The following is a 70,667-nucleotide window of genomic DNA, read 5'->3' as shown; positions in this document are numbered from 1 at the left end:
TGTGACATATCATGAATAAGCCATATCGCAGGGGAACGCCTGGGCTCGCAGGCTGTGCACTAAAATATGATTGCGCCCATCTCCAAGGATCGCGTGCAATACATAACGACCTCAAACATGAAAACAAACCGCCCAATATACTGTAAATATATTGTAAATTCAAATTCATGAAATGCAAGCAGTATTGAACAAAAATATGTCAACTGCTTATCACAAAACATTTTAATTTTTGCTTAGCCATATATATATAAAAAATTCAATCACGGACATGTCCATTGCATTTCGGACTAAACATCGAATAATCAAGGTTTATTCTTTTTGGTTGAAAATGTATTTTGCTTGCAAAACCTGTTGTCGGTGCCCAAGTTAATTACCGGTCTTTATTCGTAGATGTTCTCGTGATTCAGTATGATATATGTCTTCAACCATCCCCACAGGTGATGTAATAGAATGGGCATCACTGCTGGCTGCAAAACACGAATATTCTATCACCTCCCTGACCTAAAGGCACCACTTCACAAAAAGGCTCATTCTAAATGATATAGCCCTTCGAAAAAAAGGTCTCTTCTGGCCAGGAAGGAGCATAATTGCCTTGTCTTCCAATGCACACCAGGCACATACATTGCTACCCTGGCTCTCAAAATTTGTTAAACTGTCGCTGGAATGCATTTTAGTATTCCTGGCCAGGAAATAAGAAGACGTATCCAAACAAATGTAAAATTACTACTCCTGCATAGGTTTTTGTACGGTTATGCTGTATATCTCTGTCATGTGTTTTCAGGTTTTACCACGTGTTGTTCGGTACGATTTCTAACACACGGAGTGCAAAGTCGGACATTACAAACCCAAATAACACGCAGTCAAACACATCGGATAATTACTTATTGCAATTTCAGTTACTTCCATGAGTAGTTTGTACAACATGAGACAGATAAATGTGTAGTGGGTGATATAGATTAATTGTTACGTAAAATCTACATTTCAAAATGTGAAAAAAGTACCGTACTATAATGCATGTGTGGCTTTTGTTAGAGAAGATACCGAAAGGATAAATTTAATCACGCGTAGATTTCACACTTGAAAGATACATTTTGTCTGAATTGGTTCTCACTTGGTTATAAAAGTCATCCGTGTATTCTTCCAAACTACAGGGTTGACATCTGTGGGGTTGGTATAGTAAAATTAGGCACGCAATTCATCATCTTCAACATGACTCGACGAAGTGTCACCTCCGATGAGCGCGGTTGGCTACGTATGGGGCGTAAGAAGTTCAACGTGCATGCATACACAATTCGGGGGTCACAATTTCAGTAACGGATTAATTCTTTTTTGCGCATGACCTGCGTGCAGAATCGAGTGGCTGCAACGTTCCAATAATTTTGCAATAAATCCAGGAATCAAACGCATACAACTTATATGCACTGAAAATGAACTGTTCAACATGCAGGAATATATTAATGTTTCATGAATGTAAGAATGACATTTGATAAAGGTGTAGCCTTGAAAACACTTGCTCTTGCCACTGTTGATGGCCAGGCCTCGACGAGAAAGATGGAATTTTTAAGAATTCCGCACCTCCAGTTAGTATGGGTGGCTACATACGGTGCGAAATAAGTTCGACATACATACAGAGGATATTTTCGCCTACTCTTCTAAGCTATCCAGACGCTTTGGAAAAGGTATGAGTACCTACACCTTACCCCACTAAGTAATCTGCCGATCGACTGTGGTGTACCAATTATACTGCTTTTTTTAGTTATCATATATTACCTGGATAATCCATTAAGATAGAATGTAAGGCTGTTTGGGGTGGAGAGAGTTTAAAAAAACATTAAAAAATGTTCAACTGCCAGATCTAACCAGCAAACGTTATTAAAATTGCACCAACCACCCTTCATAAGTATATATGTATAACTTAATTTGCACCGTACGTAGGCCAACTGTGCTAATCGTAATAAAGTAAAAATGAAGTCATTCAAAACCAATCAATTTATAGTATGGGAAAAATCATTCTGGACAACAATTTTGGCTACCTATAAATATCCCTCAAATATTTGCAGATTATATAAAGGAAAATGATAACGTACCAGTTGTTTTCGTGCGAATGTGACCTACAGAACATTCCTCACACGTTGACCATGGCGATACGAATCAAATGTTTTCCACCCAGCTAGCCTCGAAGTTTGACGCCAACTGCTTTTTTGCACAATCATTCAGGGTCAGAACTCGAAATCAAAATCCTCATCGTGACCGAATTATAAAACAAAATTCTGGGTTATTATTTTTCAATTAATTGGCAATGTTCTGAAACATGTACGATTATTGCAAGTGTCTTTATTTTAACGATGAAGCTTACACATATACCAATTTACGATCCGAATATAATTAATGTTAACATTATGTAATTGTGCAATAATTAGAATGAAAGTCTCCTCGCAAAATATTCCAGTGTATGATTTTCAAAGTACTGGTATTTCATTAGTTTCTGAAAGCACAATTATAATCAACATTTCTAAATATTCTAAGTGCCATTTATATACAACTTGCCAGCCGTACAAAACGCAGTGTTTATCTAATTGAATGCGGAGGTGTGTGGCACATTAGGAATGGACCACTCTTTACATTTTTTGCTCGTGCAGTAATGGAGTAAAGTATGGTTTTGTGACGGTCCTTATGTGCTGTGCAGTACATCAATGCACGTGTGTACACCAGCATGCGATACTGAGTCGGGCCTGTAGGTGGCTGGTAGGGTAAAGGACCCAAATTCTATTTTTGATAGTTATAGAAATGTTCTAGTCTTTAAGTAGGTCTCGGCAAGGTAAGGTAAAACAACGAGCCTACCTTTATCCTACCTTTTACCTTACCACAATACAATCTTTCTACTCTTACCTTTTACCCTTTAGCAAGGTAAGGTAAAAGGTCAAAAGCAACGAGCCTACCTTTACCCTATCGTTTATGCTTACCCCATACAAATTACCCGATTACAGGGTAATTACTGGGGTACTACACATGAAATAGGTATATAATAGGTAAATGCTAGGTAGAGCGCTTTATTCATATAGAATACACTCGATGATTCCAATTTAAAATGGAGGCCATGGACTGCGCCACGGAGCTTTTAGCGAGCGGCAAACAAGGTATTTACCGGGTAATATACTTCGCGCTACCTTTAGCCTACCGGGTAATTCTTCTGTGCTACCGTTACCATACCCTTTACCTTACCCCTTGGCATGGTCGACACCTTTACCCTTTTACCTGATAAAAAGGGTAAATTACTTTACCTTGCCAGGGCCTATCTTTAAACTTGGCTTTGAATTTGAGTTTGTGATATATTCAATAAGAGGGGGGTTGGCACTGTACACTGTAAAGGATGACGTACTGTAGTTAATACTGTTAATTCTCTAACCCTAATACTGTTTATTCTATAACCATGCCCATGCACCCAGAGTATGACTACTTGCAATGCTATTGAGAATAGAACACCTGTACATTAGTAAGTTGTTCAATGGTGACAAGTACAGTAGAATACAGTACACATACAGTACAGACAATGGGTGTAAGATAAGATCGATATAAGTGGATGGCATAGATAGAGATACAGCTTAGGATTAAAGTAATATTCGAATAGTAAAGTGTAAAGGTTATGATTAAAGACAAAGATGGTTTATCAATAGTGGAATTGGGTTTAGGGGAAACTGTTATTGAGTAACCTGACCTGTACACCAGTCACGTGGTTAATGGTGACTCGGTTGAGAATTTCTCTGTGATACACGTGCTGTTACATTTTACAGATTATCACAATAAATGTGTTTGCCCTCGATTTGGAGCACCTGCCCACGTCCTTCATTTCGAGTGTTCAACAAGTGTCACTGCGAGTTTGCCAGCATGACCCTTGTTATGAAAGGTTTTGCGTAAGGCATTGCTGAAAGGTCCATGCATGAATCATGTTTCATAGTCAGTTCCTGTGCCACAGATGTGCACTGCCTTGTAATGAAGGCCAGTTGCATCCTGATCCACAATCATTTTTACACATTTTCAACATGATTATATGTGGGCGATGGATACTTTACACTTGAAAACAAGATCCTCCAGAATAAACTAGACGGCATATATTAAGAACTAAGCTGAGATGGCCAATCTGCGAGATAGGTCAGTTTTTCAAGGAAACGACTGCCTAGGTTTTCAGTGGTTTCACTGAATACCCCGGGTTGTACTGCACATTGTTTGGTACGATGTCCGATGAAGCGAAACGTTAGACGTTATGGCAAATAACATGCGGAGAAATGTGAGAACGCATTGGAGAGCTAAGAGTTTAAATGAGAGGATACCAAGGTGTAAGGGGTTGATTTTGTAGCATCGAACTTGATTGTTCAGTTGCCAGTGTGAAGGGTGTAGGCGCTGTCACAGGCAGGGTTCGCGAGCATTTGATATCCAGGCACAGGGGAAATCAGAATGCTCTTTACGTATTGCACGGCGATTTCACCACCATTGATTTGCCTGTGCAAGTCCTGAGAACGTAAAAAAAGGCCCCCAATGTACAAGTCTCGCATAAAATGTGCCAGGGCGCGAAAGCTCTGTATTTCTCTTCAGAAGTCTGCCTTCAAATAAACTGTACAAATCAGGTCTCATTTAGTTCAGTTGAACATGTTTCTCATTGACAGAATTCATGTTATCTCGATATATATGTAGTGAATTAACGCGTGCCAAGAGGGAAATTGGAAACACGTGTGGGTTATGGACAGTGGGGTCGCATCAGGGCAAACAGGTGTTGCTGGGAGGATAACGGTCGGAGAGAGACGGCTCGTTAGGTGGTTATGGGATGCAGAGCAGTGATTGGCCGGTTGTTGTTGTCAGGGGCAAAGTGGCACCAGCAAGTCTGGGGATGGGAGCAGGTGGCGGCGGGGGCCGCGGGCGCGGGACGTCGGTGGGGACGCCGGTTAATTAATTGGTAATTAATGAGGACGGGGATATATACGGGAGCGTGAGAGAGGGACGGGGAGTTGTTGCTGGGAGCTGGACGGAGACAGTCGGGGAGAAGAAGATATGAGAGATATAATAGGGTAGCAGTGGAGCAGGAGAAGATATGAGAGATGGGATAGGCTAGCAGTGGAACAGGAACAGAGAAGATACGAAAGAGGGAGAGAGACAGTCGGAGTGAGACGGAGAAGCCGCGAGAGACAGTCGGAGTGAGACGGAGAAGCCGAGAGAGAGCGACAGTCGGAGTGAGACGGAGAAGCCGAGAGAGAGCGACAGTCGCAGGTGCCTGCTGACGTCACGCCCCCCCCCCCTAACCCTCTGCGTAGGCCGGCTGGGGGGGAAGTAGGTTAAAAACGTTTAATTTGCCATGTGGCTAGCTCCCATACTGTACTTAATGTAAAACGTATAAAAATAGACTTTTGTATGGGGGGGGGAATGACCATGAAGTGTATGGCGTCAACCCGCATATAGGACTGGCGAGAATCAATATCTGGTGAGCGTTTGTGGTATCGATTAAACGGGAATAGGCAGATTCGAAAAAAATCTACAAACTTCGATTCCTTTGCGCAATTTAAGAATCGAATCTTTGCGCGCGAGCGTAAGTTTTTTTTTCCAACGCGCGTTGGATTTTATTTTAATTCACGAGGTAATGATCAAAGTTTTCTTTTCATTTGTATAAGTTATGTTTTTAAGTTTTGAGAAGTTTTTATATGTATTTTCCCCACCGGGCAACGCTGGGTACTTCCCGCTAGTATATTGTACAAACGTCATCAGCCATGACAGATAAAACTGTTGAAGGCATTCCCCTAAACCGTCGCCATCCCAGTCCTGCAATGAGTCGATCTAGCGAGCGCAGCACACTAGATGATTGTCTTCTTGTTTCCACCTTTGGTTAACACTTCATAATTAGTCTCAACTGCTGGTCATCATCCCTTCCAGTGATGTATCCTGACCAAGCCCACATACCTTAATTAAATACAAGTGGGTTTGGTGTCTTAACTTGCACGTGGCTAATCTGTTGAAGCAGTTGATAAACACGGATTCAAAACGTCTTGTAGTCACATTTGCAAGTTCCTTTTCACGATTTAGTTGAGCTGTCAAAAATGACTCCAACTTGCTCTCGTTTGCTTTTTTATTCCATCGTGATCCCAGTCTGCCTAAATATCTGCCCAAGGTATAAATATGCTGTTATCCAGTTGTCGCTGCAAAATATATGCATCAATTGTGTAGCAAACATGTTGCACAGTCTTTACATGCATAGTAAGTTGAAACAGAGGAATATTCACTTAGGCGATTCTAAGGCTAACAATCCAAAATGTTAAGCCTTTCCTTTCCCGAGTGAACACTACAGTACAGTATTCAGTTTGAATTTTCAACCCAACTTTGTATTACTAGAACGCCTAAAACTACAACTGAATTCATGACTGTACCCTTGTGTATATGTAGGCAAGTCCATGTCTGTAGTTCAGTACAAATTATTCCTGATACAAGGTTAGATTATTTGACAATTTTATTAATTTCCACATGTTAAACAGAAAAAAAGTATCCATTCCCAATCAAAACAATTACCAGTTCAATGTATCGTCACTGATTTTGCACAAATACCGAGGATAAATACTCAAAGTTGTGGTTTAATTATAAAATATTACCACGAATATTTTAATTACAAAACCAGGGTGCAATCAGCAATTGGCATAGCAAAACCAATCTCCATTTTTCACTTAACTGCAATAAATCCTTAATGGCGTAACTCACCAACATATCTTTGGGAATTTCACAGCGAATTTCCCCTCCCCATACTGCATTGTCCCCTACACATTTTCCACTGCAACACATCGAGCTGAGCAAACACGGGGCCATTATGGCATGGGTTGTTTTCCACTGGCTATTTGCCTTGCCCATCCAGAACCAAACCGTAATACACTGGCCTCGCAAAAACATACCAATCTGGCTTTAGGCCAAGCAGAGCCAGGGCTAATAATTCGTTGTGTATGGCTTCAGCTGCACGACTTGGGTTCTGCAGTGAAAAAACCTGCCAATTTCTGAGCTGCAGCAGGCTGGGTTGGCAAGGCCCCAGTGGGAAATATGAGATCACACATAACATACTTACTCAGCAATTGCCTGATTTCAGGAAAAAAAAGTCAAAGAAATGCCAGGGATGTTGAACCAGTACACTTTACAATTATCTCATCAGCTAGATTCAGATAACATTGTTTGCAATAAACATCTTCAGCTGAAAACCACAATGGTAGGACAACCTGAGAATACTGCATGAATTGTGAGAATGGTATTAATGACATTAACAAGGCAATTAAACAACTATTGTATTTGGGAATGTGTGCACTGAAATACATTTTCTGCATTGAGGTCCAATATAGCATTAAACAGAGCTCATAAGCCATGCAGGTTTTTACTTGGACTGTTTGGACGGACGACCACCATGCATAAAAACAAGTCGTCATCGGCGGTTGTGTAGCTGTGCTATGCGATGGTCAATAGATGGCAGTTCAGTAAAATCTTTTCTACTGAATTGCTATGCTTCCACATCAGAGCTCTTCCTTCAACCTGCACTGACCAGTGTGGTGAAATAATATCACATATCCTCCCTCTCCCCCACGACCTGCAAGGTGTGGGGAGGCCCTCATCGAGCAGTGGCTTGAGAAAAGGGCTGTGGCAGTATTATTAAACAGTGCTGCACAAGCATGTTAACAAGCCCAACACCATAACTGAGAAATGGTATATTAACTGATATACCATTGTAAGAAAAACATCTATATCTGTTATAAAATAGCATATGTGGAACATTACATTAAATGTGCCTTGATATCCAATTGTGTGCAAATACAACAAATGTGTACCTAAATACAACTAAATATTGGATGGCAGCACTGCTGAAGAAACGAACATCCCCATTTCAACGACAGTAGCAATTGCAAAGATTTCTGCTCTAATTCTCTATATAAATGTAAACATAACAGGTCTGTAATATTCAGATCAAGAATAACATGTTTCTAGATTTGAAGCTTTCGTGACTGCAAGGAATCATATTCTTAGGTTTTTTCGGTAAAGTCACGTAGGTAAAACATCAAAATTAATGAAAATAAAATAAAATAAAAACAAAAATCACGACGTTTCGGAGGCAACACAAGTCTCTGTCATCAGGTGGGACCGTCACAGCCGAATTAGCTGCATCAAGTGAGGCAATGATTCAAGAAGTAATCCCTTATAAGCAAGTTGAAGGGGGGAGGAGAGGGGGGGAGCTCATCAGAATGTGGTAGCCAATGAATGGAACGCATCGGGAGGGAGGGGGGCGGGGCTCAAAGACAGCACGGAGCGCTAAGCACAACGCATCGGGAGGGGGAGGGAGCGGGGCCAAAACAATGGGCGACGGCTTGGACGCGGCTGCCGCTGCACACGCCAACACAATGGACAGAGAGGGGGGAGGGGAGGTCTGATACACATGATAGACAAAAGAACGAAAATGCCCATGTTTATACCAATGCTGGCTGAACAATGAAGAGAGCACTGCCTTGGATATTCTGTTTGAGAGGAGGCCTGAAGGATCCTTGGGACATTCTGTCTACAGGAAAGCCACCCACACAGATTCCTACTTGAAACCGGATTCCCACCACCACCCATCTCAAAAGAATTCTCTCATCAAAACGCTATACCACAGAGCCCATGGCATTTCTGACAAACACCACCTGACCGGTGAATTAAGACATGTACATCGGGCCCTCAGGATGAACGGATACTCTGACCGTACTATCCGCCAAGCTGTCTCTCCCACCACACAGAAACAGCCACTTGAAACTCCGACCAAAACCATCACGTTACCATACATAGCAGGCGTGACCAAAAAGATCTCCAAAATTCTAAACAAACATAAGATCCAAGTCCGATTCATTGCTACAACTCGGTGGGCTCTCATGAAATTGTCTTTTCCGAGACCAAGATACTCTGCAAACCTCCCGGCTACCATCAAAGGTTTGTACACGAAGCCATATAAATATACAAACACAGACATAATTTCAACCGTGATGATGGGTACAAACTTAGTAATCATTGGAAAGATGTTATCAACCACGCAAAAAAGACTTAATTACACTTTTTTGGACCATCTTATCTGACAGGCACTATTTTACTTTACCGAGTGTTAACATCCCCAGTTATTTTTTGGCAGTGCTCTCTTCATTGTTCAGCCAGCATTGGTATAAACATGGGCATTTTCGTTCTTTTGTCTATCATGTGTATCAGACCTCCCCTCCCCCCTCTCTGTCCATTGTGTTGGCGTGTGCAGCGGCAGCCGCGTCCAAGCCGTCGTCCATTGTTTTGGCCCCGCTCCCCCCCCCCTCCCGATGCGTTGTGCTTAGCGCTCCGTGCTGTCTTTGAGCCCCGCCCCCCTCCCTCCCGATGCGTTCCATTCATTGGCTACCACATTCTGATGAGCTCCCCCCCCCCTCTCCTCCCCCCTTCAACTTGCTTATAAGGGATTACTTCTTGAATCATTGCCTCACTTGATGCAGCTAATTCGGCTGTGACGGTCCCACCTGATGACGGAGACTTGTGTTGCCTCCGAAACGTCGTGATTTTTGTTTTTATTTTATTTTCATTAATTTTGATGTTTTACCTACGTGACTTTACCGAAAAAACCTAAGAATAAAATAACATGTTTAATGGATGGGAACATAAAAATTAAAAGTGTAAATGAAATGGTAAGTTGTTCAGCGACTTAAACAGTGCAACGTGAAGTCCAAACACAAAGCATTAACAATAACAATTAACTACATTATTACCTTAAGAGATTTCCAGATATAAACATCGAAGTGAAATGGTGACTTGAATCAAGGTGTTAAACATATTGTTCATTAATGACAGAAATGTAACAAAAAATAATTTTTATATATTTTAACCACAGGCCTTCCTTGATGAGCTGATATTTAACAAAAACAATATTCAAATATTTCCAAGTGGAATTTTTTAGAAAATGTTAAGTATAGTATTTTAAGACAGTCTTTGGTTCAGACATTTTCAAGGTAAAGACAATTTTTCACACTCAAATTTGAAAAGATAAAAAAAACAAGTTCCTTCACTCTCCAAAATTGCTAAACTTTTGAGACATTATTTTGCAAAATAAAGGTTAATGTGTAATTTTTAATTAGTCCCTGTCATAATTATCAATGTTTTTATTCCTGGTAATTATCTCCCTTTGTATCCCAGTTGTATCCAGTGTGTGATGAGACACCAAGCAGTCACACCAGCCAGCAGTGTGCCAAGTATGTTCCAATTGGAAGGGGTCACACAAAGGGCTGGCAGCTCCACGATAGCGGGGTGATGAGATCAAAAAAGGTTTCCTAATGGAGTAAAAAATTTAAACATACAGAAATCAATACACAAACATAAGTGGAAACTTTTAAGCCTAAGTATTTATCTTATAAAATAAGTAATGGATCCTAAGCCACGTTATGGAATCCATTCCTTTTCGCATGGTGGATACTTTAAAAACTATGCGCATGGCTTTTTGTGGCTGCCCATTGTTAAGGTCATATTGCATATGTTTTAGCGGTTGTGCTGTGCAACTAACTCGCCGATGCTTTTTTGGGCTGTACCAATGTATTTGCCATGATGGCTGACATTTTGTTCCACGCGATGAAAGTTTCTTCGGGAACTGAACAGAGCAGCTCTCGTTCTCCCTCGGATTATCTAGCACTTGACAGCTGGAACCGAAAACACCAACAGCAGCAAGCAACACTACATAATTGAGGGAGAAAGTGAGCTGCTCAATTCAGTTCGTGTAGAAGCTCCCAGCACAAGGAGCAAAACGTAGGGCATCATGCAGAACGTGAAGTACAACCCGAACACAGAGAGATGTTTAGAAACGCAACACATTTGTCAATAACACTGCCATAAAAGGTCAGTAAATGTATGAATATGCCATTTATATTAGGGTAGTGGTTATTGATCAATATTTAGGCTATTTGTGCACCAATGCCTACACAGTATCGGCAAATAATGTGATACATTTGAACGTGTTTAGAAGTGAATGCAGTCCATACAAAATAACACGTGTCATGGTTGGTGAGGTAAGTCTTACCTCTTTAGCTGGGCAGTGTTGTTGGGCATACCACTCAAGTGAATAGAGGCACACCATGATGCCCTGCCCGATGAAGAGGAAGGTCCACATCACCACGTTCCAAATTGGGCTTTTTCTTTTATCGTGCACCACGAAATTAAACAACACTGCCAGAGACAAATGCAGGGCATAGAAAAATTACGAACAATAATTTCACTGCTTCACATCAGTGCATAATATTCGGCTTTAAAACGCAAGATTATGTCAATTGCATTCTACAGAATGAAATGAGTACAATACTACACTATCAAATATTAGCACTAATTTTACACATTTGTGTCAATATGCACATTTGTTTGACTCAACACATCACAGCATACATATTCAAAAGGTTTTGCTTAGAAATATATCAAAGCAATTTTTTTAATAACTAACATGTATGCAGGTATTAATTTACATCTCCATTTTCTGCAGGCTGGATAAATATTCTGGGACTCACACTGGCCTTAGAATATGTCTGCAGATTCAGATTAAATGTGCAGAGAGCAGCTACTAAAGATCCAATACTGTACATTTCCAGAAAAAATACATTAAATATTGGATGGCTAACTTGATGCAACCCACTAAGTACATCTTCTTGAAAATGTCACACCAGATAAAGCGAAAGACGAAAGGTGGTAACTTTCGGCCCTCATATAGTGAGGGAAAAAATTATTTTATCCCCTGCTGATTTTGTACGTTTGCCCACTGACAAAGAAATGATCAGTCTATAAATTTAATGGTAGGTTTATTTGAACAGTGAGAGACAGAATAACAACAAAATCCAGAAAAACGCATGTCAAAAATGTTATAAATTGATTTGCATTTTAATGAGGGAAATAAGTATTTGACTCCTCTGCAAAACATGACTTAGTACTTGGTGGCAAAACCCTTGTTGGCAATCACAGAGGTCAGACGTTTCTTGTAGTTGGCCACGAGGTTTGCACACATCTCAGGAGGGATTTTGTCCCACTCCTCTTTGCAGATCTTCTCCAAGTCATTAAGGTTTCGAGGCTGACGTTTGGCAACTCGAACCTTCAGCTCCCTCCACAGATTTTCTATGGGATTAAGGTCTGGAGACTGGCGAGGCCACTCCAGGACCTTAATGTGCTTCTTCTTGAGCCACTCCTTTGTTGCCTTGGCCGTGTGTTTTGGGTCATTGTCATGCTGGAATACCCATCCACAACCCATTTTCAATGCCCTGGCTGAGGGAAGGAGGTTCTCACCCAAGATTTGACGGTACATGGCCCCGTCCATCGTCCCTTTGATGCGGTGAAGTTGTCCTGTTCCCTTAGCAGAAAAAACACCCCCAAAGCATAATGTTTCCACCTCCATGTTTGATGGTGGGGATGGTGTTCTTGGGGTCATCGGCAGCATTCCTCCTCCTCCAAACACGGCGAATTGAGTTGATGCCAAAGAGCTCCATTTTGGTCTCATCTGACCACACCACTTTCACCCAGTTGTCCTCTGAATCATTCAGATGTTCATTGGCAAACTTCAAACGGCATGTATATGTGCTTCCTTGAACAGGGGGACCTTGCGGGTGCTGCAGGATTTCAGTCCTTCACGGCGTAGTGTGTTACCAACTGTTTTCTTGGTGACTATGGTCCCCGCTGCCTTGAGATCATTGACAAGATCCTCACGTGGAGTTCAGGGCTGATTCCTCACCGTTCTCATGATCATTGCAACTCCACGAGGTGAGATCTTGCATGGAGCCCCAGGCCGAGGGAGATTGACAGTTCTTTTGTCTTAATTTTAGAACTTTCGTGACTGCAGGAATTATTATTTGTTTCTTTCGGTTAAGTCACGTCTAAAGATAAAATAATAAATTAAATAATAGAATACGACGTTTCGATTGCAACACAAGCAATCATCATCAGGTATAATGAAATAGCGACATAAAATCCAGAAAAACGCATGTCATTTCGATATTTTACTAGGTTACTAGGTTATTTAATTTTAGTGTGTCCTCCTGATTTTCAGGCTTGCTTGCCGTGCCATCGCATTCGCAGCACCACGTCTGTTGACCACTCATTGATATGCTAATTTTTTCTCTAACCCTCCTCCCACTCTCTGCCTCCGCCCCCCCCCTCTGTCTATTTAAGGCCACCACACAGAGACGATCACCCCTCTCTGTTACCTGTGTTGCTCTCGCTATTTATCTTGGTGATATCTGTCTGCTAATATGTCTGTCTATAGTTTTCTGGTTAGATTTTATGTCGCTATTTCATTATACCTGATGATGATTGCTTGTGTTGCAATCGAAACGTCGTATTCTATTATTTAATTTATTATTTTATCTTTAGACGTGACTTAACCGAAAGAAACAAATAATAGTTCTTTTGTGTTTCTCCATTTGCGAATAATCGCACCAACTGTTGTCACCTTATCGCCAAGCTGCTTGGCGATGGTCTTGTAGCACATTCCAGCCTTGTGTAGGTCTACAATCTTGTCCCTGACATCCTTGGAGAGCTCTTTGGTCTTGGCCATGGTGGAGAGTTTGGAATCTGATTGATTGATTGCTTCTGTGAACAGGTGTCTTTTATACAGGTGTAATAAACGACTGGACCACGATGTCTGGCTCAGTGTCCTTTATTCGGTTCGTGCTGTACACCCACACGGCTGTCTTTACTCTGTAGCTTCTCCACGGTGCTGACTCCAATGTCGGCCCGATCCACAACAGCAGCCCCGCTGCTGTTTCTCTCACACAGCCCCCCTTGGCTGTACTCGCTGCAACTCCTCTCTCTCCACAGCTCTGACAGCTTCGTGCTGTCTCCCCCTCTCTCCGCAGCTCCTCCTGGCAGCCACACCGCTGCCTCTAACACGCAGCCCTTCTGGCTGTCTCCTCTGCAGCTGCACACCACTCCGCAGCTTCCTCTTGTCTTCGGGGTTGGCTCCCGATAGCCGTCGGTGCCCCCCCCTCTTCTCACCCGCCCGCGTGGCCTCACTCTTTTCCGCTCACACCCCGACTCTTCCCCTTCCGGTTTACCCGCTTAAGGACCCGAACCTTCCACCCACGTCACATGACTCCACCCCCCGTGACGTCACATCCGGAAGGTCGCTTACGCCCGCATTACACCACCCTCCCCCGTAGAAAAATCCCAGCCGACCTCGGCTGACCAATAGCAAATCGTAATGCGGCGAACCGAGCTTCCCCCCCTAAAGGACACTAAGCATACAATGTAACAGCAAGAACAACAACAACAACGCAATTAACATCAACGAACGTACAAAAAGCATGCAATAAATACAACTGTAAGAAAAAAAATAACAAGACAGCAACAATCAACGAAACGTAAGCGATTTGGAACGTGTGCGGGTCGCCGGCCCGTCCCGGACGGTCGGCGGCCCACTCGCAGAACGGGAACGCGATGAAAGTCGAGGAATGACAGGGGGTAATCCCCCTGTCGCAGCTGGAAGTCCACCGACGTCCCGTGTCCCTAAAGAGTTAGTCTTGGGCTTGTCCTGTGACCGTGCCCGCAGCTGGGTCGGAAGGGCTGCAGGGCTCGAAGGTCCCGCAGACCTGGCAGGCGTCCTCCGAGCAGGGCCCCTCGTCCCCCGCAATGTCACGGCCGGCCTGTCTGGAACAGGTACGACAGGCGCTCTAGCAAGATCAATGGACGCAGGCAGGGGAGAGTCAGCAGCAACAGACCCCGGCAAGGCAACATTGGGGGATGACGCATCATGTAAGGGAGCAACATATGGTTTCAAGCGCGACGTATGCACAACCCAGCGACGAGACCCAATCTGGACGCGTGCTGACTGTGGGTTGGGAACCGCAATGAGGCGTACGGGACCATGCCAGGGTTTGTGCAATTTCGGCGAGGTCCCCGGACGTACCTGTGGACAATGAAGCCAGGCTAGGTCCCCAACCTTCCAAGGGCACTCCCCCTCAGACCGTCGCGCATATCGCTCGTTCCGGGCCTGGGCTTTGGCCGTAGCCACGCGGGCATTCTCCCGCGCCTCCGTGACTCGGCGAACCGTGTCCTGAATGTATTCAGGAAGTGGTTTACGAGGTCCCTTCACCCCAGTTCCCAATTGCACATCCACCGGCGGCACGTTTTCCCGACCATACATAAGGTAAAACGGCGAATATCCTGTAGCCGCATGAGGCGTCATCCTGTACGCCGAAAGCACCCCGGGGATGTGCAGATCCCAATCTGATTGTTGTTCACTCACGGTATGGCAAAGCATGGCAGACAATGTCCTGTTCAGCCGTTCAACCATACCATCCGTCTGCGGATGGTATGGGGATGTCCGTACTTTCTTAGTCCCAAGGCCCGCGCACACTTCCGCCAATAATTTAGAAGAGAAATTCCTGCCCTGGTCCGTGAGGAGTCTCTCAGGCGCCCCCTTATCCATAATATACCCAAACAAAAAGGCGTCGGTAATGGCCGCGGCCGACTGATCGGGCAACGGCCAGGCCATCGGCCAACGGGAGAGGTACTCAACCCCTACCAGCAAATATTTATTACCCCTCGCCGATGGTGGAAAAGGTCCCAATATGTCCAGTGCCACCAATTCATTGACTCGAGACACCTGAATCGACTGGAGAGGCGGCACGTAAGGATGTTTCGGCGGCTTACGTCGTGCACACGCAGGGCACGCGCGCACGTGCCCTACGACATCTGTCGCCATGCCGTAAATAATGACGTTGCAACGTCAACAAGGTCTTCTGCACCCCTAAATGTAAGAGAGTGTCACAATGGAGGGTTCTAATCAACTCGAATCGCAAGGACGTTGGTACCACCAGGCGCCAACGTTCCTGGAACCCCTCCCGCCACATAAGCAGACCATCTCGGAGAGCGGTTTGCGGCCCCATAGCCGTATTCGGACTCCCATTGTCCCTAGCAGACCGCTTCCGCAAGGACACCAATGACTCATCCATCATCTGTTCCCGGATCCAGACAGACCGCGGCAGATTCAAAACCCCGTCAGCCGGTCCCGGTTCCATCGGAGTGTCCGACTTCTCGACGGCCAACGTAAGCGGCTGAGGGGGGTTTGGAATCGGCGAACACCTATGCGTCCCCGACTCACATTTACAAGGGGCGCGCCGCGGTAATCTGGAAAGTGCGTCAGCGTTCGCATGGCGCACTCCCTTCCGATGTTGAATTTGGAAGGAAAATTCCTGTAGCGTGTCCAACCAACGTGCCAACTGTCCGGATGGCTGGTCAATTTTAAGGGCATATTGCAAGGCCGCATGATCCGTACGCACAATAAAAGAACGACCGTAGAGGTATGGTCGAAATTGCCGTAGGAAAAAAACAACCGCCAATAGTTCTCTGCGAGTGACACAGTAGCGGGTTTCCGCAGGAGACAAGACTCGGCTACCATACGCCACGACACGCTCTACACCCCCTTTAGACTGTGATAACACCGCCCCAATACCTGTGTCACTCGCGTCCGTATCAAGAATGAATGGGTGATCGAAATCGGGATAATCCAATGTTGGGGCCGTGGCCAATAGATCACGCAGACTCCGAAAGGCCGCCTCCTCCGGCTGTCCCCAAACAAACTTCCGTCCTTTACCCGTAAGGAGATGCAAGGGCCTCGCAATCGTCGCAAAACCCGGCACAAATCTTCGGTAATACGAGGCAAATCCCAAAAACCGCCGAACATCCCCCACGGTGGCCGGAGTCGGCCAATCCCGGACGCACGCCGTCTTTTCCGGATCCGTGGACACTCCCTCGGCACTCACAATGTGCCCCAAATAGCGGACGGACCGTTGCAGTAGGTGACATTTCTTTGGTTTAAATTTCAATTTGGCAGAACGCATCCTCGTGAACACTGTCTCCAGCCGCGTCAAATGTTCATCAAATGTGCGGCTGAAGACAATAATATCGTCCAAATATATAAGACACGTCTCCCACTGCAACCCCGTCAAAACGAGCTCCATCAATCTTTGAAATGTAGCAGGAGCCGCATTCAATCCCATCGGGAGACAGTTGAATTGAAATAACCCCTGCGGCGTACGGAATGCGGTTTTCTCCCGTGAGGACTCGTCAAGGGGAAGCTGCCAAAATCCCGAAGAGAGGTCCAGTGTGGAAAAGAACTTAGCCCCCGACAATGCGTCGAGGGAGTCATCCATACGCGGCAGGGGGTACGCATCTGCCACCGATATCTTATTCAATTTGCGGAAATCAACACAAAATCGCAATTTGCCATCCTTCTTCTTAACCAAGACGACTGGAGCGCCCCATGGGCTGTTAGATGGCGATATAATGTCCGCAGCCAACATGTCTTCCACTGCCCCCCGTACGTGTTCTCGCTCCGCAGGACTCATCCGATGCGAATTTAATCGAATAGGGGCAGCATCGCCCGTCTCAATGTGATGGTAAAGCAACGAAGTGCGGCCCAAATCCAAATCATCGGAGCTGAACACATCGGAATATGTCAACAACAATTTACGCAGCGCACCACGTTGCTCCATGGACAGGGAAGAATTTCCGTCACGTAAATGAGCAACCCAACGATCATCCGAACTCCTTGGCTCGGAAACCCCAGCAACAACTCCCCGGCTATGTGGACAATCATGGGTCGCAAACGCCGTAGTGGCATGTGCCACAACCGTACCGGCCGGGACACGGACGTTTTCTCCCCCCGCATTAAGCACCTGTAAAAACGGTAATTGATCCGGCCGGACGATGGTCTGTGCCCCCACTAACGCCAACCCGGTTGTTATCGTGGCGGACGGTGACAACAAGACCCCTACTGCTCCTAGCCGATCAGGCAGGGGCTTCCGATACCGCAAGGGTATAAGCATCTGTGTACCAGGTGGGATGTCCACAGATGCGACGGACAGCGCCTGCACTTGTACGGCCGAAGCAGGTCGCCCCCAGGGCGACGGCAGAAACGAGATTTGACGGCCCCCCGGCAGTTCAATACAATTCTCATTGATTTTGATCAAAATGGGCATCTTAGCCAAAAAATCGGTGCCTAACAAACAAGGAACCGCCAAAGATCTCGATATCAACACAACACCCGAGGCCGACACATCCCCAATAGATATCTTAGCATCCACCTGACCCACGATACCCATGCTACCCCCGTTCGCAGCGACGCACGACCCATAAACCGGACGCACAGCCCCCGGCGGGATGCCCAACAGATGGAAAATGACATCCAAAATAATAGTCGCAGACGCGCCGGAGTCGACCAAAATGCGTACGTCCACCCCTTGTATAGACCCCGGTACAGTGGACGAGCCCGTAGCGGCCGCGACGACTCTCCGTGCCAACTTGCGCCACTGCGTGACCGAGCGACAAGGCCCCGTCGAAGGGCATGCTTTAACCACAACGTTAGGATGGCGCAACGACGGTGATGGGTGAGGTGTAAAGCCTTGCCGAGTGTCTGGTGCGTGCCGACATGCCTGTTTCGGAGGATCTTTAGCCGACTTGACCGGTGCCGAGGCCTCCTGCTGCGGCGGAGCCGGGAAGCGGGCCCAGCAGTCTCTGGCGTAGTGGCCCCTACGCCCGCAGCGGAAACATTCGGCCTCGTTGCGCCGAAGCGCAGGCCTCGCCTCCTGACGGCCCCGTTCTGGTAGCGCCGCGCGCGGTCTCAGCCCGCCGCGTCCCGTCCATGGAGCGGAGGCGGCCGTCAGTTGTTGAGGGCCCCGGTCATCCGGAACATAGACAGCCTGTGCAGGGTTCCACCCCAGCGCATCCCCTTCTTTGACGGGCCCCCCCGTCCACGCCGTCACTTGTTTCCAGCGACGGAGGTTGAATTGCGCATCGAGACACTTAGCAGCCGTCCGGGAAGTTAGCTTCTCATGCCCACACACAGGCATGGGGATCCCTAGATCCCGAGACAGCTCCAACATTTTCCCTAATATGAGAGGCTCGAGCAGGTCCTGTGGCGTCTCAGGATAAGCTGCCATGGCCAGCTCCAGCACCGCACCCCTGAACGCCACGGGCGACTCCTCTGGTGCTCGTTGTCGTTGAGCGAATCGCCGATGCGCATCATCTGGTGGCTCATAAGCATCGGCCATTTCTTGAAAAACACCACATAAAGTTGCCTTCTTATCGGTCGTTATGGAACGGAAGAATCGGACAGATTCGTCGTCCAGGAGAGTCGGCAACACCTCCAAAGCCTCCGCATCGGTCCATCTTGCTGTGCGTACCGCCGCCAAGAAGCGGCAGGCGAACGCGCTCCAGTCCCCACCGACGGAAAATTCTTTAACCGTTGTAAGGTGGCGACTCCGACTCCTCTTCCCGCCGTCTTCCAATGGTGGTGGCTGTGATGGCAAATTCAAAATGGCGTCGGCCCGCGGCGTGGCCAAGATGGCGGTTTGGCGCCACGGAGCGCGCAAAATGGCGGCCTCTTGCCGCGTGGGCAATGGCGGCGGCAGGACAGGCAACGTGGCGGCCCGCGGAGCACCAATTGCATCATCCATCGTCCCTGGCGCGACGAGATGGCATAGATGCGCCAGGACGTCCTTAAGTGCCTCCAGTTGTACCGCCATCGCTTGCCATCGTTGATCCGCGTCTGATGATGTCGACGGACCCGCCACCGCGCCAACATCCTCCACTCCCGTTCCCGTGGTCGCCTCAGCCGGGCTCTCCTCCACCACCCCAACAGGATCCGTGGTTGGAGGGAGTTCGTCGTCGTCGGACGAAGAAGCCGATGCAGGCGCCGGATTAACTTTCTTCCTCACTTGTTTCGACATGCCGTTGCACTTCCGACACCAGTGTAATAAACGACTGGACCACGATGTCTGGCTCAGTGTCCTTTATTCGGTTCGTGCTGTACACCCACACGGCTGTCTTTACTCTGTAGCTTCTCCACGGTGCTGACTCCAATGTCGGCCCGATCCACAACAGAAGCCCCGCTGCTGTTTCTCTCACACAGCCCCCCTTGGCTGTACTCGCTGCAACTCCTCTCTCTCCACAGCTCTGACAGCTTCGTGCTGTCTCCCCCTCTCTCCGCAGCTCCTCCTGGCAGCCACACCGCTGCCTCTAACACGCAGCCCTTCTGGCTGTCTCCTCTGCAGCTGCACACCACTCCACAGCTTCCTCTTGTCTTCGGGGTTGGCTCCCGATAGCCGTCGGTGCCCCCCCCTCTTCTCACCCGCCCGCGTGGCCTCACTCTTTTCCGCTCACACCCCGACTCTTCCCCTTCCGGTTTACCCGCTTAAGGACCCGAACCTTCCACCCACGTCACATGACTCCACCCCCCGTGACGTCACATCCGGAAGGTCGCTTACGCCCGCATTACAGGTAACAAGCTGAGATTAGGAGCACTCCCTTTAGGAGTGTGCTCCTAATCTCAGCCTGTTATCTGTATAAAAGACACCTGGGAGCCAGAAATCTTTCTGATTGAGAGGGGGTCAAATACTTATTTCCCTCATTAAAATGGAAATCAATTTATAACATTTTTGACATGCGTTTTTCTGGATTTTGTTGTTGTTATTCTGTCTCTCACTGTTCAAATAAACCTACCATTAAAATTATAGACTGATAATTTCTTTGTCAGTGGGCAAACGTACAAAATTAGCAGGGGATCAAATACTTTTTTCCCTCACTGTACGTGCCCTTTCATATTACACTCAGTCTAACCTATTTGCCAAATTACCCCTCCCTGTGGAAACTGGCTCCTGGGCAGAGAATACTTACAGCGGCTTCCACAGTGGGAAAGCCATGTACCTAGAGCTGTCTGTCGTGATTCTCCGCACCATGCATTGACAGTGTTGCTATTCTTAGCCATCCCCTGCCCCTTGCTCTGAAATTTACCCCAACCCCTCTCTGCATTCCCCTACCATTGCATACTCTGCCACTTTTAACATGTCTGCCTACCATGAATCCTGTCCCAACAGCATGGAAGGCCCAATTGCACATTACTTTAAAATGTAATTTACCAAGAGCAATAATATTTTCATATTTGCACCAAACGGTAAGCTGTGATGTAATACAATACATGTTAAATGTGTTAAAATTGTAAAACTAAATAGTATGTTGAGCCGTATTAAAATACACGATGCCTTTGAAGTCGCTCACCCACCTATGAAGTCAGCCTAGGTTCATTGCAAATAATTTTCGTTGGGCTCAATGCCTTTGAAGTATAAATAGCCAAGTCATATTTTTGTACATTGAATTTAACGTGCTTCAGCAAGTAAACGGTTTAATAGAATTGATCATAAGTAGGGTTAATTAAATAATTACATACTTTTCCTTCATGGCTATTTTGATGGCATTTTTTACATACAACGGTTGCATACCAAATAGAAATAACATTCAGGCATGGTCTAAAAGAAAACACTCAAAAGCTCAGTTTAAGGCTTGTCTAGCTATACGACTATACCGTTAGCATTAACTTCTAATTTATAAAATGCCATGTTACCAAAGTATGCAGGTGGCCTTATGGTAATCCTTGTCATATCATCTTACTTATAAACTTAATTGTTTGTGTCTTTGTCCGTCCGTCTGTCTGTGTACATGAAATTGCGAAGGATTTGGCTCGCAAACCGTGGGGTTCATGTTTAAAAAACAGTAGCCAGGTACCACGCCGTTATCCCCGTGGTGAGCCAGCACTATTCCGTTTTGCCTGGAGGTTGCCCCTAGCAACGCACACGCGTCATCGGTGGAGGGGATTTCTCATTCGCGGTCAAAATGCAAAAAAAATACACACAACGCTGAGGAAAATTCATCAAAGTGTCATGTCCTCTTCTCCCCCTCCCCACCCCAATGTGTGCACTTACTACTATAGGGTCGGTAGATACTAATATTATAGTGCTTAGATACTGTTATTGTAGCGCAGGAGGGGGGATGGTGGGGGGGCGGGTGTAGCGGCCCAGCCCCCAGCCTGCCAAGGTGCCACCTCGGCCGGCTGGGCAATATAGGTGAGGCTGGGGGCTCTGCACGGGATGAGGCCTCACCACGGCACTGTCAGGTTAGTATTTTGTGCTATAGAGTCGATATATACTGCTATAGTCAGCATGTACTGCTGTAGTGATAACAGGTACCACCACAGTCAGTATGTACTGCTGTAATCATAGCAGGTACTACCAGTCGGTAATGCACTGCTATAGTGATAGTAGGTAACACCACAGTCGGTATGTCACTGTAGTGATAGTAGATACTGCTATCGAGTTGGTAGAGACAGTATATACCACTACGGTCAGCAAATACTGCTAGTCAGTAGATACTACTATACAGGCAGTAGATACAACTACGGTCAGTAGCTACTGCATTCTGGTCAGTAGATACTGCTATAGAGTTAGTAGTTACTATTATAGTCACTGGATACTACTATAGAGTGAGCAGATACTTCTATAGAGTTAGTAGTTACTACTACCAAGTCGGTAGATACTAATGTAGGGCCAGTAGATACTACTACGGTCAGTAGTTACTACTACAGTCAGTAAATACTACTATACAGTCAGTAGCTACTACTGGCCCAGTAGATACTACTGTACAGTCAGTAAATACAACCACATAGCTAATACTACTTACTCTGTTGTATGTAGGGTGTGTACGTATATATACCTCCGCTGAGGTTAAAATATTTTTTAAGGGGGGGGGTCGACAATTTTCGGAAACCTTTAATATCAACTATTTACCTCCCACTTTCTATAACTGTTTGGACTTCTGCAAGACTCTTATAATTTTGTTTGTGGAGAAATGGACAAACGGTCCACCGGGCTTTCACAAAAGCTTAGTATCTGTGTATGTATATGTAAGGTTTTTAAGAGAAGTTTTAAAATATATTTTTCGCCTGGGCAACACCGGGTACTTCCCGCTAGTACTATATTATAAAAATCTGAATAGCTAGCGCATTGGCAGGGAAAAGTGACACTCATTATTTTGTCACCCACATCTAGCAGCGCTGTGTTCGTACATGCTTACGTCATATGCCTCCCCCCACCCACCCTCCACCCTGGCCATGGATCCCACGCAAATGCATGGGCAGTGCTATCATATACTATATTATAAACAAGTTTTTCTGGATGGTTACGCGCTGCCCAGCACGTGTTCTCAGTGGTTGGTAGCCATGCACCGCCCAGCGTGCAGAGGGGAGGAGCCGTGCAGGTTGCCAGCACGCGGGTGGGTGAGGGAAGCATGGCTGGGTGGGGGGTGCACGCACGTGAGAAGGAGTTCAGAAGGAGGGGGGTGCGACTTGGGGGATATGCGGGTTGGTGGGGGGGTCCTGTGGGTTGTGCCACAAGAAAGGGGCACCCAGGGATGGAGAGGTGGGAATGTTGTGGTGGTTCAATGATGGGTACTTTCACTGTCATATAAACACGTTTTGCTGGCTTAGTGAAGGGAGGGATGGATGGCTGCTCACACCCAAAGGACGTCAGGGTTGCCTGTTTATAAAAAAAGCAATCACAATGAGATTTGTTTTACATTACATATAAAAGGCTTTATCATTCTGCTTCACCCAGGGCTTAATTGGTACAATAAAATCATCAAGACATATCAAAGACTTTGAACCCCTAGCCTTAACTCTATTTTGCATTTGGACGTGAGTGATATGCTGTGTACAACGGTTTACCTAAAATGGCAGGTGGAGCAGTGGCACAGTGGTTTGTGCACTATGAAGAGGGAGGTGCGCGTTTAATACCCAGCCATGGCTAACATCAGTGGCGAGTGATATTAGAACCGGTCCTGGGATGCTGCCTTCACGAACCAGCACTGATCAATATGAAGTATGGTCAAACAAGACCCATATTTTCCAACTTTTATGGTGAAATGTTTAATTTACAAAGGTGAAGTACAACTTTGATATTTCAACTGCGTGACCAAACTTTGTTTTAAACTACATCATTTGATCCTTGTCAAAATACACATTCGGCATGTTTATTTTTTTTACTTGAAGATATGAACACATGTTTAATTTCATACAAATCAAAGTTCCCTAAAATCAATGTGGCTGTTTGCTCAGGCCCTGTCCTACAATGAGCTGCTGTGTATCTGTAAATAAAGCTAAAATAGTACTGCCTTTTAACACTGTAATGCACTTCGTGTTAAATAGGTTGGACACCTATTATAAGTACGTTTGCTTTCAAAATGGTCTACGTGAATACACATTTAACATGCCCCTGTCATCGCTATCAATGTTATTAACCAGTATCCATATACACATGGTATGTTTGTCACAACATTTGAGTTAAAATTAGAACACGAAAAGTGACTATAAAAAAACAAAAACATGTCCTTTGCATGTGTGCAATGTAAGGCCATTGCCCAAAAACATGCTGTTACATATTTATTTTCCTTTTAAGGCAGTTCCATTGACAAATGTGAGGTGTTTTGTTAACTGTGCTCGTGCACCACTGCCAACGCAGTATCACAAAACACTTTCTACTTTTGTATTCGTCATTTCCATATACAAATAAATATAAACGTTAATACTCCTGGTATAGCTACACTAGCTGGAAGTACCCGGCGTTGCCTGGGCGAAAAAGACACACACACATCGACTTACAAAGATCCTCCGTATAGCCTTAACAGAATGTTGGGGCAAGTGCTGTTAGCGAGCACCTATGAAGGCTGGAACGGTACATGAGGGGGTGGGTGGCCAACATCACGCCCAGCCACCTTTGTCTCCCCAGTGGCAATGTTTACACACCACACCAGGTACTCATTTGAGGCTGAGTCGACCTAGGGGAGGCCCAGGACCGGTTCAGATAATCGTCACTGGTGTTGACCATGAGCGGGAATCGAACTCGGGTCGTCGGGTTCGAAGACACACAATCGACCCACACACACATACATGGACTTACACACACATCGACTTACACACGCACACACATAGCACCTGACACACACACTTACACACAGAAACAGTGACTGTCACACACACACTGACTCACAAACACAACGCACACACATATATGGACTCACACACACACATCGACGTACACACGCACACTATTACGTTTACATTTACTAAGTTTTTAAATAATAGTTGTCTATCTACGTGACTTTAGCGAAATAAGCAAGGGAGAGGGGAAATATACGCGTATATAATAAGGAAGTAATTAATGGCGACGACGAGTGTGTTCCGGCATTTAGTGCAAACATTTCCCACGAGCAAAAGAAGCAAATAAATGAAAGTCAACGAATAATAAAACAGGTTCCTTCGGAGTGGGCAGGTAGGAACTTGGTTGGCCAGCGCATTCGTGCACGACAGACAAATAATCCCTGGTAGGCAGTGGAAGCTGTTGTTCCTACCTGTATAAGTGTAGTGTATCGTGTCGTGTATAGTGTAGTGTGTAGGTTAAACGTTGAGTTTTACAAGGGCACCACGGGGTGACCAGCCCCACCCTCCTCTCCCCACCCAGCCCCACCCTCCCCTCTCCACCCAGCCCCACCTCTCCCACCCCCAACTGAATCACCTTAAGGCTGGGAATGTTGAGAGAAACACGAGGCAAAAAGATCCGCTTTTTTCTTTTCAAGGCTTCCATTTTATGAATGGAGCCACCCTCCCCCAGTTTAATTTTGTGAATTATACATCGCCCATCTCCTCATTGTCCCGAGTCACAGCGGTGCCCCTCCCCCCACCACTAACCCCCCCCTCTACCAACCTCAACCCACCGCTCCCATTGGTCGGCGCCCCCGAGCCAATGGGAGGGCTCTGGTGGGGCGGGGCCATGTACGACAGACAGACAAATAATCCCTGGTGGGCAGTGTGGAACTGTTCCTACCTGTATCACCCGATCATACCTGTAACTATGAGCAGATCCGCACCAATCAAGCGTAATTGACATAACCCCCGTACTGAGGGGGCAAGTGTAAATATGTGAGAATGAAGACATAATAGCTATCAGTATATTTTTGTTTTGTCCCTGTGCAGTAAGTGATATGACGTGGCTGCTTATGCCTCCAAGTACAGAAAAAGGCTATTATTCCCCTCAAACTTGTTTTTGTGAGCAGGACAGTGATATTTAGAAATGTACCTATTTTAAAAGAGAAAACGTGTGCATAAGTGTCATTCCCTCACATAAAGACATGGTCGCTAAAGCAAAGTTTGTGGGGAATAATGGCCATTTGTATATAACAATTTTCAAGTAGCACTTAGTACTCAGGGAGAAAAATCGTGTTACTTAGGGTAACTATCATCAAACATTGGTTAATCCCTGTCATTAAACAGGAATAGTAATGAGTAAACAGTCATGGTAATAAATGTTTGAAGAGAGCTGTAAATGTATGTGTTACCTTGCAGTGTCCACACGAATGAGAATTGCCCACCGTCCCACCCACCGAACGTGTGTGACTTGGTAGGGACGAGCATGCGCAGATGCGTGCTTTGGCGCACGCTTCGGAGGCGCGACATAATAAATGAATAACCAAAAACAGCACTAAAAATACTTTAAAGGTGACAGACGCGAAATCGGAATAGCGCTGGCTCACCACGGGGCTTATGGTGTGCTATCTGGGTACTTTTTTAAAACGTAAACCCCACCGTTTGCGAGCCAAATCCCTCGCAAATGTCGGCCACAGACAGACAGACACAAAAAATGTCTTTTATACGAAAGAAATACAGAACCACAACTTTGTGTAGTTAATATTACACTTAACGACCTTTATTCATTTAATAATCTTACAGAAACGGTGAAAATGGTGCCCTAGTTTTTTGTAACATCAACTGTTATGCTGGGATTAAGGGAGTAGGAAAGGTGGAAGCCATAGTTAATGCAATTTATCAGATTGTGACGGACATGTCACAGGTATAGCTCGACTCATTGCAATGATCTTGGGCTGTGACGCCAAAATATCAAAAGCACGTCTATATGACGTTGATATTTTTTTTTAAGCTACACTGTTTAAAAAAAAAATTACTCCCAGGTATGGTTTACATTGCCATAAATTCATGGAATCAAATACAGTAATATGAATATGCAGTAAACAATTAAAACGATTTAATCTTTCTTTGTATGCCTGATTCTCCAAAGCCCAGACCATCCTCATGCAATAATTCTGTGCTTGTAATAGGGGCCTTCCACTTTCAAGCACTGTAATCCCTCGTGTCAAATTAATCCCAATATATTCATCACTTAATCTTTTCAATTCTTCTAAATGGTTTGTCCCAAAATAGCAATACCAAGGCCAGTGACCAGCTGTCAGGGTAAGCCATCTATGATATGCAAAGACCCAGAAAATAACCGAATGACATCCCCTTTTAACATGAGAAGAATAGCATGCCCATCTATAACCCTCTAAAACACTCAAGTTACGATCACTGAATTTCTGATTTCTGTGGTTTAAAAGCTTAATGTGATTCCATTAAAGACTACGAAGTGAACAACATCAAACATAGACTTGATTACCTTACTGAAAAAAATAGTTGAGACGAAACGTACAAAACATGGGGTAGTCAACTAACGAATCTACACATCGTTAAATCAAGTGTCTATTTTTGGATCGCTTTGAGTGAGAATGGACACAAGGTACGTACATGTTACGGTGCTATTTACGCTACAGATGCCCGCATGTATCAACACACTGTAGCATCATAACTAGTCTCATGAGGGAAGCACAGTCACCTGCGCCTAAGCACTCCAGGGAAAATCTGTAGTAGCCACACAATAACCCGCTCTCTTCTAATTAACTTGACACTTGCCACCCAATTATTTCTAAAGCTGAAAATTTCCCTTCAGGCCATGATACTCTGCATACAGTACAATTGTAATGTATCTCTATTTTAAGTGCAATTCAAGTGTAAATGACAATTATGTCAATCTGTTTGCCTGCACTCTTTAAGATGAAAGCTGATGAGACCAATTGTTTGAACAGTAAATCCACGAATCACAACACAAAATACAATGTGGGCAACAACTTTCAGTGGATTACAAGAATACACCAATCAGAGGATATTGTTTGAATACAAGAAAACATTCCCGTGACAAATTTCAACAATGGGTAATTATTACACGTTTTCATTATGTGAGCTTACAATATAAATCATTGCGGTTGAGGTGTGGCAAGTGAAAAAAAGCAATATGGGTGAGGGTTCTTGCAGAAGAAGCCAAAAACAATGCCAGGAAACGCAAGCATATAGCTTGCTTTGTCTACCAAGAAATGGTAGGAGACGCTGGCCAAATTGAAACTATAAGACCATTACACTGGCTCTTGATAGAACTGATTTAATGATAGAAGCATCATTTAACTAGTCTCAAAAAGAAGCATTCATTTTCTTAGAATATTCAACAGTATTAATAATATACGAATGATTATACAACGTGCATATTTACGCTCACATTAGGCATGCACGCTTACACCCAGGTGTACAGTATTACGTCGTATGCGCTGGTACAAAGCACGACATAATTTTTTCTCCCCAAAAAACTATAAATCTGGGCATTTATATTAGTAGGCAATATGTCAAGTTTCATAACAATTAGTTTTAGTTTTTCAGTTATCATGAAAACAACACGTGAAGCGTATTGAGGCAGGTGGACAATACGGGGGCTGATCGTCTCTCAAGCCGTAGAAATAAAATGAGCCTATTGGTTCCCTTAAAGAAACCTACGACCAAGGAATACGACCAAGGAAAGCAACTAAACCGCGCCATCGGCCCTCGTCAATTTTACGGACACGCTGGTGATGTACTTTGATGCATGCACAAATGAAATGAGCAGAAAAAACTTACTGCCAAATCCAAAGAAGAGTACGAACATGACGGGGTAAAAGAAGCCGAGGCAGACCGTGAGCACGTACTCGTGGACAACGGCCGAGAGCGAAAACACTGAAAACATGGCCGCCGCCTTAAATCGCCCGCTGAAAGCCTGCAATACACACAGATATCGGTAACAGCCACAGCTAAAAAAATGTATTGCAATTGCATTGCTCTTTATTTCAAACGAATGCTATATTTTTTTCAATACCACATTGAAATGTAATACTGAGTGTAAAATATAGAGGGGGAATTACTAGTTATTGAATACATTTTTTTGGCTCACCCAGCGGAAATCCCGGTAGGTATAATAATACAGCCAGTCATGAACCACCACATTCCACGTGCGGTAATAGTTGGCGAATGAAGTGGAATTCCACCAGTCCTGCAGCAGAACATGTTTTCACAACCCATGGTTAATGAACTGTATTTTTCCCCCCAAAGTTAGCCCCTGCAATTCCACAATGAAAGTATTAGCTTTGTGTCGAGACTGGTGCAGTAATTGTTACCAACCTAGCCATCCTCGTTTGTCACATTTATGTTTAGTAACATAATAATAGGAGTCCTGAACTTCTGCGAGAAGATATTTCACATCAATTGTACTTCATGCATGTACGCAACAATGAGTAGGGTAAATAATTCCCACATGCATCTTTCCCAGTCTGAGGAGCAAAAATTTGATTGAAGTGACAACAAATTTTGCTTTAAAGCTTTCGCGACTGCAGGGATTCATATTATTGGTTCTTTCGGTAAACTCATGTAGAAGGGAAATAATAAAACAATTAAATTCTCACGACGTTTCGATTGCAACACAAGCAATCATCATCAGGTGTGAAAACCACAGCAAGAAAAGTTTACACTTTTTATATTTCCTGCTAGTTTAGTGTGTAAAATTGTATTGCTGTGGTTTTCACACCTCATGATTGCTTGTGCTGCAATCGAAACGTCGTGAGAAGTTTGTCTTATTTTTATTATTCTATTATTTCCCTTCTACATGAGTTTACCGAAAGAACCAATAATATGAGGTGACAACAGTTTATAAAGTTCTGATATAATTTCGCTTTTTAAATCACTGAAATGGATAAGCCACTCTGGGAAAATGTTTTCACAAATTGTGGCTATTCAATAATTTAATGGCTCTTGCTGAAGTGCCTTGATAGCACTATGCCTCACTAAACTAGCAGGAATTATAAAACGTGTAAATGAAGCATTAGAATAAAAGAACAGAAAAGCAATGACATAGATGAGTATTTTATTGTATCCCTGACCTGATAAAACATACGGTCCGCAAACCGTAGCATCTCCGCAAAGGCATTGAGCCAGCAGTGCAGGAAGGCAAAGAAGGCTAAAAGCAAAATAAGAACACCTGAAAAAAATAGACAGTTGCATTACAAATCACAATATTACAGCCATTTACCATAAATTTCCAAATATATTTTTTCGTTACAAAATTTGAGTAAGGAAATCTTATGACCAGACTAATCACTCGGGGTGGAATGATTTACCGCCTCCCTCCGATCCCCACTGGCCACTCAAATGAAAAAAAAGCGTACATTCTCACATGCGCGATTTTATGCGTGTATCGTGGTCCTAAGAATTGTTATTACTCCATGCATTGCTCTGGCACTACTAAATCACCAATACCGTGTCATCCACTCAATAGGCAGTTTGTTCTGCATCCACAGCAACTGAACTCACCAGGCAAGGTGCAGTTAAACATGTTCAACACCAGCACCCGTATGCTCAAAGGCTCCTTGCCAAAGTTTCTGAACAGTGGAATGCACAGTCTTACAAAGACGTAGTAAGCGTAGAACAGGCATCCGAGCACCTGTGGACATATACAACGTGAAACTGAGACAACACTTACATTTCAAATGCACTTTTCATGTCATGCAGTGTAAATGCGTGTTATGTAAACGCAGCACACTTGGGTTAGGATTTTTACGAGTTAAAATGTAATACCTGTGCAAAGTTCATGGCTACAAATTTCCACCTTATTGTCGGGGTCCTGAAAAGCATAAAAGTGAACAATGGACATTAGCAACTGTAAAAATAATATACACATTACTATCAAACCTGAAGTGAACTCCTGTTCCTCAAGGTAAAGAGAGAAAAGATACTGAACCGGAGCAAAACAATGTAAAAATCTTGCAAAATGAGTACTCTCTTGATTTGAAGCTTTCGTGACTGCAGGAATCCATACTCTTTGGTTCTTTCGGTCAAGTTACGTAGGTAGAAAAAATAATAGATCATGACGTTTCGATTTCCACACAAGCAATCGTCCTCAGGTGGGATAGAGAAACAGGCTGCTGACACAAGTCCTTAGAAATAGAGCCGAGAGGGGGGGAGGGGGGTTGCCGCATCGGGCAAGAGGGTGGGGGCTAGAGATTGTGCCTAAGCGAGTGGGACATCTGAAGATGGGAACCGAGATTGGGGGGGGGAAATGGGGGGGGTGGTTGATGTGGAGAGCTGCGAGAGCTGAGGAGGTGGCTATTGTATTGTGAGAGATTAGCATGTCAATGTAAACGAACCAACGCAACGGTGGCTGTGCTAGTGAGACATCCAGCTCCTTAGAAAAAAAACGACACCACATCGAGGGAAGGAGAGACACACACCGAGAGGCACACCCACGCACAGAGAGAGAGACACACACAAAGGTACACACCCAGAGAAAGAGACACACAAAAAGACACCCACACACAAAGAGATACACACAAAGTGACACACAGAGACACACATACACACAAGAGAGAGAGACATATAGGGAGACAAACACAGAGAGACACACAAACCGAGAGACACAACAATAACAACCGCCATTTGCCACTAAGTAGCGGTGACGTCACCACGACGCTTGTGCAAGGCCATGTGCACCTTGAGGCCACGTGAAGTGTCGAAGGCCCACTGGCAGGTCACGGGGCAGACCCAGGTGCCACAGGTCGACTGACTGAGATGACCGAGATGACTGGCTGATGCACCACCTGTGCCCCCTACTGTGCCAACTTGCCGTGCTTTAGCCACCCGGCGCTCCGCTCGTTGTGAGCGTCGCTCCTCCGCCCTCCGTTGTTGTTGGAGGGCGACTGCCTCCAACTGCCCAGTAGCGTCCTTCACGAGCCTCCTCCACCGAGGCCGATCATCGGCAAGTCCACTCAGCTCCACGTCCTCCTGTACCACATCACTCCATCTCTTCTCTAGCCCGTGCCGCGCCCGTTTAGCCCCCTCTATCCGGCCGAACAAAAGCTGTTTAGGCATGCGGTGGCTGGGCGTTTGGGATACATGACCAAGCCAATGCAGCCTTGCCCGCTGGAGGAACTCACCGACGGATTTTGCCAAGATCTGTCAAGGATTTGTGAGCTCTTCACACAATCCAGCCTGGTTAAACCCAGGATGGATCGTAGGCAGGCCAGCCTAAATGTTTCTAACCGGCGAAGATGCTCCATTAGGGGGGTCCACGTTTCGCAACCGTAGAGAAGGGAGGGAATGACCATGGCCGACAAGACCTGAAGCTTTGTGCGGAGCGACAGACCAGGTAGCTTCCACACAGCATTACGTAACTGATGAAAAGAAATTGCCGCTCGACTGAATCGGATTGAGACCTCTGCTGTTAAACCGGAGCCGGTCATGAGCAAACTGCCCAGGTATGGGAAACTCTCCACTTCCTCCAAAACTGCCCCATCACCGATTGGGAGTTGTGGGGGTGGAGTATCCGATGGTACAAAATACCCAGGCAGGTGCTTAGTTTTGGTAGGGCTGATGGTAAGGCCCCACCTCTTAGTGACACGCCCCAGTTTCTGTAGCAGCGTCTCCAACTCCTCCTCTAAATGATTTGGCAATTGCTGCTCATCGGCATACATAACGTGGTTGACCAATAGGGAGCCATCCCTTGACCGCACCCGGGCATCGATCAGCCTCCCATTAAATCTGTACCAAATGGAAATTCCCCCGGTACAGCTATTGAAGGCTTCACGAACCACGTGGTCAAAATAGATGTTAAATAATGTGGGAGCCAGAGGACATCCCTGTCACACCTTAAGGTGTACAGAGAATGGCTCTGACTCCCGGCCACGTAGTTTTACCCGAGCCCGCTCACCATCATGAAGGTCCTTAATGATCGTGAGCAGAGGGTCAGGGACTCCGAAAGTATGACGGACAACCCAGAGCCCAGGCCTACTGATGGTATGATAGGCCTTGACCGGGTCAATAAAGCAGAGATGTAGGTCTTGTTGGAATTCCCTATACCTCTGCTGTAGCAGACAGACAGAAAATATGGCATCTGTGTAGGACCGCCCTTTCCTGAAACCGCATTGAGGCTCCGCAAGCCTCTCCTCAGTGTGCCTAGCAAGGTGATGTTGAATAATCCCTGCCAAGACCTTTCCCGGCACACTGAGGAGTGAGATGCCCCTGTAGTTATTACAGTCTGTGCGGTCACCCCTCCTTAAAGAGGGGGACCATCAGGGCATCCTTCTAGTCCTGCGGAACCCGTCCAGTGGTCCAGACTGTTGTTATGATGTCATGTAGGGCAGTCTGTGCACAAACGCCACCCTCCCTCAGCATTTCACTTGGGAGATCATCTCTGCCCGGTGCCTTTCCTGGTCTCAGACTCTGGATCGCCTTAAGTACTTCCTCAACAGATGGCACCTCAGCCAGCCACTCACAGGGGGTGACTTCTTCCAATATTTTATATGAGGCACCGCAGCCTCAGCAGGGTTATCCCCACTTTGTGCCACGATGTTTTCCTGGCTGAGGGATTTCCCCTCCCCCAGGACCTCACAGAAATGCTCAGCAAATCTGCAAACCTGTTCCTGGGGGTTGGAGATTGGATCACCGTTTTTCCCCTAATGATGGTAATAGGTGTGGCGCTGCTCGTTACTTTTTTGATGGAGTTAAATAGGGATTTGTGATCGCGGGCCACTGAGGCAGACTCCATCTCCTCAGCAACCCGCGACCACCACCCATCCTTGCAGTGCCTCACAGCTCTCCGAACCTCCGAGCGAAGGCTGCTGTAAGCCTCCTCATTCTCTGACGTGGGATGCTGTAGACGATTAGAGTGGGCCTGTCGCTTTTTCTCAACCATCCTGAACACCTCCTCAGCCAGGGTCTCTGGGGAGGTCTGGACCGCGTATCCAAAGCAGCCATTGCAGCTGCATGAGGCACTGTCCTAAAGTTCGCCCATTTACCCTCGACATCAGGAGGAGTGGGGGACGATGCCAACCCCAGCCTCATGCGTTGATGAATTCTCGCTTGCAACTTTCATCAACTGAGACCAGGCCACCTTTGGTTGGAAGGGGGTCCTGGGTGTACACCCACTACCGGAGTGGAAGAATGGCAGGTGCAATTTACAGATGACTAGTCGATGGTCAGAGGGCAGATCAGCTCCACGGTAGGTCCTGGTGTCAAAGACATGGGCTCGCATCCGCTGGTCTGTCACTATGTAGTCCAGAAGATGTTCTTGCTTGGACCCGGCAAGCATCCATGATGTTGTGTGGATGCGCCGATGCCGGAACAGCGTGTTGGTAATTATAAGCCCATGGGCTGCACAAAAATCTAGCAGCTTCCTACCGTTGTTATCGAGCTGATCTGGCCCATGCCTTCCAATCACTCCAGACCAGGTGCCACCGTCATGACCAACTCGGGCATTGAAGTCACCCAACAAGATGACTCTATCCCAAGGGGCCACTTTAGCCAGCACCTGTGACAGGAGGTCATAGAAGGCATCTGACTTATCGGCCTTGCCTGCATCCCTCCACGGATGTTCGTCTTCGGTGGGGGCATAAGTAACCACGACCACTACTCCTCGCCTCCGGTTGATGGGAAGGCGAGCCCAAAGTAGCCTGGGGCTTACAGCTTCCCACACCTCACCGCCACGCTCCCACGCCCTCTTCATTTTTTTGTTCAGAAGAGCCACACCCTGTTTGGCAGTCTCCTACCCCGAGTAGAGGACTGTCCACCCCTCATGGTGGCAGGAGCCAGAGCCGGTCCACCGGATCTCCTGAATGCCAGAGATCCAGGCGGTACCGGTCCAGCTCCCGACAGAGAAGTGGCAGCCTCTGCTCCGCAGTGAGCGTTCGAACATTCCACGTGGCCATCCGTAGTGGCTTTTTGTTGTTTTTGGAGGAGCCCCGAGGGTAAAGATTCAATCTCCTGGCTCCGCCAGATGGGGTTTGGCCAGGAGACGTCATAGACGCCTGTCCCTCCGGGGGCCTCCGGCACAAGCTTATTAGTTAGATATTTCAGTCGTGGTCTAGTGGTAATTTATTGAAGGTGGAGGGGTTACCAGCCCCTCGCACCCGTCCAGAGCCCCTATTTAGCCACTGTGGTGGTCACAGACGCCATGAGGGGAGAGGGCCAATTGGAATTGGCTCTCCCCCCCACAGCACTGTCCACGACAGCGTTTCCCGTCCAGTGAACTGGAGCACGTATGCAAAGCCCTCAGGATGAATGGATATTCGGACTGCACAATCTGCAAAGCTGTATCCCCAACCATGGGTAGAGAACCATCTGAGGACCCAATCAAAACCATCACCTTGCCATACATAGCAGTGGTTACCAAAAAGATTTCCAAAATCTTGAACAAACACAAGATTCAGGTTCGATTCAACACAGTACACAACATCTGTTACCTAATCCCATCTGTGAAAGATGTAATTCCTGACATGCAATACCCTGGTGTAAATAAACTAAGTTGTGTCTGCGGTAGCAGTTACATTGGGGAAACGAAACGACATGTCTCGGACCGTGTTCGCGAACACAAGGCAGATTTGAAACACGGCAGAACCGATACCTCTGCCGTAGCTGATAACTGCTTGAACGCTGCGGGCTCACACGATATTGTTTTTTTCTGAGACCAAGGTACTCTGCAAACCTTCGGGCTACCATCAAAGATGTGTTCATGAAGCCATCCAGATATATAAACACAGACATAACTTTAACCGGGAAGATGAGTACAAATTGAGCAATCATTGTGTAATAAGAGCCATGTAGGGCTCACGTGGGGATTGGTTTGCCGGTCCCGCTTTGTAGCCAATAAGGGGTGAGCCAGGGAGCATGGCCTCGGCGTGATCACGGTATGTTAGCAGGGGTGATTGGCCTGGCCGATCGGGGCCTCAGCTAATGGGAGGCCGGATCAGAGGCGTGGTCCCGGGAATGACGGGGAACTATCTGGAACGGTAAACGCTGACTACGGAGGATTGGCTTAGGGGTACCACGTGACCCAGGGATTAAGAGGAGGAGAGACAGAGGAGTCGGGGGCAGACCTGGGAACGAAAAGAGCAGGAGTCACGCGCGTACGGGGCTCCGGGTGCCACGTGCGCGGTGGGGACTTAGCTGGGTGTCTGCCCGCTTTCCGTTGTCTGTCAGCAACGAGGAGTGTATGAGTGTAACTGTGGAAGTTGGAAAATAAAAGGACTGATTCCGGAAGCCGTCTCGAGAAGGTTTATTACATTGGTGTCAGAAGCTCTTCTGCGACCGTTTGGACGATCGTCAAGATGTCCAAGCACCCGAGCCTCCATCGGAGGAAGAGGCCGAGACGGACGAAGATGATCTGTTGGGGGCTACAGCTCCTCTGCCGCCTGCTGCTACTGCTCTCCTCGACGCCTCTCAGCGTCGACTGGGAGAAGATACGACCACCTCAGGGACGAAGGACGGATGGCGGCTGATGGCGGAGCAGATCGAGTCGTTACGCGCCATTCTGCTGAGTCTGGTGACCGCGGTGGCGTCCTCACCAGCCGTGGGTCGCCAGATAGCGGAGCAGCTTGACGCCGCGGATAGAGGTCCTACACACGAATCGGCGTCCGCCATTGCTCCTACCACGCGGGAAGAGGCCGACGTTTTGGGCGGGGCGGCTGCACCGGAGCCGTTGGGGGCCATTTTGGGCGCGCCTGCCGCCACGCGGCCGCCCGACGCCATTTTGCCTGCGACGGGTGGAGCGTGGGATCCGAAGTCGGAGACGCCCGCGGCGCACGCCTGCCACCGCGGACATCGCCTTCCACAGATTAAAGAATTTGTCGCCGGGGGCGATTGGAGTGCTTTTACGTGGCGCTTCGAGTCGGCCTTTCGATCCGTGCATTGGACGGAGGCGGAGGCGCTGGGAGCGCTACCTACACTGCTTGATGATGTTTCTCTGGGGGTCTTCCGCTCCATACCTGCGTCCAAGAAGAAGACGCTGCGAGATGCGTTCGCAGAGATGGCGGAATTTTACGACCCGCCGACGTCAGCCACGAGAAAATTTATGTCGCGTTGCCGAGGATCGGAGGAGTCGCCTTTGGCTTATCGGGGGGCGTTGATGGCGCTGGCCATGGCTGCTTATACCGACGCGACGGCCGATCATTTGGATCCTCTCATCCTTTCCCGTATGCTGGAGCTGTCTCAGGAGCTCAACATTTCGCTACCGGGATGCGGCCACGAACCGCTTGCATCGCGATGGGTGGCGCGCTGCCTGGACGCTAAGTTCAACATCAAGCGCTGGGACCAGATGGCGGAGTGGACGCGGAAACCCGAAATCGACGGGCCGCCCTTGGGGTGGTCTCCACGACGGGTTGTTCACTGCTCCGACGACTCCGGCGACGACGACGTGCTGGCTGCTGCTGTTCCGCACGGGATTCCGGGACGGCGGCTGCGCGACCAGCGTGGTGACTACGCAGGCCGTCCACGTGCGGGGGTCGGGTCATCCGACCGCCGGCCGACGACGGCCACGTGTTTCAAGTGCGGCCGACGAGGACATTTCGCCCGCGACTGCCGCTGCCGACCTCTGCTTTCGCCTCTTCCGCCGAGGGGACCTCCATCTCCTCCACCTGGCGCGGAGCTGCAACAACCTCGGGCGAGTTGGCACAAATCGGACACCCGGCAGGTCGTGTCACATCATTCATCCACTCGCACTCATTCTTACACGCCTAATGATAATTTTCCTTCTTCTGCATCATTTCCACGCTCTGCTACACCGTGGAAGAAATTGGCTCGTAGGGTTGTGGCTGCGGCGTCGGGCTCATCGACGGTACGGGGAACCATCGAGGGCGTCGACGTCCGTATTTTGGTGGACACTGGCGCATCTGCCACCATCATTTCGGATGTTATCTTTCATCTGTTGTCCATTCCCACGTCGCAGATACGCCGGGTTAATGATGCGTGTGTAGCCGCAAATGGGGGTAGCATGGGTATCTGTGGTCAGGTCGATGTGAGTATCGCTATCGGGAATATTACCGCTGCAGGACCCGTGTTGATCTCTCGCTCGCTAGCTGTCCCATGCTTGCTTGGTACTGATTTCTTGCGCCGGATGCCGCTGAAAATACGGGTCGACCAGGATTGTTTGGAAATGCCAGGGGGTCGTAGGATGTCGTTCCTGCCTTCCCTGCTGGCCAGTGCGCCTCCAGGTAACGCAGTTACTGCCGTGGTCGCTGCTACGGTGGAGGTCCCGTCGGGCGCGCAAATGCTCAATCCGCTGCGTTACCGAAAACCCCTTCAAGTTAAAAGGGGTGCGAGGGGCGTGCTATTATCCCCGTCAAATTCGGTAGCTAAGTCTTTTTCCTTGGCGGCGGCACAAACGATCGTGCGACCAGGTCAGGCACCTTTCATACAGGTGTTGAATGGGGGACCTGACCGCGTTGTTGTTCCGGAGGGATCGGTGTTGGCTCACGCCACTACCGATTTCGCCTCTTTTGACGAAAAGCCGCGCGCCCGGATGGCCACTGGTGGGCCTCCACGCGATCGTTCGCAGGAACGCTGGATCGCAGATTTGTGCGGGGAAAATTCTTCCTTGTCAAACGAGCAAAGAAATGCTCTGCATTCATTATTGCTGCGGTACGCTGATGTTTTCAGCAAAAATGACTTGGACCTCGGCCGCACGTCACTTTTGTCGCACCATATTGACATCGGTGCGACACCTCCCATCTGTATGCACCCACATCGCATGAGCCCAGCGGAAAGAGAACAGGTGCGGGGCGCAGTAGACGATTTGCTGGCGGCGGATATTATTTCGCCGTCCAACAGCCCTTGGGGCGTGCCCGTCATTCTGGTTAAGAAAAAAGATGGTGGGACAAGATTTTGCGTTGATTTCCGCCGGTTAAACAAAATTTCGGTGGCGGACGCGTACCCTTTACCAAGGATGGATGACTCATTGGATGCTTTATCGGGTGCTAAATTCTTTTCCACCCTCGATCTGTCCTCGGGCTTTTGGCAGCTTCCCCTCGATGACGAGTCAAAAGCCAAGACGGCATTCCGCACGCCGCAAGGTCTTTTTGAATTTAATCGGTTGCCTATGGGCTTGAATGCGGCTCCGGCGACATTTCAGCGGCTCATGGAATTGGTGTTGGCTGGATTACAGTGGGAAACGTGCCTCATATATTTGGACGATATCATCGTTTTCAGCCGCACGTTCGAGGAACACCTCCTACGCCTAGAGACGGTTTTCCAAAGAATGCGGGCGGCTGACCTGAAGTTTAAACCTAGAAAATGTCACCTTTTGCAACACTCCGTCCGTTACTTGGGTCATATCGTCAGTTCGGATGGCGTGTCTGAAAACCAAATGTGTTCGAGAGTGGCCCACACCCACTTCCGTGGGTGATGTTCGGCGGTTTATTGGATTCGCTTCCTATTATCGCCGCTTCGTTAAGAACTTTGCGACATTGGCGAAACCATTACATGTCCTAACGGGCAAAAATCAAAGGTTTAAATGGGGACCAGAGGAAGAAAGTTATTTTCGATCGCTTCGGGATCACCTCGCCACGGCGCCTACGCTCGATTACCCGGATTTTTCACAGCCGTTCATCCTTGACACGGATGCTAGTGATATCGGCATCGGGGCCGTTTTGTCGCAACGTAAGGATGGGGTTGAGCGAGTGGTGGCGTACGGCAGCAGGGTTCTGTCCCCTGCGTAAAACGCAATATTGCGTGACGAGGCGGGAACTTTTGGCGATAGTGCATTTTGTTCGACTGTACCGGCCATACCTGTATGGAAGGAAATTCCTCGTTCGCACTGATCATGCGGCTTTGCAATACTCCTTGAAGTTGGACCAACCGTCAGGCGAATTGGCTCGGTGGTTGGAATCGTTACAGGAATTTTCCTTCCATATTACATATCGTAAGGGGGCCCGTCACGCGAACGCTGACGCACTCTCAAGGCTGCCACCCGTTCCTCCGTGCACTTGCCTGACGGGCACGCACCGCTGCGCGGCGCCGCTCACCTCGCCCTGCCCAGTTATGGGGGCGATAGCAAACGAGGACGACCATAAGGTGTCGGTGGACACCGATGATACCCTACGGCTGCCGCACTCGGTCTGGTTACGCGAGCAGGAGGCTGATACCTCACTGGCTCCGCTGCGGAAATTGATAGGGAAACAAAAAGCTCAATTGGCGGGATGGAAGTGGCGGATGTTCCGAGGCAAGTCGGGACTATTAATGTGCACCGACGGGTTGCCTGACCGACCACGGTTGGTCGTGCCTACTTCCCTTTGCTACGACCTGCTTCGCGCTCTGCACGCTGATAAGTTGATGCACCTCGGCGTGCAGAAGACTTTGGCCGCGATGCAAAAAGATTTTTTCTGGCCTGGCATGACGGCTGACGTCAATGACTTTGTCCGCTCATGCCACGATTGTGCGAAGAGGAAACCGCCTCGGAACCAGTATGTACCGCCGTTACGTTCCATTGAGGTGTCCCGCATCAACGAATTAGTTGCTCTGGACATTCTGGGCCCGTTCCCCCCGTCGGCTAGGGGCAATAAATACCTTCTGGTCGGGGTGGAATATTTTTCTCGATGGCCGATGGCCTGGCCTCTGCCCGACCAGACGGCTGCGTCCATCACCGACACTTTCTTGAACGGGTATGTCATGGATAAGGGGGCACCTGAGAGGCTGCTCACAGATCAAGGGCGGAACTTCTCCAAATTGCTCAAGGTTTGCGAAGCGCTGGGCACAAAGAAGATCCGCACTTCCCCATACCATCCGCAAATGGATGGTATGGTTGAACGATTCAACCGTACCCTCTCGGCTATGCTTTGTCACACGGTGAGTGAAAAGCAAACCGATTGGGACTTGCACATACCGGGCGTCTTAGCGGCATACCGCATGGTTCCACACACGTCCACGGGATACTCGCCATTTTTTTTTATGTATGGCCGTGAGAACGTCCCACCCATTGATGTGCAACTGGGTACGCCGAGCAAACAACCGTCCCGCTCCTTGCCTGATCACGTGCGGGACTCGCTTGAACGAGTTACGGAGGCGCGAGAGGCTGCGAGGTGTGCGACGGCCCGTGCGCAGGCAAGGAACGAACGGTATGCGCGTCGATCGCGTACTCACATGCCCTGGTCAGTGGGAGACCTGGCATGGCTCCACTGCCCGCAGGTGCCGGTGGGCACATCCCCTAAACTGCACAGGCCGTGGCGGGGGCCCGTGACGCTGGTGGACATTCAAAATTCACAGAGTGTCCGCGTCCAGTACGGGAAACGTCGGTGGTACGTTCATTCGTCGCGACTTAAACCCTATGTTAGTACGCGTGTCGATCCTTCATCCCCACTAGCTGACCTGCCGGGATCTGCTGTGCCGATTACGCCGAATGCCACGCCCGTTGACCCCAAGGGGGACTGTGTTGTGCCTCCTACAGATGAACAGGTTCTGAGGGCTGAGGAAGCCCCCGCTGCCCCCCCTCCAACGGGGCCTGCCCTGGACATGACCGAGAACCAACAACCTTCTTCTTCAAGCCTACCACCTCCTGTCGATCTGGCGGCAAAGCGACCATGCGCTGGAAGCGGAGAGGGTCCCGCGTCGCGTACGCGATCGAAATCTCTCCCGTTTCGTTAGCGTTTGATTGTCTAGCTGTCCCTTCCCTGTCGTTACCGCGCTGCAGGGGCGCCCTAATGTATGTCGGGTTTTTCATGGGTGACTCTGTTTTTAAGTGTTGTTCGGCGCGGGGACGCCGTTTCACCCTTTATTGTTAAATGCACCTTGGTGCCCTAATAATATGTTTTCCCAGCCGAGACGGCTGATTTTTTCACCGGGGGGAGGGTGATGTAATAAGAGCCATGTAGGGCTCACGTGGGGATTGGCTTGCCGGTCCCACTTTGTAGCCAATAAGGGGGTGAGCCAGGGAGCATGGCCTCGGCGTGATCACGGCATATTAGCAGGAGTGATTGGCCTGGCCGATCGGGGCCTCAGCTAATGGGAGGCCGGATCAGAGGCGTGGTCCCGGGATTGACGGGGAACCATCTGGAACGGTAAACGCTGACTACGGAGGATTGGCTTAGGGGTACCACGTGACCCAGGGATTAAGAGGAGAGACAGAGGAGTCGGGGGCAGACCTGGGAACGAAAAGAGCAGGAGTCACGCGCGTACGGGGCTCCGGGTGCCACGTGCGCGGTGGGGACTTAGCTGGGTGTCTGCCCGCTTTCCGTTGTCTGTCAGCAACGGGGAGTGTGTGAGTGTAACTGTGGAAGTTGGAAAATAAAAGGACTGATTCCGGAAGCCGTCTCGAGAAGGTTTATTACAATTGGAAGGACGTTATTAACCAGGTAAAGCCTTAACTGGTTGTTGATGTTTCCATCCTACCTGCCATTGTCAGCAGTTATTTCCGACTCTCTGAGTTACATTACCAATTTACATTACCAAGTTAAGGTAGGAACGTTGGGTTGCTCGTTCAATGGCTAGGGTCAACGGCGACGTGGTGTATTCCGCAAATATGCCCGACTGTGAGGGCGGGCACAAGCCGGCGTGAGTAGGTTAAACGTTGGGTTTTATAAGGGCACCACGGGGTGACCAGCCCCTCCCCACCCAGCCCCACCCTTCCCACCCAGCCCCTCCCCACCTAGCCCCACCCTCCCCACCCAGCTCCGCCCTCCCTCCCCACCCAGCCCCTCCCCACCCAGCCCCACCCCTCCCATTTTGTATGCACGGCGGATGGACACAATAATCCCCTGTGGGCTGGTGTAACCAGGAGGTTCCTACCAGTATTAACGAGCTTAATGTCTCACTAACAAAGCCAACGTTGCCCCTTTCCCTCAATGTGGCGGTGGCTCTCGTTTATTAGCAGACTATAACTGGCTGTAATGTTGTTGTGTGTGTGTCTCTCTCTGTGTCTCTTTGTGCGTCTCTCTCTCTGTTTGTCTCCCTATATGTCTCTCTCGTCTCTCTTTGTGTGTGTGTCTCTCTCTGTGTGTGCCTCTCGGTGTCTCTCTCTCCTTCCCTTGATGTGGTGTCGTTTTTTTCCTAACGAGCTGGATGTCTCACTAACACAGCCACCGTTGCGTTGGTTCGTTTACATTGACATGCTAATCTCTCAATACAATGGCCACCTCCTCAGCTATCGCAGCTCTCCGCATCAACCACCCCCCCCCTTTCCTCCCCATCTCGGTTCCCATCTTGGGATTTCCCACTCGCTTAGGCACAATCTATAGCCCCCACCCTCTTGCCCGATGCGGCAACCCCCCCTCCCCACCTCTTGGCTCTATATATATAAGGACTTGTTTCAGCAGCCTGTCTCTCTATCCCACCTGAGGACGATTGCTTGTGTGGCGATCGAAACGTCGTGATCTATTATTTTTTCTACCTACGTGACTTTACTGAAAGAACCAAAGAGTATGAGTACTCTCTATTCTCCTATGATGCGAGTTTTCGTAACGCGAATTGGATATAACGTGATGAATGTATTAGGGAACACATTTTTATTACGTGGATGCGAATTGGATATAATGCGATTGAGTGAACAGAACTATGGTCGCGCGAGTAGGAACAAGCGGTTGTATGGCTGCCTCGGCATAGCATCACACAAGGCGGGATGCACACCTTAAGTCTTTATTCAGCCTGCATATGCTTCTCACGTGTTATCGAGGACTGTGCTTTACCCTATATTTTTAATTATGCGATTTTTCCATAATGCATTGTTCTTCAGGAACGCAACTGCCGCATGATAGGAGAACAGACTACTCTAAGGAATGTTTAATGCCTTGGGAACTCACCTGGGGTAACTGTCCCTGTAAATAAGTGTTGGACAGAATAGGAAATAGAGGTAATGGTTGAAATCTGGCAGTTTAGGTGGAGAATCTGAAAAAAACAATATATTCATTGTAAAAAGTTTGCATGTCAATTACCGTATTTTCCCGCATATAACCCGCGGGGTATACCACTTTTTACAAACAAAACAAGACCCTGCAGGGTATATGGAGGTGCGGGCTATCCCAAAAATATTTTACACGTATGACATGTCATAACTCGTTTCATTTTTTCATGGTAGGACTATCCACTATGCAACACTTACCTTTGACTAAAGCACTGCTGAATAAACCACTCACACTAAAATTGCACGTTATCACGTTTTAAATTATTTGAATTGTTTGTACAATGAAACGACAATGTTTGAAGTGGGCGCACTTTGTTTACCGTATTACTTTCAGTGGCTGTAGGGGGGTGCGAAAGTTTCAGCTGAGGCTATGGATTGCACAATGGGAAGGGCCTTAAACAACAGCCTACTAGACGCGGAACTATAATTGCCGAGTCCCTTAGGCCGCTGCTATTGGCTGAGCACTATACAGTCGCGACCATGAGCTTTGTTTCAAACTTCCAATGGCTTTGTTGCCAGGAGGCAATGGCGTTACCGTAGTGCTATTGTCTGCGCAGTGCGCAATCTACCAGTGCTAAAACTGTACAGGGGTAACTACCGGTCCAATAGCATGAGGTCGAATACTGGTAAGCCTAACAGTACGCTTACTTACTTATCTACCAGTTATGTGTTACTTATTTATTGAATATTTACTTTTGTTACTTATTTACTGTTTAAGTTAATTCGTTTCCGGTTAGTTTGTTTTCTTTGTGCAAGTTATGATTTTAATGTTAACAATTGATAGTGGAATGTATTACAAATGTAAACGTTTTACTGATATTATGGAATTAAGCTGCGGTAACGACGTTAAAGATATGAATGCATGCGGGGTATATAGAGGTGCGGGCTATCTGAAATTTGTTTTACACAAAACGCTATTTTTGCGGGGTATATGCGTCTGCGGGTTATATGCGTATGCGGGCTATTTGCGGGAAAATACGGTATATAACATTTAGAAATGTGACTTTCTGCCATGTCATTTCAGGTTCTTTATTGCCTGCTGGACTTTTGCCATATATACTTTCTACTACGTTTAATTGCGGCCCTAAATATAGGTTTGGTATGAGTGGCCTGGAGCTCCTGCCCCTTTATTTTTTCTTTGCCTTCTTCAGCTCGTGTGAACCTTTTCAATTATCACCATAAAAACAAATAATGGTATGTCGTCAAACAGCGAAAAGGACAGCATTCAAGCACGCATACTAAATGTGCAGATGAGGCATTGCTTGGTTTAAAAATAATGCATTGAAGCATTTTAATCTTGCAGACATAAAAATAGCAAAAATTGTATCACTGATCATCATGGCAATGTCTTCTCTGAAGGGGAAATAACGGTTAACAAACCATATGGATATCAAACAATGTATTGCAATTAAATGGAGAGAAAATTAAGGCATACCTGATCACAGAGCATCTGTTCAACCCAGCTGTTTGATGGGAGATGCGTAGTTGATCAGTGTGTAATGATTAATGTGCTTTAAACACATTGTAGAACCAGTTTCAGATTTTAAAAATATTTGTTTTAACAAACTTACCTCCTTTGCAATGGCTCTGCATGATTCTTGGCACATTTTCACGCACAAATGAATGAGCTTTCATAACAAGGCGCACCTGTGGGATTACATAGAAACAAGTCATCCTGTTCCTGATTTTTAATCAGACATTTCCAAATCAAATCAGTTGGTTAGACTACCAATTGAGATAAAAAGCTAAAAGCAACTGACTGCAGTCAATTATATAAATAAAATTAAATTACCGTGTTGATGTGGCAACAAAAACCCTAAAGAAAATCATGGCAACGTCATACAAGACACGCTGTCATCAGTGGGTATAGAACTCGTGCTATAACAATGTATTGACGATTCAAGGATTAGCATTGATTCTTAAGCTTACAATACTGACATCGAATCACGTGTGTAATTTTTTTTATTTGTATACGTTCTAAGCAATAATAATTCTAAATTTTGATGCGCATTCCATCCTAGGTTCATATGATGCATGCAGCTAGAGGCAGCTATAGTAACCATAAGCTAAAACTAAGCCAATATTAATCGAAACCCTAAATCGTGACAATCCATGAAATCGGAAAAGGTGGAAGGGAAATTATTAAACGTCTCGTAGAAACAAATAAAATCTTAAATATTTGGGGATTTAGTTAACTGCATGTCACTTGGGGTTGTTTAAAATAATCCACAAAGGCAAAATAAATACCTGCTCAAGAATGAGAATGAAGCGGGAGGCTGGAGGGAGTGAATAATGCACCACGACAAAGACAGGCGTGACACCCAACCCCAGGACTTGAAAGGTGAAGTACAGCAGCCCGTAGTAGGCCGTGTAAAGGCCATGCCAGTGCACGGCTTGGTACCCAGTGCCCCAGCGGCACAGTAGCCAGTAGGGCACCAACAGTGTCCCCAGGAACATGCACAACCAAGCCCAGAGTGCTGTTGGTAGCTGCCCAAAGGCAAATACCAAAAGGTCAAAATCTAGCACCAGCCTAAATGTTGGAAGAAAAATGTCAAAATCATTTGTGTACATTTTCACAGCTTGGTAAACCACTTTTGAATGTGTTTTCAACAGAACTGTGATGTCCTCTGAAAAAATGGAAACTGCATAAATGGATACAATTATATATAAGATTGTGTCTGTGTTTATCTCCAAGCAAATGCCATTTAATGACTCCTGCCCATTGCAGTAGATTTACATAAAAGAAACCAGGTAAGCCAGATAAATGTTTTTTTAATGTTAAGAACACCATGCAAAAGTAAGTTACTGTGTATATGTGAACAAGCATGCTGCTACTATAACCCACCTTCCTTGATCGATAAAATCCACTGCGACAGTGCTAATGACGAAGAGCATCAACACCGCTATGAACATGTGGTAGATTGTTCTTACGTGGTTGATCTCAAACAGCTCACTGAAAAAAAAAACGTAATTATAAACCCAATTCGTGATGTTCCTTCCTAAATGAAATGTATAAGCTGAAAATTTTGGTAACAAAAATGCAGTGTAAGTGCCTTTGGTTCAATGGGCTTGCAATATGTAACTTTTTGATTGTAAAACTACTTAATAAAAAAAGTAATCTATAAAATCATGGTAATTTAGCATCTGATTATCGCTTCAAAACATGCTGAGTAAGGGTTATAATTATTGTTGAGGAAGATAGTGAGGTGCGGTAGAATGATCGACAATGGCAACGATGACCTCTTGAATGACCCTGACGATTACTTATCACTTGAAAAACATGTCTCACAAAGATGAGATAAGCATTGCTTTTTCTACAACAGCAGCCTTCAGTTAAAATCGTCCTAAACACGATTATAACAAAACTAGTGTTTATCTTTGTGATATATCACAATTAGTGTTAAGTTAATTCTTAAATATTCTCAAAAATGGTCCCCAACTGCAAATTTCCCTAAGCTTGATTGCACATTATTAATACTTTTTTCACAATTGCATCTCTTGCCACATTTTGGAATCATGAAACAACTCCCATACTTGGGTATGATAATTGTTTCTGCCAAGGGTAGAGAAAAATAAAAGGTGACCATTGGCAAATGTATTCATTTAAAAAATACTTTGGGACCTCATCCCTTCAACAAAATTGTTATATTCAATATAATTAAGCATAAATGTAGCAACCACACACATACATTTTAAACATGGTATCTGTTGTCAGATGCTACATACTTTGTATAGTTGAGGGTGAACACATTCTCTTTGACATCCTGTTTTGAAGCAGTATTCTAACCATTTACGGCCTTCGGCCAGGAAAATCACTAAAAAAATTGCACACGAACGACGCATTCACGCAAGCACCCGATGGTCCGTTTTGAAGTTTTACGACGAAACATCTTTTAATTGTATTATGTTTTGAATTAGATAATTTTATTTCTTCATTAAAAGCTTATATCATTTTACATCTGGAAGACTTCATTGACAACGACATTTCGTGTGAATTTTCTCTCGTCGTTAAGTAGATGGCCTTGCTGGGGGTTCGGTTCGATGCGGACTTTCACCTGTTTGGGATTGCGGGATCGAGATAAGGCGACATAGAGCTGGCCGAAGACCACCATCTGCACATCGATTCCAACGTAATCGAACGTCTGTCCCTGCGCCTCCGTCATTCATGCAGGGGGCGCGTAGGTTTGCAGCGCCCCCTGCATGAAAACGACGGAAAGTGCAGCGTTCATCACAGATAAAGTTGTGCGCTTATATAAGAGTATTCAAAGCCTCCAACGTGCTTGACGCTAAGCTGACACAAGATGAACACTTACTCAAGAACAGAGGGCCTGGGCAGAAAAAGTTTCCCTTTTTCCGGTAACGGCCGGAGGCTCCTGCACAAGAAATGAATGGGGATTTCTTAAAGATGTCTTTTAAAAAGCCACAGGAAATCAAACTTGCATGAACACCAAAGTACTGCCAGTATCTGGTCGTCACAGAGGATTATGGTCTGATTTGTTTCAACCAGAATGAATGGGGTTTACTTGACCACTGCATTCAAACTGTGGCCGTGCATTGTAGGATTATTCTGTGCTTTTGGATGCTAATTTGCATAATTTGTCAAATGTACATTTCAATATTTTAAAAGTCCACATGCATACAATCTTATTGGTTATTCTTTTCAATACCTGCTATAGTAGCAGACAGTAATGAAATGAAAAACATTACCAAGCTTGTTCCCTTATTTTAAATAGCAAGAATTAATGCTCATTTCGTGGCGCAGCTGTGACTCTGTACAATGCACATGCATACGTGGCATTAAATGCCTTTCAACGTTTAGCCGGACTAGCAAGTTTTGCACACGTGACTGCTGCGTGTCACGAAAACTATATGCACGTTCAAATGTGCAGAACAAGGTATTTTTTTGGAACCAAATGCGCTGCCATCTAACACAGCGAGATCACCCAAAAATTAAATTTTTATGAGCTGCTTTGATCAATTTGACAAGGAAGTAAATATCAAACGAAAGTGTAATTTAAAGTTTACAAATTATCACATTGGAAAAATCGTGTTATTCAGGCACTCTTAATTTTATGTTTCTCGAAATGAAGTCAACCAACTGATTTGTTTAAAAAAAAAAGGCATCAATAATACTTGAAGGAACAAAGTAAAAGCAATGCTGTCTGTTACCTGACTTTTTCAACATCACCTCCATTTTGCAAAACAGCTGCAGACTTCAAGTCAATGGTAGAGGAGGATTCTTCGATAACACTGTCAATCAACTCCGAAATTTTGCTCTCAAACTGATGAACAATTTCCTCTTTTAATTTCTGCAAAACATGCACCAAGTACTTTAGCAGCATTCATGTAGACTGAATGTATTTTGATAGCCAATGCTTTCGACATTTTGGGTTTGCCTAAATTGTAATTTTTTTAAATTATGTGTTTAGCATCGCACAATAATGATGAATAAGCATTTCCCAAAAATTATGTAACAGGGTGTATAACTTGCTGACTGCAGCTGAAGTAATAACCAATGTGTGGTTTGAAAAATCCTTTACAGGAGTACAGCAATAGCTGCATTTTAAAGTAACTCGCAATGTCTCATCCGTTTACTTAACACCACACAATTATCTATAGCTATCTATGTATATTAATACAAAACTTTTTTGTGAATTCACTTCTCGTTTTGCCTTTCTGTCATGGAGACTGTTTGACCATACTTCACAATGCTGGTAAAGTAAATATAATTGATTTTTTTAAGTCCATTAGAAAACGTTGTTTTAATTTAATTCTCACGAGGACCCATGGTGTTAAGCACAATCTCCAACCCTTATTGCTCTGGCAATCTACGTACTACGAGGGCCCCATTGTTTGCCTATTATACATGTCTATATTTTGAGGCCGTGTTATTGACGCATGTGTTTAGTTTTTCTTTTGTAATCGTGCTGGTCAGTGTGGGTTAACGGCAGCGAGGGGGCAGGGAATGGCCAGAACCAGTTGAAATGTAACTCATTACTTGTTAGCTGTGGCAATGATCAAACAAAGGTGGCTAGGTTCACAATGTAGTGAGTACACTATAATTTACTCCACTGTACTTTGAACTCACTGAACTCCCACACCCTGTGTACTTTTTATTAGTATTTACCAACGCAGCAAGGCCAACAGCAAGTTTATTAGCAAACAATAAACACTTGAGATATGTAAGATGAAACTATCCAAGTTGGAACCTCTGGCTACATTTATGAAAACGATTAACCTGCCAAAACATAATAAACGTGTTTACAATCATATCTAATGCGTCAGTATGTTTTATAGCCATGAGGCCAAAACAATGCAAGAATAAACATATTCCAATAAGGTATTCCCATATGTGGTGAAGCTTTGCTCTCTTTTTTTGCCCCATAAGTTCACCATCATGGGAAAACAAATACCAATTCTGTGACTGGAGAGATGACCAACTGAGAAAAACAAATGTGTGAATTTTCACAAAATGGTGTCCACATAAACTTGATAAACAGCTCAAGTTGGACGTGATGTTCTACAGTTTCATTTTATTTCTACCTATGTGACTTTACCGAAAGAACCAAAGAGTATGTGTGTGCATACAAGTAGGCCTCGGCAAGGTAAGGTAAAAGTTAAAAGGTAAAAACAATGAGCCTACCTTTACCCTACCTTTTACCTTACCACAATACAATCACTCTACCCTACCTTTTACCCTTCAGCAGGTAAGGTAAAAAGCAACGAGCTTACCTTTACCCTACCTTTTAGCCTTACCCCATACTAATTACCCGATTACAGGGTAATTACTAGGGAACTACAGATGAACAAGGTTTATAACGGTAAATGCTAGGTAGAGCGCTTTATTTATATAGAATACTCTCGATGATTCCAATTTTACACGCTTGTTGTCGTTGTTGTCATTGTTGTTGTCGTCGTCGTTGTTGTTGTCGTCGTTGTTGTATACTCAAATCTTGTAACTCAATTTTTACCCACTTCCTGTGGTATCGACTGCAAACTTGGTATACTTATGTCATACTGATGACAATATATTCTATCATAAAATAAATACGTTTTTAACATAATTTTTTATGTTATGTTTCGGCTTGGGTCTAATTGTCCACAGTCAACTGACGTTGGCTGTAAATCACCACGGCCCCTTACGTTGTGGCAGGCTTCGGGGCCACTTCCTGGAGTCGTGGAGTTCTGCCATTACTCGTACATTTCATAAAAGCGTGTTTTTTTAAAATTTTTTTAAATATTACTTATTAAATGGAGGCCACGGACTGCGCCACGGAGCTTTTAGCGGTAAACAAGGCACCGTATTTACCGGGTAATACTTCACGCTACCTTTACCCTACCGGGTAATTCTTCCGACCTACCTTTACCCTACCCTTTACCTTACCCCTTGGCATGTCGACACCTTTACCTTTACCCTTTTACCCGGTAAAAAGGGTAAATTATCTTACCTTGCCGAGGCCTACATACAAGTGCGATACAGTGCTGTAACTAAGAAGATTAGATTTGCATCTTTCCAGTTTTTTTTCAAACTGTGTTGGTTACAAACTTGTAGATAACTTTGACCAGTTTATTTCATTCCCTTCACAGATGATTATGAATTACGAAGCTGAGGGCTGTATGAGATCTGTAACTTGGTACCCAGGGGCCACGTTTGTACCCTGTGGGCCTGTTTCTCTGCATATCTTTCTGTTCCCCTTTACAGTACTGAGTTTCCAAATCAATGTTTTTGTTCAAGACCAGTGATTTTCTAATGGCCTAGTCATTTAAAATGTGTTTTTTTTAAGGAATTATAGGAAACTATTAGAAAAGTCAAGAAAGATACGTTTTACGAGAATAAAGGTAACATACAGTTGATTTGCTAAAGCAAAAAAAAAATATTTTAAGGGACAGAATTGTAAAAGAATATCAGAGTATATGAAAATAGACAGTCATGGCCTCAGATACATTGTAAGCTGTGGTTGTGAGCACTGTAGAAAGCACCAAGAAGGCATCATGAGCATATTGGGATACTCAGACATAAGAAAACATACATAAGTTATAGACATCTCTTTGATTGTTAAGAAATGTAAGTGGTCTTGGTAAGGAAGCATCATGGCTATTTATTAGGAACTAGCAGGAAGTACCCAGCTTTGCCCGGGGGAAAATATATATTTAAAAACTTGTCTTCTCTTAAAAACATAACATATACATACACAAATCCAAAGCTATTATAAAAGCCTGCTGTTCCGTTTGTCCATTTGTCCATCAACCAAATTATAAGAGCCTTACTGAAGGCCTGAATCAAAAAGTAATAGAAAGTTGGGGGCAAATAGTTGATTTAAAAGGTTTCCAAAAGTTGTCGACCCCCCACCCAATTTTTATTTTGTAGGCATATATACCTACACACCCTCCATATAAGTCAGCTGTATCTAGTGACTCTACAGTAGTATCTACTGACTCTACAGTAATATCTGCTGACTTTATAGTAGTATCTACTGACTATAGTAGCATCTACTGACTCTATATTAGTTTCTACTGGCTTTACAGTAGCATCAACTGACTTTACAGTAGTATCTACCGACTCTACAGTAGTAACTACTGACTACAGTAGTATCTACTAACTCTGCAGTAGTATCTAGCCAAACTTGATTTGAAGCTTTCGTGACTGCAGGAATTACTCTTAATGTTCTTTCAGTAAAGTCACGTACAAAGAAAATAAATTAAATAATAGAGTACGACGTTTCGATTGCGACAAGCAACCGTCATCAGGTAGAACTAAATTTGAGAGAGAGACAAAACACAGACACAGAGACACACAGACAGACACACAAGCAGAGAGAGACAACACAGACACACAGAGAGAGACACACAACATAGACACAGAGGCTTGTGTGTCTCCCTGATGACGGTTGCTTGTGTTGCAATAGAAACGTCTACGCTATTATTCAATTTATTTCCTTTCTACGTGACTTTACCGAAAGAACATTAAGAGTAGTATCTACCCACTATACAATAGTATCTACCGACATTACAGTGGCACCCAGTGACTCTACAGTAGCATCTACCAATTCTACAGTAGTAACTACTGACTCTCAGTAATAACTAGTGACTCTACAGTAGTATTCACTGACTCTATAGTAGTAACTGCAAACATTGGGGTGGGGGGAGAAGAGGACATCACACTGTTCAGGATTTACCTCCGCGTGTGTTTGTGCAGCAGTAACTGTGCTTGATTTTTTCTTTTTGGGATTTTTAATGCGAAGGAGAACCTCCTTCCCGTCACCGCTCGGCAAGCTCGTTTGCTTGGCTAGGGGCAACCGCGAGTCGGTGTTTCCGAGCATGCGCAGATGCGTGCACAAAGCACGCTCAGTGTGTTGTATCTGTGTACTTTGTAGAAACATAAACCCAATAGTTTGTCAGTTAAAAGCGTTACAAAGATAGGCGTGCACAGAGAGACAGACAGACAGACAAAAAGTGACGTTTATAGGTAAGATGGTGTCCAATGGTCGAGACTGATGATGGAATCGTAGGCAAATGAAGAATATATGTTCAACAGCATGACTACCATGGTGATGGAATATCTCCATATCGCTCTCCAAGTCTGCATTTGTCTCTCTTTCTCTGTACCACTTTCAATTTTTCTGTTGTCGCTCTGCAAGCTGTGTCATTAATTATTTCTCATGGTCTCATGTTGTCGTCTCCCTGTGACTTTGTCTGGGGTACTACATGATATTGAGACCACACTGTACCCAGGGCCTGCGAAAAAAACTTCCTCAGCTGCAGGTGCTGTAACTACACACCCGTGCCCTTGTCAACAACAAATCAATGAAAGCAATGTTTGTGGTCCAACAAAGAAATCTGTTACTAGTACATTGTTGTCGATTGATTTATTGATTTCTGCAAGGTGATGGGGAATAACGGTTGAGTGTTCAAGCTAGCATAACACTATATAGCAAGCGTGAAATAATTAATTGATTAACCTGGTTCTTTTTCCCACGATATGCACATCGAATCGCTCAAGTGAGAATTAATCAATTGTTTTATATATGTTGTATTTGGTTCCAAATGCACCATGACATTAATTTTATTTTTTAATCAATTCTTGAACTGAATCACAACCTCGAAATATAATTATTCTCTAATTATGACATGCCTGTTATGCAGTTTTAGCTTTGTCTGTCACACTGATCTTTTTATGTCATATTCTGTCCTAGATTATCTATTGTTATACTGTATATCGAGAAGCAAAATACCAAAAACTTATATGAAACCATTTTGGGTTGTGTTGAGAAGACTGCTCAAGTAGGTTTGTGTTGCTGTAAAAATGGTCACGTTAAGTCACATTTTAAATACAAACTCTCTTGCAATGAGGCACTATCATTATGGCAAATCCACAGTAACTTAAAAAAAACACTTGTAGCCTCACTGGACTTTTACTTTTAACAATTAGATATGCTTGTCCTGGAATGTTATGGTTGATAGTGTTTGGGTACTATATCTTATCACGAGTACATACATGCATTACGGAATTTGTTAAAGGATATACAAAAGCAACAAAGCACTGATGAACAATGTGTTTTGAAGTATGAGCATAATGTATCAAACTCACTCCATCACTCTACCACAACTGTGTTTTCATCATTCTGTATTTGGATCCAAGGTAGAAAGTGTATAAAAAGTTTCAATAACTTTTACTTTACCTCTAATTTTGTTGGCAATGGTTTGTAAAGCTTAGAAGAAGTGTGATTCTTCTCTGCTGCAACAGAACAATAAATACTTCGATGTCAGACAATTTTTACAATGTATGATATACATATAATTATACAATGATTTAATCACAGGATATATACAAACGTGCATTGAAATATGGCGTGGGTATTCATTGCTTTTATAAGGTCAACACCCCTAAAAACGTGGCAGTATTTTTGCATTAAACACACCACACCCTTGGCTTTTAAAGTCAAATCAAAGTGGTTCCCTTTTCAAGCGAGTCATAAGGCAACAGCTTCCATGTAAAGGCTAGATCATCTGTCGGAAGTCCAGTTGCATTTCCCACAAAGTTGTATTCATTTATCGACCCTGGCCATAGGATTTACAGAGGCAGACGCTGACCGTAATTTGAACTCGCAGCCTTTTGGTGACTGCTCTATCCAAAGGTTACCATCTAGCCACGTGTGTCCATTCTGAGGCCTTCTATATATATCTTTGCACATGTAAAGCCCTTTTGTCAATCCACTACTGAATGAGGGACTCCAAACATCATTCGTGTTGTGGAGGCTGTTTCACCATACTGTACTTCCAACATACGAGCAGGCAAAGGCAGGAAGTGTACATGTGGGAACACAAGTGCTGCACAGTACAATGGATTTTGCTAGTTATATACGTTGTACATAGCAGTAGATTTCGAACACATCACCAATTTGTGTGCTAAACAAAAAATCAGAATACATGCTGAGAGTAGCCGTACTATACAAAAACTCACATCATTACACTTTAGGATGTTTTAATCTTTACAAGGTATTGTTTTTACGTTTACGGCCATGAACATGTCATCAGTCACACTTGTCGAATCGTCAAGCATATTCAAAGCTTATCGTCGTCATAAACAGGTTATACAAGAGTTGGAGAAAGCAACTATTATTTTATGGGATCAGTGTGGAAAAAACACCCATATGTTTAAGTGTAGCAAAACAAATTGTCACACTGCTTATGAAAACTAAAAAAAAAATCACAAAGTACAGGATGACCTTTTTATATTCAGTACATCACTGAGATAGCAAGGACCTCAGTTTATGCACCACGAAATGCTGCAAGCAAATCAGACTGGCGATGTATGCAAAAGTGCATCGGGTGAGTGTTAAAAGATATACAAGTACTGTTGAGTAATGAGATTGCAGGATCGTGAAAAGATGTTGACCTCTTGGACGTCTGAATACAGCTGCGGATTATGGCTGCTGATGATAATTTAATTGGTGGGAGACGTGTAGAGGTTTCGAATAAAAAAAAAAATTCTCTCTCATTTCTCCCTAACAATTTAGTGGAATATTCTGACTCACTGTATAGCTACCATTTGAGAATGCAGACAAGTACAGTTTCTATGTTAATGACTGTTTACAGATGATACGGAAGTGCACATTGTACTTTTAAATCCTGGAGTTAAAATGGCCTTGGTCAAAACAGCTCGTTACCTTGTAAAGGACACGGGGTGCCTAACACTTGCAGGAATGGCTGAGAGCGAAACATGGGAGAGGGTGGGGTTACATGACCTTCCACTTACAAATAAACATTAGAGGATGCAATCCAAGTGTGATTATACTGTGTTTTTTTTGTACAGTTTAGAACGGTCGTCACACAGCTACAACTTCACAGTTATTTAAAATCCTTTATTTTACGAGATAAACCATGAGATTTGTTTTTATCAAAACGGCACCACATTGCAAACGTTTACACCACCCAAGTAACTGGGTGGTAATAAAATAGGAATTTGTAGTCTTTTATCAATCTACAGTTGGATAAATGCCTCCCCGACGCCTTTGGAACATGGGGTTCTTTAACCATACTTCACCACGCTGGTCTGTGTGCAAGATGGTGAATATGAAGATGCATCACACGCTCAGTTATGCTCATTAGCCGTGACCTGGAATCAAACTCGGGTGGCTTGGATTAAATGCACAGCTTGTGACTTGATTATGGCTGATGATGATTGAGATCGGTGGGAAACATGTAGAGGCTTTGAATTAAACTGTTGCTGCTCCACCCAAAACATAAATTATGACAGCGATTGATGTTTCAAAACTTATTACACCAACGCCTTAGTTTTTAGACTTATTGGAGGGCAGCCTACAAAATGCATGCCCATACAGGGAGTACGAAAATCAATAAATAACGAACGTTATTTTTAAAGGTGCTTTGCCAAAATATGTTTCTGTATTCTGAGTTCATTATTTAGAGACAATATATTTAAGGTAGTGGCTTGGTGCGCATTCCATGCTCCGTGCAGTCCCGGAAAATAAGACGCACTCTTCCCCCTATATTTTAAAGCAAAAGAGATGATAATAGGTTTTCCCCATATTTTCTGGCAACAAAACAGGTTTTAAGATGTTAAAATACCAAACTGAAATCTTTTACAAGGAATCATGTCTGCATTAACCACAATGAATGCAAACAAAAAACATACTCTGATAATATATACATTGTCCTTGAAACTAATTGGTCCACACCAGAAGGTATGTTGGCGTCCTCTGGTCTAACACCGTTCGAGACGAGGCTCAAACGAAAGCTGTCTCTGGTGTGGACCATTCTGACCACAACAAGCATTGTGGTTAATGCAGACATGATTCCTTGTAAAAGATTTCAGTTTGGTGCTTTAACATCTTAACACCTGTTTTATTGCCAGAAAAAAGGGGAAACCCTATTATCATATTTTGGTACTGGCAATGGAGGTCCCATGATGCAAAGGGGATGAGTCTTATAATGCAGTACGTGTGCGACCAAGGCGTCTTATAATCCAGAGATAAAAGAACAGTACTTCTAGAACAGCTTAAACATTTTTAAGTGCCGAGAAGTTTACAAGCCAATGATGATACTTGAACAGTATAACTGGACTGATCTGCAGTATGAGCCTTAGTCGTCAGCATTTTAGGATCACGCGAAACTTAACTTGCAGATCAAACTATAATTACACTAACTGTTATTCATATTCTTAGGTTTTTTCGGTAAAGTCACGTAGGTAAAAAACATTAAAAAAGTAAAATAAAATAAAAATCACGACGTTTCGGAGGCAACACAAGCTTCCGTCTTCAGGTGGTACCGTCACAGCCACGACAGCTGTATCAAGTAAATGAGAGATTGCAGGAGCTACCACTCCGTTTATATAATGGTTGGAGAAGGTGGTGGGGCAAGGGCCGCATACTTTTTATTAATATGGTAAGGTGAGGCTTAAGACTAAGAATAGACTGCATAACAAAGGCTGAGCCTTTGTTATGGAGAGGTGCGGTTTGTGACGCGACCTGGGACAAGGAGACCACCACTAAACATGGTAAAACTGTAATGGTTGTCTGTCAAATAAGATTGTCAAATAAGTGTAGTTAAATCTTTTTTGCATGGTTAATCACACCTTTCCAATGATTACTCAGTTTGTAACCGTCATCACGATTGAAATTATGTCTGTGTTTGTATATTTGTATGGCTTCGTGTACAAACCTTTGATGGTAGCCAGGAGGTTTGCAGAGAACCTTGGTCTCGGAAAATACAATTTCATGAGAGCCCACCGAGTTGTAGCAATGATCGGCAACGGTGGGCTCTCATGAAATTGTTATGCAGTCTATTCTTAGTCTTAAGCCTCACCTTACCATATTAATAAAAAGTATGCGGCCCTTGCCCCACCACCTTCTTCAACCATTATATAAACGGAGTGGTAGCTCCTGCAATCTCTCATTTACTTGATACAGCTGTCGTGGCTGTGACGGTACCACCTGAAGACGGAAGCTTGTGTTGCCTCCGAAACGTCGTGATTTTTATTTTATTTTACTTTTTAAATGTTTTTTACCTACGTGACTTTACCGAAAAAACCTAAGAATATAATCATTGCAGTCACGACAGCTTCAAATCTAGAATACACTAACTGTTTACATAGTTCTTGACGAATTTATTTCAACATTTACAAATCGATCAAATTCCATTGAAAACTGTGCTTCATAGTCATTTATACATACGGTAACATGAATGAGAACTTCACTTCAGTTTTAGGGAGGAAAATTAGTTGTCCCGTGATTCATTAACGTAACCCAATGCCCTCTCCCTCCTGACTCAACCAGCTCCTCGCGACTAATTATTTGTGTGACTCTCTCCTTTGTCTCGTATGCCCTCCCACCTCCTCCTCCTCCTATTCTATTACCACCATTCCCTTTCTCCGACCTGAGTCTCGCAGTACTGTCCATCATGTTCCTCCAGTCTCATCTTTCTTCCTCCTCTAATCATCTATTGAGCCGTTATCTCCCCTGCCCAACTCCGTCTCTCTCACATTCCTCCCAGCTTATCATATCCGCCGCACCCTCCCCAGCATAACCAGTTCGACCCAGTCTGTCCTTTTCCTCAAAATAAACTTTAATTAACTCCCCTCTGCCGACTTACTCCACTAACCCTCCCTCAGATTCTACATTTGTAGTCTCCCCTTATTGTCCACCCTCTATTTCTCAGTGCCCACCAGACACCCCCACTCTCCCACGGCCCCCCACTGTTTATTTCATACTCCCAGTCCCCACAACCCCCCTTTACCGTTTACACCCATCCCCACAGTTTACCTCAAACCCGCAGCCCGCTTGACTTTTTATCCCATTCTCCCAGTCCTCAAGGGCCCCCCACAGTTTACCTCATATCTGCAGCCCCCCTGACTTTGTATCCCATTCTCACAGTCCTCACGGGCCCCCCACAGTTTACCTCATACCTGCAGCCCCCCTGACTTTTTATCACATTCTCAGTCCTCACGGGCCCCCCAGTTTACCTCATACCCGCAGCCCCCTGACTTTTATCCCATTCTCCCAGTCCTCAAGGGGCCCCACACAGTTTACCTCATATCCACAGCCCCCCTAACTTATCCCATTCTCCCAGTCCTCACGGGCCCCCCACAGTTTACCCCATACCTGCAGCCCCCCTGACTTTTATCCCATTCTCCCAGTCCTCACGGGCCCCCCCACAGTTCACCTCATACCCACAGCCCCCCTGACTTTTCATCCCATTCTCCCAGTCCTCAAGGGCCCCCCCCCCCCCCAGTTTACCTCATACCCACAGCCCCCCTAACTTATCCCATTCTCCCAGTCCTCACGGGCCCCCACAGTTTACCCCATACCCCACTGCCGCGCAGTATTTCTCCCGGACTCCCATCCCCAAGGCCCCTGATTTACACCGTACCCACAAATTCCCCTAGGGGTCCCACCGACCTGAATGTTTACCCCATTCCCGCCGCGGGATCCGCACGGGTGACCCACCCCCACCCCGTACCACTCGACTTGGCCCCAGCCTTCGTCTCCTCGGACGCCGCCGCCGTCAACGTCGCCGCGGTCGCCGCTTGAGAGCGGCTGCTGCCTCTTCGCCGAGCCTGCGCCTTTCCGCCAGACGCCATCGCCGCCGTTCCCCTCCGCACACCACAACACACACTATTACAATGATACCCCCGGCTGGCTGTCGAGTGGGCCCTGAGTTGCCGGTTACCCACCGCGTCCCGGTTCGCCGCCGGAGCCGAAAACAATGTTACTGCTACAGCGGCAACACCGCACCACCCCCACCCACCCACCAACTTTCACGTCGACGATTCCGCGACACGACAAAGCCAGCGGCCATGTGCCTAGAGAGTAACTGCGACGCCCGTTCAAATCGACGGGTGATTACGTCGGCGAAATGTGATGACGTGCGGATGAGTGCGCGTGGTGGGCCCCTTGGTAAGATGGCGACTACATCCGGACACCCCCTCCCGGACACCCCCCTCCTCCAACCCCCCCCTTCAACCCCCCCCAGCCCCGGACACCCCCCCCCTCCAACCACCCCCCGGACATCCCCCCCTCGAACCACCACCCCCCCGGAGACCCCCCCGCCAACCACCCCCCGCCTCCAACCACCCCCCCCATCCAACCCCCCCCATCCAACCACCCCTCCCGGACAACCCCCCCCCCCCCCGGACATCCCCCCCCCCCCGGACATCCCCCCCCCCCCCGGACATCCCCCTCTAACCACCCCCCGAACCCCCCCCCCTCCAACCACCCCCCTCCAACCACCCCCCCGGACCCCCCCCCCCCTCTCCAACCACCTCCCCCCGGACACCCCTCTCGAACCACCCCCCTCCGGACACCCTTCCCCTGGACCCCCCCCTCCAACCACCCCCCGGACACCGCCCTCCAACCACACCCCCCCAGACCCCCCCCTCCAACCACCTCCCCGGACACCGCCCTCCAACCACCCCCCCCCCCCGGACACCCCCCTCCAACCACCCCCCCCCCCGGACACCCCCCTCCAACCACCTCCCCGGACACCGCCCTCCAACCACCCCCCCCCCCCGGACACCCCCCTCCAACCACCCCCCCCCCCCGGACACCCCCCTCCAACCACCCCCCGGACCCCCCCCCTCTCCAACCACCCCCCCCGGACACCTCCCTCCAACCACCCCCCCCCCCCGGACACCCCCCTCCAACCACCCCCCCCCCGGACACCGCCCTCCAACCACCCCCTGCCTCGGACGCCGCCCCCCCAACTGTCGGCCACGTGAAAGTTCCAAGTCGTCAAGTTCAAGTTCATTTATTAGGTACTAGCGGAAGTACCCGGCGTTGCCCGGGTGAAAAATATATTTCTTAAAAACCTTACATATATACACAGATACTAAGGTATTGTCAAAGCCTGGTGGGCCATTTGTACATTTCTATACCAACAAATGTATAAGAGGCTTGCACAAGTCCAAAAAGTGGTAGAAAGTGTGGGGTAAATAGTTGATGTAAAAGGTTTCAGAAAATTGTGGACCCCCCCCCCTCCTCAAAAAATATATTTACCCCTTGTAGGTATATATACCTACACACCTTACATACAACAGAGCAAGTAGTATCTATTGACTCTGTAGTAGTATCTACTGACTGTACCGTAGTATCTACTGAGCCAGTAGTAGCTACTGACTGTGTAGTAGTATTTAGTGACTGTAGTAACTACTGACCATAGTAGGATTTACTGGGCCTACAGTAGTATCTACCGACTATATAGTCGTAACGACTAACTGTATAGTATCTGCTGACTCTATAGTAGTATCCACTGACTATAGTAGTAACTACTAACTCTATAGCAGTATCTACTCACTCTATAATAGTATCTACTGAGAATATGAATCCTTGCAGTCACGAAAGCTTCAAATCTAGAAGTATCTACTGACTCTAGTAGCTACTCACCGTGGTAGTATGTACTGACTGTATAGTAGTATATACTGACTGTAGCAGTATTGACTGACTGTAGTGGTATATACTGACTGTTTTAGTATCTACTAACTCTATATAGCAGTATCTACCAACTCGATAGCAGTATCTACTATCAATACAGCAGTTTATACCAACTGAGATGGTACCTGCTATCACTACAGCAGTGCATACTGACTGGTGGTACCTGCTATTATTACAGCAGTACATACTGTGTTGGTACCTGCTATGATTACAGCAGTGCATATTGTGGTGGTACCTGCTATGATTACAGCAGTGCATATTGTGGTGGTACCTGCTATGATTACAGCAGTGCAAATTGTGGTGGAACCTGCTATGATTACAGCAGTGCATATTGTGGTGGAACCTGCTATGATTACGGCAGTGCATATTGTGGTGGTACCTGCTATGATTACAGCAATGCATACTGACTGTGGTGGTACCTGCTATGATTACAGCAGTGCATACTGCTGTGGTGATACCTGCTATGATTACAGCAGTGCATACTGACTGTGGTGTTAGATTCTATGATTACAGCAGTGCATACTGACTGTGGTTGTACATACTATGATTACAGCAGTGCATATTGTGATGGTATCTGCTATGATGAGAGGAGTACATATTGTGGTGGTGGAACCTGCTATGATGGCAGCAGTACATACCGAGTGCGGTGGTACCTGCGATGATGACATCAGTACATACTGTGGTGGTGGTACCTGTTCTGATGAGAGCAGTACATACTGTGGTGGTGGTACCTATGATTACAGCAGTGCATGTTGACTGTACTCACCACTCACCCTCACCATTCACCACTCACCCTCACCATTCACCCTCACCACTCACCACTAACCACTCTCTCACCCCTCACCACTCACCCTCACTACTCACCACTCATCCTCACCAATCACCACTGACCAATCACCACTCACCCTCACCACTCACTCACCATTCACCCCTCACCTTCACCACTCACCACTCACGCTCACCACTCACCGTCACCACTCACGCTCACCACTCACCCTCACCCTCCCCACTCACTAATCACCACTCACAACCGCCACTCACCCTCACCACTCACCCTAACCACTCACCCTCACCACTCACCACTCACCCTCACCACCCACCCTCACAACAACCACTCACCCTCACCGCTCACCACTCTCCCTCATCACTCACCCTAACCACTCATCTTCACCAATCAAACCCTCACCAATCACCACTCACCCTGACTGCTCACCCTCACTGCTCACCCTAACCGCTCAGCACTCACCCTCACCACTCACCCTCACCACTCACTCTCGCCACTCACCCTGACCACTCACCCTCACCACTCACCCTCACCGTCACCACTCACCCTCACAACAACCACTCACCCTCACCCATCACCGCTCACCACTCACCCTTACCACTCATCCTCACCACTCACCACTAATCCTCACCAATCACCACTCACCCTCACTGCTCACCCTCACTGCTCATCATCACCACTCACTCTCACCTCTCACCCTCACCACTCACGCTCACCCTCACCACTCACCCCTCACTAATCACCACTCACAACCGCCACTCACCCTCACCACTCACCCTCACCACTCACCCTCACCACTCACCACTCATCCTCACCAATCACACCCTAACCATTCACCACTCACCCTCACCACTCACCCTCACAACAACCACTCACCCTCACCACTCATTACTCATCTACATCAATCACACCCTCACCAATCACCACTCACCCTCACTGCTCACCCTCACTGCTCACCCTCACCACTCATGCTCACCGTCACCACTCACCCCTCACTAATCACCACTCACAACCGCCACTCACCCTCACCACTCACCACTTACCCTCACCACTCACCCTCACCCTCACTACTCACCACTCATCCTCACCAATCACACCCTCACCAATCACCACTCACCACTCACCCGCACCACTCACGCTCACCACTCACTACTCACCCTCACCACACTCACCCTCACCACTCACCCTCACCACTCACTAATCACCACTCACAACCGCCACTCACCTTCACCACTCACCCTAACCACTCACCCTCACCACTCACTCTCACCACTCACCCTCACCACTCACCCTCACCACTCACTCTCACCACTCACCACTCACCGTCACCACTCACCCTCACAACAACCACTCACCCTCACCCATCACCGCTCACCACTCACCCTTACCACTCATCCTCACCACTCACCACTCATCCTCACCAATCACCACTCACTCTCACTGCTCACCCTCACTGCTCATCCTCACCAATCACCACTCACCCTCACTGCTCACCCTCACAACAACCACTCACCCTCACCACTCATCACTCATCCTCATCAATCACACCCTCACCAATCACCACTCACCCTCACTGCTCACCCTCACTGCTCACCACTCACCCTCACCACTCACCCTCACCACTCATACTCACCGTCACCACTCACCCCTCACTAATCACCACTCACAACTGCCACTCACCCTCACCACTCACCACTTACCCTCACCACTCACCCTCACCCTCACTACTCACCACTCATCCTCACCAATCACCACTCACCCTCACCACTCACCACTCACCCCCACCACTCACGCTCACCACTCACTACTCACCCTCACCACTCACCACACTCACCCTCACCACTCACCCTCATCACTCACGCTCACCACTGACCCTCACCATTCACCACTCACCCTCACCACTCACCCTCACCACTCACCGTCACCACTCACCCTCACCACTCACCACACTCACTACTCACCCTCACCACTCACCCTCACCACTCACGCTCACCACTGACCCTCACCATTCACCGCTCACCACTCACCCTCACCACTCACCACACTCACTACTCACCCTCACCACTCACCCTCACCACTCACGCTCACCACTCACCCTAACCACTCACGCTCACCACTCACCCTCACCACTCACCCTCACCACACCCTTACCACTCACCGTCACCACTCACCCTCACAACAACCACTCACCCTCACTACTCACCACTCATCCTCACCAATCACATCCTCACCAATCACCACTCACCCTCACCACTCACCCTCACCACTCACCCTCACCACTCACTATCACCACTCACCCTCACCACTCACCCTCACAACAACCACTCACCCTCACCCCTCACCACTCAACCTTACCACTCACCCTCACCACTCATCACTCATCCTCACCAATCACCACTCACCCTCACTGCTCACCCTCACCACTCACCCTCACCACTCACCCTCACCACTCACCCCTCACTAATCACCACTCACAACCGCCACTCACCCTCACCACTCACCCTCACCACTCACCCTCACTACTCCACTCATCCTCACCAATCACACCCTCACCAATCACCACTCACCCTCACCACTCACCCTCACAACAACCACTCACCCTCACCACTCATCCTCATCAATCACACCCTCACCAATCACCACTCACCCTCACTGCTCACCCTCACCGCTCACCACTCACCCTCACCACTCACCCTCACCACTCATGCTCACCGTCACCACTCACCCCTCACTAATCACCACTCACAACCGCCACTCACCCTCACCACTCACCCTCACCACTCACCCTCACTACTCCACTCATCCTCACCAATCACACCCTCACCAATCACCACTCACGCTCACCACTCACTACTCACCCTCACCACTCACCACACTCACCCTCACCACTCACCCTCATCACTCACGCTCACCACTGACCCTCACCATTCACCACTCACGCTCACCACTCACCCTCACCACTCACCCTCACCACTCACCGTCACCACTCACCCTCACCACTCACCCTCACCACTCACCCTCACCACTCACGCTCACCACTGACCCTCACCATTCACCACTCACGCTCACCACTCACCCTCACCACTCACCCTCACCACTCACTAATCACCACTCACAACCGCCACTCACCCTCACAACAACCACTCACCCTCACCACTCATCACTCATCCTCATCAATCACACCCTCACCAATCACCACTCACCCTCACTGCTCACCCTCACCGCTCACCACTCACCCTCACCACTCACCCTCACCACTCATGCTCACCGTCACCACTCACCCCTCACTAATCACCACTCACAACCGCCACTCACCCTCACCACTCACCACTTACCTTCACCACCCACCCTCACCCTCACTACTCACCACTCATCCTCACCAATCACACCCTCACCAATCACCACTCACCCTCACCACTCACCCCCACCACTCACCACTCACTACTCACCCTCACCACTCACCACACTCACCCTCACTACTCACCCTCATCACTCACGCTCACCACTGACCCTCACCATTCACCACTCACCCTCACCACTCACCCTCACCACTCACCCTCACCACACTCACCACTTACCCTCACCACTCACGCTCACCACTGACCCTCACCATTCACCACTCACGCTCACCACTCACCCTCACCACTCACCCTCACCACTCACTAATCACCACTCACAACCACCACTCACCCTCACTGCTCACCCTCACTGCTCACCCTCACCGCTCAGCACTCACCCTCACCACTCACCCTCACCACTCATGCTCACCACTCACCCTCACCACTCACGCTCACCACTCACCCTCACCACTCACCCTCACCACTCACCCTCACCACTCACCGTCACCCTCACAACAACCACTCACCCTCACTACTCACCACTCATCCTCACCAATCACACCCTCACCAATCACCACTCACCCTCACCACTCACCCTCACCACTCACCCTCACCTTCACCACTCACCCTCACCACTCACTCTCACCACTTAACCACAACCACTCACCCTCACCCCTCACCACTCAACCTTACCACTGACCCTCACCACTCATCCTCACCAATCACCACTCACCCTTACTGCTCACCCTCACTGCTCACCCTCACCACTCACCCTCACAACTCACCCTCACCACTCACCCTCACCACTCACCCCTCACTAATCACCACTCACAACCGCCACTCACCCTCACCACTCACCCTCACCACTCACCCTCACCACTCACCCTCACTACTCACCACTCACTACTCACCCTCACCACTCACCACACTCACCCTCACTACTCACCCTCATCACTCACGCTCACCACTGACCCTCACCATTCACCACTCACCCTCACCACTCACCCTCACCACTCACCCTCACCACACTCACCACTTACCCTCACCACTCACGCTCACCACTGACCCTCACCATTCACCACTCACGCTCACCACTCACCCTCACCACTCACCCTCACCACTCACTAATCACCACTCACAACCACCACTCACCCTCACTGCTCACCCTCACTGCTCACCCTCACCGCTCAGCACTCACCCTCACCACTCACCCTCACCACTCACGCTCACCACTCACCCTCACCACTCACGCTCACCACTCACCCTCACCACTCACCCTCACCACTCACCCTCACCACTCACCGTCACCCTCACAACAACCACTCACCCTCACTACTCACCACTCATCCTCACCAATCACACCCTCACCAATCACCACTCACCCTCACCACTCACCCTCACCACTCACCCTCACCTTCACCACTCACCCTCACCACTCACTCTCACCACTCACCCTCACCACTCACCCTCACAACAACCACTCACCCTCACCCCTCACCACTCAACCTTACCACTGACCCTCACCACTCATCCTCACCAATCACCACTCACCCTTACTGCTCACCCTCACTGCTCACCCTCACCACTCACCCTCACAACTCACCCTCACCACTCACCCTCACCACTCACCCCTCACTAATCACCACTCACAACCGCCACTCACCCTCACCACTCACCCTCACCACTCACCCTCACTACTCACCACTCATCCTCACCAATCACACCCTCACCAATCACCACTCACCCTCACCACTCACCCTCACAACAACCACTCACCCTCACCACTCATCCTCATCAATCACACCCTCACCAATCACCACTCACCCTCACTGCTCACCCTCACCGCTCACCACTCACCCTCACCACTCACCCTCACCACTCATGCTCACCGTCACCACTCACCCCTCACTAATCACCACTCACAACCGCCACTCACCCTCACCACTCACCCTCACCACTCACCCTCACTACTCACCACTCATCCTCACCAATCACCACTCACCCTCACCACTCATCACTCACCCCCACCACTCACGCTCACCACTCACTACTCACCCTCACCACTCACCACACTCACCCTCACCACTCACCCTCATCACTCACGCTCACCACTGACCCTCACCATTCACCACTCATGCTCACCACTCACCCTCACCACTCACTAATCACCACTCACAACCGCCACTCACCCTCACCACTCACCCTCACCACTCACTTTCACCACTCTCCCTCACCACTCACCCTCACCCCCACCACTCACGCTCACCACTCCCTACTCACCCTCACCACTCACCACACTCACCACTCACCCTCACCACTCTCCCTCACCACTGACCCTCACCACTCACCCTCACCACTCACCAGTCACGCTCACCACTCACCACTCACGCTCACCACTCACCCTCACTACTCACCCTCACTACTCACCCTAATCACTCACCCTCAACACTCACCCTCACCACCACCACTCACCCTATTCCCGTTTTAAAAAAAACTTGCTTACGTGTCGCCAAGTATGCTTAACATTTCTTACAGACACACACATTCACTCATTTAGCTTTTGACATTACACATACAAAACGTCAGCTTGTACTACTGTCATGATAGCAGGTACCACCACCACAGTGATGGTGAGTGGTGAGGGTGAGTGGTGAGCGATGAGGGTGAGTGGTGAGGGAGAGCGGTGAGTGGTGAGGGTCAGTAGTGAGGGTGAGTGGTGAGCAGTGAGGGGTGAGTGGTTAGGGTGAGTGGTGAGGGTGAATAGTGAAGAAGAGTGGTGAGTGGTGAGGGTGAGTGGTGAGGGTGTGTGGTGAGTGGTGAGGGTGAGTGGTCAGGGTGAGTGGTGAGTGGTGAGGGTGAGTGGTGTGGGTGAGTAGAGAGGGTGAGTGGTGAGGGTGAGTGGTGAGAGTGAGTGGTGAGGGTGAGTGGGGAACGTGAGTGGTGAGTGTGAGTGGAGAGGGTGAGTGGTGAGGATGAGTGGTGAGGATGAGTGGTGAGGGTGAGTGGTGAGGGTGAGGGTGGTGAGTGGTGAGGGTGAGTGGTGAAGGTGAGGGTGAGTGGTGAGTGCTGAGGGTGAGTGGAGAGGATGAGTGGTGTGGGTGAGTGGTGAGGGTGAGTGGTGAGGGTGAGTGGTTAAGGTGAGGGTGAGTGGTGAGGGAAAGGGGTGAATGGTGAGGGTGAGTGGTGAGGGAGAGTGGTGAGGGTGAGTAGTGAGTGGTCAGGTTGAGTGGTGAGGGTGATTAGTGAGTAGTGAGGGTTAGTAGTGAGTGGTGAGTGAGAGTGGTGAGGAGTGAGGAAGAGTGGTGAGGAAGAGTGGTGAGGAAGAGTGGTGAGGGTGAGTGGTGAGCGTGAGTGGTGAGGGAGAGGGGTGAGTGGTGAGGGTGAGTGGTGAGTGGTGAGGGTGAGTGGTGAGCGTGAGTGGTGAGAGTGAGTGGTGAGTGGTGAGGGTGAGTGGTGAGGATGAGTGGTGAGTAGTGAGGATGATTGGTGAGGGTGAGTGGTGAGGGAGAGGAGTGAGTGGTGAGGGTGAGTGGTGAGGGGTGAGTGGTGAGTGGTGAGCGTGAGTGGTGAGGGTGAGTGGTGAGGGTGAGTGGTGAGGGTGAGGGGTCTGTGGTGAGTGTGAGTGGTGAGGGGTCTGTGGTGAGTGTGATTGGTGAGTGATGAGTGGTGAGGTGGTGAGTGTGAGTGGTGAGTGTGAGAGGTGAGGGTGAGTGGTGAGCGGTGAGAGTGAGTGGTGATGGTGAGTGGTGAGGGTGAATGGTGAAAGTGAGTGGTGAGAGTGAGTGGTGAGGGTGAGTGGTGAAGGTCAGTGGTGAGTGGTGATGGTGAGTGGTGAGGGTGAATGAGAGGTGAGGGTGAGTGGTGGTGGTGAGGGTGAGTGGTCAGGGTGAGTGGTGGTGGTGAGGGTTGAGGGTGAGTGGTGGTGGCGAGGGTGAGTGTGAGTGGTGAGGGTGAGTAGAGAGGGTGAGTGGTGAGGGTGAGTGGTGAGAGTGAGTGGTGAGGGTGAGTGGTGAAGGCGAGGGTGAGTGGTGAGTTTGAGTGGTGAGGGTGAGTGGTGAGGATGAGGGGTGAGGGTGATTGGTGAGGGTGAGTGGTGAAGGTGAGGGTGAATGGTGAGGGTGAGTGGTGAGGGTGAGTGGTGAGAGGTGAGGGTGAGTGGTGAGTGGTTAATGTGAGGGTGAGTGGTGAGGGAGAGTGGTGGTGGTGAGGGTGAAGATGGTTGGTGAGGGTGAGTAGTGAGCGTGAGTGGTGAGGGGAAGGGGTGAATGGTGAGGGTGAGTGGTGAGGGAGAGTGGTGAGGGTGAGTAGTGAGTGGTGAGGGTGAGTGGTGAGGGTGATTAGTGTGTAGTGAGGGTTAGTGGTGAGGGTGAGTGGTGAGCGTGAGTGGTGAGGAGTGAGGAAGAGTCATGAGGAAGAGTGGTGAGGGTGAGTGGTGAGCGTGAGTGGTGAGGGAGAGGGGTGAGTGGTGAGGGTGAGTGGTGAGGGAGAGGGGTGAGTGGTGAGGGTGAGTGGTGAGCGTGAGTGGTGAGAGTGATTGGTGAGGGTGAGTGGTGAGGGTGAGTGGTGAGTAGTGAGGATGATTGGTCAGGGTGAGTGGTGAGTGGTGAGGGTGAGTGGTGAGGGTGAGTGGTGAGGGACAGGGGTGAGTGGTCAGGGTGAGTGGTGAGGGAGAGGGGTGAGTGGTGAGGGTGAGGGGTCTGTGGTGAGTGGTGAGTGATGAGTGGTAAGGTGGTGAGTGTGAGTGGTGAGAGTGAGTGGTGAGGGTGAGTGGTGAGGGTTAGTGGTGAGGGTGAGTGGTGAGGGTGAGTGGTGGTGGCGAGGGTGAGTGTGAGTGGTGAGGGTGAGTGGTGGTGGT

At 47.3% G+C, this 70,667-nt stretch overlaps 1 protein-coding gene across 4 annotated transcripts; it reads right to left on the bottom strand.

Moving 5' to 3' along the window:
- Positions 1-10,088: 10,088 nt before the first annotated feature.
- On the bottom strand, positions 10,089-60,072 carry SOAT1 (sterol O-acyltransferase 1). Of its 4 annotated transcripts, XM_078594651.1 has the most exons (16): positions 59,721-59,971; positions 54,422-54,477; positions 52,919-53,108; positions 48,912-49,051; positions 48,056-48,115; positions 46,588-46,695; positions 45,990-46,272; positions 45,314-45,389; positions 43,642-43,726; positions 30,665-30,710; positions 30,401-30,530; positions 29,971-30,068; positions 28,989-29,087; positions 28,679-28,814; positions 11,072-11,217; positions 10,089-10,331 (listed from the first exon to the last, which is right to left on the bottom strand). In XM_078594651.1, exons 3-16 carry the CDS (start codon positions 53,060-53,062, stop codon positions 10,275-10,277), a joined length of 1,608 nt encoding a protein of 535 aa, XP_078450777.1. In that variant the 5' UTR covers positions 53,063-53,108; positions 54,422-54,477; positions 59,721-59,971; the 3' UTR covers positions 10,089-10,274. The 4 variants fall into 4 exon arrangements, with proteins under 4 accessions (XP_078450777.1, XP_078450757.1, XP_078450767.1 ...); XM_078594631.1 differs by lacking the exon at positions 52,919-53,108 and having other exon boundaries at positions 59,721-60,072; XM_078594641.1 differs by lacking the exon at positions 52,919-53,108 and having other exon boundaries at positions 54,422-54,474; positions 59,721-60,063.
- Positions 60,073-70,667: the final 10,595 nt, after the last annotated feature.

The sequence above is a fragment of the Lampetra planeri genome, chromosome 1 (assembly GCF_965212315.1).
Source record: "Lampetra planeri chromosome 1, kcLamPlan1.2.h2, whole genome shotgun sequence".
Lineage (NCBI taxonomy): Eukaryota > Metazoa > Chordata > Hyperoartia > Petromyzontiformes > Petromyzontidae > Lampetra > Lampetra planeri.
Note: the sequence above shows the minus strand (reverse complement) of the source record. Positions and strands in the feature narration are given on the sequence as shown.

Bases quoted from the DNA above. Each gene is read 5' to 3' on its own strand.
- SOAT1 (XM_078594631.1), bottom strand. From the start codon at position 59,841: ATGGCGTCTGGCGGAAAGGCGCAGGCTCGGCGAAGAGGCAGCAGCCGC. The intron at 46,273-46,587 runs GTGGGTTATAGT...TCCAACATTTAG, and splicing joins GATTTTATCGATCAAGGAAG to GCTGGTGCTAGATTTTGACC. The intron at 30,711-43,641 runs GTGAGTTCCCAA...TATGCTTTTCAG, and splicing joins TACAGGGACAGTTACCCCAG to GACCCCGACAATAAGGTGGA.